This window comes from Pleurodeles waltl, chromosome 7, assembly GCF_031143425.1.
Source record: "Pleurodeles waltl isolate 20211129_DDA chromosome 7, aPleWal1.hap1.20221129, whole genome shotgun sequence".
NCBI classification, from domain to species: domain Eukaryota; kingdom Metazoa; phylum Chordata; class Amphibia; order Caudata; family Salamandridae; genus Pleurodeles; species Pleurodeles waltl.
The window spans coordinates 1,446,891,015-1,446,963,103 of NC_090446.1; the positions used below are offsets into that span (position 1 = coordinate 1,446,891,015).

At 44.0% G+C, this 72,089-nt stretch overlaps 1 long non-coding RNA gene across 1 annotated transcript; it reads left to right on the forward strand.

The window, feature by feature from the left end:
* The first annotated feature begins 15,603 nt into the window (after positions 1 to 15,603).
* LOC138246465 (uncharacterized) lies at positions 15,604 to 50,146 on the forward strand. The gene is made up of 6 exons (XR_011194296.1): positions 15,604 to 15,703; positions 35,931 to 35,962; positions 40,057 to 40,095; positions 43,772 to 43,843; positions 46,710 to 46,744; positions 49,363 to 50,146. It is a non-coding gene; the product is annotated as an uncharacterized lncRNA (long non-coding RNA).
* The last annotated feature ends 21,943 nt before the right edge of the window (positions 50,147 to 72,089 follow it).

A 72,089-nucleotide genomic window follows, 5' to 3' on the forward strand; every position in this document is an offset into this window, starting at 1 on the left:
CAAAACACCATTAAAGAAAACCATATACTTGATATTTGTGTCATTTAACTTTAGCCCACGCTAATCACAGAAGGATTTAGTCATTCAATAACTGTTGGAGCCGTTGGGGAGATTTTGATAGCAGTAGGGTGTTGTCGGCGAAGAGAGTGGCCAGAGCTCTTCTTACCCCGACCTTAGGGGCGTGACACTCATCTCTATTCAGATGTCCCACAACCACAGTGATGAATAACAACACACCCCTGTTTAACTCCACGTTTGATCTTAAAGGGCTCTGTGAGTTGGCCCTCCTCTCCCCACCTGACTTGGGCCATGTTGTCCACATGTATTCCCCTTCGAATATCCAGTAAGTTAGCAGGAATTCCCATCTCAGCCAGCACCTTCCAGAGTTTACCCCTAGGCACCACATTAAAAGCCGTTTGCAAATCCCCGAACGCTACAAACAATTTGACCCTATTTAATGTCACTTCTTTCCAATAGATACAAATAAAACAAAAACCTGGTCCAAATTACTAACGTTGGCATGAAACCCCGCCTGAAAATCAGACAGGATATTTCCTTCTGTAATCCATCCTGGAGTCACGCAAATATTTATTTACAAAACATTTCTTACAAAGAATATATTAGACTAATGGGTCTGTAACTTCCAGGGTGGGTCCTATTCCCCTTCTTAAAGATTGGTATGAGCTCTGCCAGCTTCCAAGAAGTGAGGATCTCTATACCCAAAAGGATAGCATTGGACAAGAGGTTATTATAAGCCCCCACACTTCTGGATCTTCCATATATAGGTTGTTTGGCATCTTATCTGGATCTGGAGCTCTAGCTGGGATACATGTGCTAATTGCTGCATTCATTTCTTTGGGGGAAGATACAAGAGCTTGTGGCTTACTGGGTATGGCCTTTGCCAAAGGCAGCTCTGGCCCGTCCTTTAGGGTGGAGGGACCACACCCCCCCACCTTTTGCCCCTCATGAAGAGTGCCTATCAGGCTGAGCAAAGGTCAGCCTGTCAGACACTCTTCAATTTCAGATCAGGCAGCCAGGAGCGAGACATGCCCGATTTGCGCAGACTCCTGGCTACCTGAGCTGAACTTTGCTGGGGTGAAGAGGTCACAGCTCCTATGGGTATGACCTCCTCTGCTCAGCAAAGGTGCCTCGAGGCCCTTCCCCTCGATGACCAAAGGAAGTGTTGCCCATTGACTCCGCCCTGGGCGCTTCAGGTTTACGCCCTGAAGCATCCATTGCAAGTGTCAATCAGTGACACCTCGTCACAGAGTGGGGTGGGTCAGCAGTCTCACTGACCTCATCCATTATGTGACGAGGCTGGGATGGGTGCCTTCCCTCACTGGCTGACCTAAGGTCAGCCAATGAGGTAAGGCAGCAGTCCCAACCCTCCATGGACCTCCGAGGCAGAGCTGAAGGTAAAAGTGTGTGTTTGTTTGTGTGGGTTTGTGTGTTTTTTTTTTTTATGAATGTTTGATGCGTGCATGTATGTTTGAATATTTGATGAGTGTTGTGAATGGATGTGCGTGTGCGCGCATGTGTGAATAAATGAGTGTGAGTGTGCTTCCCGCCCGCCCTCCTAAAATTACTGCCCGCCACTGCCCAAAGGGTTAGAATCTTAATCTTCCTCACCATTGGCAGTCTTGGGACCATACAAACATATTCCTGCTTTCTTCCAAAAAAACTTGTTATGTTTTCCTACCAGAGTTGTATGGAGAGAGGACCATAACTAGTTCTCCCATTACCTCTTGTATCCAGTGTCCGTTTATATCTGGCCCTACACCTCACCAACTCCTGTTGTGAATTGTATTTTTGCTGCAGCTAGAAGCTCACCCTTCACTTTCCTGAAAACTGCTGCATTGGACAATTTCCTCCCTACCTGATTAACTTGGCCCAAGGTATCCCTGATATGTGAGTATAGTATATTATGCATAGCTTTCCTTCTCTCTATTCTTACTTCTTGAGGAAGGGAAGACAATAAATCCACCTCCTTTATTACTTTGCTCTTAACTATTTCGAGGGCCACAAGGTTGTTTGACACCCAATCCCTTTTTATAGTCCCTAGATTATTAGCTTGGTGCAAAACATCCAAACCCGTGACACCCTGGGGACAATTCCATCCCTGGAGTATCAAGTATAGTTAGACTTAAAGCATTGTGGTAGTTATCTATTCTTTCGACTACCTTTGTGTCATGTACAGCGGGCCATAGCCTACATCCAAACAAACAATAATCAATGCAGCTTGAGCATCCACGTCTATTGTACGTTATTGTACCCTTCCAATCAGAATTAGTCCTTCCATAAGTGGCCCTTCAATCATACTGTAGGTATAAGGCTGGGCTGCTTTTTTGGTACATCTAACAGTGGGGAGCTCAAGCAGAGGTATTTCCCAGTTGCTCTCCCACTATAGAATCAGGTCTAAAGGAGTGCCTGCGAATGGTTCAAAAGTGCAGTTGAAGTCCCCTGCCACCAGTAGCGAATTGCTTCCCACATACTAAGGCCCGTATTTATACTCCGCTTGCGCCGAATTAGCGTCGTTTTTTTCGACGCAAATTCGGCGCAAAACTAACGCCATATTTATACTTTGGCGTTAGACGCGTCTAGCGCCAAAGTATGGGCAAATAGCATCATTTTTTTGCGTGAACGCCTTCCTTGCGTTAATGAGATGCAAGGAAGGCGTTCCCGTCTAAAAAAATGACGGCGACGCAAATGCGTCGTATTTATACTCCCGGGCAAAAATCACGCCCGGGAGGTGGCGGGTCAAAAAAACCCGCATTTGCGCCACTATTTAACGCCTGGGTCAGGGTAGGCGTTAAGGAGCCTGTGGGCTCAAAATGAGCCCACAGGTGCCCTCCCCTGCCCCCAGGGACCCCCCCTGCCACCCCTGCCCACCCCAGGAGGACACCCAAGGATGGAGGGACCCACCCCAGGGACATTCAGGTAAGTTCAGGTAAGTATAATTTTTTATATTTTTTAATTTTTTTTGGGTGGCATAGGGGGGCCTTATTTGTGCCCCCCTACATGCCACTATGCCCAATGACCATGCCCAGGGGACACAAGTCCCCTGGGCATGGCCATTGGGCAAGGGGGCATGACTCCTGTCTTTACTAAGACAGGAGTCATGAAATGGCGTCTGGGCGTCGTAAAAAAATGGCGCAAATCGGGTGGAGGCGATTTTTTTGCCTCAACCTGACTTGCCCCATTTTAAGACGCCCTAACGTCATTTTTTCCCAACGCCGGCGCTGCCTGGTCTACGTGGTTTTTTTCCACGCACACCAGGCAGCGCCGGTCTGCTTGCGCCGGCTAACGCCATTCCATAAATACGGCGCCCGCATGGTGCTTCAGAATGGCGTTAGACGGTGCTAAATTTTTTGACGCTAAACTGCGTTAGCGCAGTTTAGCGTCAAAAAGTATAAATATGGGCCTAAATCATTTGAGATTGGCAAAGAAAGCCTTGTTGGCTTTGATGCAAACAACTGTGGAACTAGAACAGTTTTTATGCAGCATGCAAAGGGTAAGATGGATTGTATCACTGAAGTTTGAGCTAAATGGTAACATTATGTGGTGGAAAGAGAGCTGATTGCATGGTCTGTGCTTCTCATAATTTTCTAATGATTCAATGGGGTACAATTGTTTTTATTGATAATGTGTTGTGAACACCGACACACTCCAGTTTAGTTAAGTTAGCCTGTTTCTCCATTTTCTCATCTGCAGATCTCTACTTGTACTTGTGGAGGTTATGTTCTTGCCTGCTCACTTCTTATCTATTATCTTTGGCGAGCGGCACTACAAATCTAATATGGTCCCTTGATGTGCAGATCTCAAAGTTTTAGTCATGGATGCTTAAAATCAACATGTGGACAGGGTTGATGAATTTTGTGTCCTGATAATTTAGTGTCTGATTTAGATCTTGAAGGTGTTACCGTCAATCCGTCGCAGCGGGTGTCCTCAGTACTCCATGGTGCTCTGACCACCGTATTTATATCTATGGTGGGTCAGCCGCTGTACACTCTGTCAATCCAGCTGCATCCAGCAGCTGACATGAGGGACCCCAATGATGGCGATTAGCACTCCTTTGCCATCATGACAGCGGGATCCCGCTGACCACATTTAGATAACACAGTTGTGCTGGTGGTGTATCAACGGTGGTCTCATGGGGGGGGGAGGGAGTCTGTGGCGGAACCTGCTCAGTTTTGTACTGACAGCGGCTATTGGTTGGATGCTAGAAGCACACACCTGATGTATTTTGGACAATTGTGAACACCTGCAAAACACACTATAAACCACACTACATTTTAGGCCATGATCCTTTGCCATTCCACCGCAGCAGAGCATTTTGATGTAGAAATTGCCACTCAGGAGGCAGTTTTTTTTTGTGTTTATCTCCCTTTGTTCTTTTTGTTACTATCATTTTTTTGATTTTGGATTATGTTTTGGGGCACTAGATTTTTTTTCTCGTATTCACTATGGCAGGGAGGAGGAATCCACATTTCACAGAGGAACAGTTGTCCATGGATGAAATTATTAGGGTAGAACCACAATTGTTTGGACCACAAATACAAAATACAACCATATCTCAGAAAAGGCAAATGTGGCCCAGAATAGTGGACAGAGTGAATGCTGTAGTTAACAATCTGCGCTCAAAAGAGGAAATTGGAAAGAGGTGAAAAGACCTGCAGGAGAGAGTGCTTTCACTGGCCCCCAAGTGTCATCTGGAGACGCAGAGGACCGGTGGTGGTTCTCCCAGACCCCGTCCATTACAACTCTTTCCCTGGGAGGAGAAGGTCTTGCAGATTCTACATCCTGGTGTCTTGACTGGAATCCCTGGTGGAGTGCACTTAGCAATGTCTCAACAATCACAAATGTAGTTCTTGCCCTTAAGTTACCTCTTTAGAATGTTTTAACACCCTTATCCAAACGTATATATCTAAATGTAAGTCCACAGAATATCTTGTCTTATCCCAATTACTAGCATCATGGTTGTATCTCTCTTCTTAACCATGAACAATATGTTTTGTCAGATTGTGTGTTGCTTCCCATAGCTCATTCCTTGCATTTGCCCAACCCCTTGCTTTCTCTTAATATATGTTGTTATTCTCCAAAAAACAGGTTACAAATTCCATCTATTTGCACATGAAGTTATAGTGCTTTTGAGTGGTAATTTCGTCTAGTAACATTATACACATGTGTGCACATATTATAAATGTGTGTTCATCTGCAGTATAGTTATTGAAATAGGTATGTGTAACTCACTGTTTAACAAATATTGTCTATGGTGTAAACAGATGACTACAACTACCATGATGCCCTGTTTTTGTATGTGCAAAACAATAGTGCAATGTAATGTTATTCTACCTCCCTTTACTTCCATATATATACATGTCAAAAAGTTGAGCATTCGTCAGTCACCATGTCATGCTGTGTATGAAAATAGCGTTTTTTGTGTTGCTCAAGCATGCTGACACCTTCATGTAACTACATTGAATTGGTGTAATTGCTTACACAATAAATAGCCTGTTGAATCCAAGATTTGCTATCATGTCATGTGGCATGCTGAATAGAAGTAGTATCAACACACGGTTTACTTTGCTGTGAATATGATGACCAATGCCATTATTTTCAGAACATTGTACTACAGTTTTTCTATTTTATTAGTCTGTTAGGCTTTGGAATGGTTTAGTACTCGTCTCCTCACTATTGTGTTGGGTTGAATGTCTGGTACATGTAATGTATGCTTCATAAATAACATTATTCATTTCAGGATATCTTTTCAACATCATTACTGGAGTTTGCATCTGTGTAAAAAAAATGAAAATCACACAAAAGCCTAATCATTCTATTAGTCCGAGTTTTAATTTTTAGGTGGCCTCATTTGTATCTGAAGACACATTTGAGGTACAATCCAGATTTTTAATTTCATATTGTCTGTAATTTATTTCACATCCAACACCCAGGGCCGGTGGCCCACCGTCTACAACTGAAGACACATCCACTCCAGACCAGGAGCATTCCTTCAGTAAAGACTCTACTCATGCAAGTACGGATAACAGAGAGATGCCTGGTCCATCTGGTCTGTATGGGCAGACAGCTCCAGGGAGTCCCACTCGGCCCACACCTACACCTTACACCCCAGCTGCAACAACACCTCAGACTCAGGATACCTCCACTTACTGTACATATGAACTTCAAATCAATCTTGTGCCCACCAAGTCCTGGCTGCTGTGAGACAACACCAACACCGCCTCCAGTTGTGCCAGGACCCAGTGGGATGGGGCACACTGCCTCAAAGGCACAGGGTAGTGTGGGTAGCGGTTGTGAGAGGGCATCTGTGGCCAGCAAAGTAAGGCCACTTGTATCACTCTCATCCATACTGTTACCAATTGAGTCTTGGGAGCACTACAACAGTCCAAGACATGATTGGCCAAGTCGTAGCAGAGTTCCGGGACATTAAGCAAGTGCAGAGGGAGCTCATATTAGAAATACAGAATCACAATGACAAAATGAGCTCTCTGACTGTGGTGCTTTTTGACATCTATCATCAAATGTTCAGGGCTTTTCTGGCACCATCAACCCCTGTCTATGGTCCTTCTACATTAGATCAAAATACACCAATCTCAGCCACAGCCGGGTAGGCACTGCCACAACAGGACAATGCTCCACCTACCCCAGTCCCTGCACCTGTGCCCCTGCCCCCCCTCCAAAGGGGGCACATTCATGTGGACCACCAGGAGAGGATGGTAACACCTCCACCACCACCTCCAAGAGGTGGTAAACCTAATTTCCTCCAGTGTGTGTCTACCATTCATTCTGTGGACTATTTCAGGGACACATTTACCTTTTTTTGAGGACAGTTGTAATTTGTACCTTGGACTTCAAACAATTTTGCCTCAACTACTATACTTTTATATACTTTGTTTTGCATTGGTTTTATTTTGAAATACTTTTTAGTTAATTTGTGTCATAAAAATAAATATGTAGTCAAAGACGTATTTATTGTAGTATTTCCTTTTTTCATGTCTCCATTCCACCATCATTTTGATAAATATATTGACTAGTAAATTCCAAAGAAAAATTATGTATGAAAAATAGGTCATGTGTTTCCCAATTAATTCGAACATATCAAATCTAAATCACAATATATTGATGTCTGTTAGACTTGGCATTATTGGCTGGTCTCCCCTAACTTTTTTGCCTCTGCTTTCCAGGTTGTTGATGTGTGCTGGATTCTGCTTTTGGTGTTTTTGATACTCTGGGTACTTTACCACTGATAACCAATGCTAAAGTGCAAGTGCTACTATATAAAATGTATGTGTAAATTGGCTTAGCCAGGATTGGCATATTTGATTAAATAGTAAGTCCCTAGTAAAGTGCACTAGAAGTGCCTAGGGCCTGTAAATCAAATGTTACTAGTGGGCCAGCAGCACTGGTTGTACCACCCACATTAGTTGCCCTGTAAACATGGCGCAGACCTGCCCATGCAGTGTCTGTGTGTATAGTTTTAAACTGCCAATTTGACTTGGCAAGTATACCCACTTGCCAGGCCTAAACCTTCCCTTTTTATACATGTAAGGCACTCCTAAGGTAGGCCCTAGGTAGCCCCATGGGAAGGGTGCAGTTTATGTTAAAGGTGGGACATGTACTGATGTGTGTTACGTGTCCTAACAATGAAATACTGCTAAATTCAGTCTTCACTGTTGCAAGGCATATCTCTCTCACAGGTTAACATGGGGGTTATCTTTAAATATTATTAGAGTGCAGATTCCCTTTGAGAGCATATTGAAATATGGAGTTTGGGGTCTCTGAACACACAATTTAAAAATACATATTTTAGTGAAGTTGATTTTAGATTGTTAGTTTGAAAATGCCACTTTTAGAAAGTGGGCATTTTCTTGCTTAAACCATTCTTGGAATCTTTCTGTTTGTGGATTGCCTGTCTGGGCCAGTTTGACAGTTGGGCTGTTTGTGAATCCCCTCTAGACAGTGAAACAAAGGGAGCTAGGATGTAGCCTGCAAATCCTAATGAGCCATCTGTGCTAGAGTGGAGGAAGGAGTGGTCACTTACACCTGAATGGACTGTGCTTGCCCTCTCACAATGCAGTCTCCAACCCCCTAGTGTGTGTCTGGGGCCTGGCCTGTGCAAGGCAGGATCTTTTGAACAACAAAGACTTTCCCTTGAAGTAGGCCTACTTCAAAGGCTGAAAGGGCTATAAGCATTTGACCCAAAACCCCTGAAAATTAGATCACTTCTGGAACCAAAAAGAACTTCTGCCAAGGAGAAGAGCTGAAGAGCTGAGCCCCTGCCTGTGACTGTGCTTTGTTTGGCTATCTTGCAGTTGCTGCTTCTGCCTGTGAAAGGGGACAAAGACTGGACTTTTTTGTGCATTCCTGCTTGTAAGGAATCTCCGAGGGCTTGAACTTAGCTTGCCTCCTGTTTTGAAATCTCAGGGCCATCAAAGACTTCCTCTGCCAGCACCTGGACTCTCTGCTGAGACTCCTGCCCTGACAAGTGGTGCCCTATCCAGTTCCTGGGCCCTTGAAAGGTATAGTTGGCAGACAAGAACTGAAAATCCACGCCCAGAACACCATGCGGGGAAATTTTCGATTCACCATCTGCAACACGGCTGATAAATGACGTGCTGCTGGCTTCACGGCTGAAATCGATGCTCCACCTGCATCGCTGCTGGAGAAACGACACGCAACACCCGCTTGCGCATGCTGATACTGATGCAAATTCCATGCAGCGTGGTTTTCTAACACCATGCAACCGGATTTTCCACACATCATCCCTGGGTGTCAAAGTCAACCCGACTCTACGCGGATCTGAGGTGCCCCATCTGGAAATCGACGCATCGCTCTCTTGCGAGGGAGAAAAACAATACATTGCCAACCCGACAAGAAGCAACGACGGCCGCCCTTGCGAGGAAGGAATCAGCATGTCGCTACCCTTTTCCGATGCACGCTCGCCTGTGTGGCTTTATTTTTTACGCTAACCAGGTACTTTGTGCAAAATCATAATTTCCATTGTTTTATATGGAGTAAGACTCTTATTCTTTTAACAAATTCATATCTTGTCTTGTGTATGTTGGATTTTTGATGTTTTGGCCGTGTTTGATTTAGATAAATATTACCTATTTTTCTAAACTGGTGTGGTGTCCATTTTGTGGTGTTTTCACTGTATTACTGGGTGTGTTGGTACAAATACTTTACACATTGCTTCTGAAGCTAAGCCTGCTTGCTAATGCCAAGCTACCAAGGGGGTGAGCAGGGGTTAACTGAGTGTGATTCTCCTGTACCCAGACTAGAGTGAGGGTCCTTGCCTGGACAGGGAGTAACCTGATTGCCAACCAAAGACCCCATTTCTAAAAGTGTCATACATTTGAAGGTAACATGTCTTTGACAAAATAAGAACTGCTTTTCACAAATTATGCATAAACCAAACAGTCTGTGCCTTTTATAGGTTGACCCTCCACGACCTTGACACTGTGGAATAAATGGAAATATTCCAGAAAACAAATTAAATAATCAAAATATTATTGATTCATGGCATCAGCTAGAGCCAGACATCCTGCCCCCAGAATATGAATCGTATCAATAACACCAATAGTCTACATCATGACAGTTACCGAATTTGAGGCCACAGGACCATTTTAGTACACTTTGGAAGTATCTGGTGGAATGTCACAACCACCTTTAAGTGGTGTGCTACAAAATGTTCTTGCAACTGTCAACAACTTCATAAACTGAACACAAATTGAAGATTTAACCAATGTGAAGGGAGATCATTATGATATGGCTTTATATATACATGCGGTTAAGCAGCACATATTGTCTTGCTGGCAACATTCAACAGAAAACAGGTCAGATAAAACCTCAAGAACGTCCATTCAATCACTGAGCAAGTTGTCTCTGTACAAGATATGTACATGGGTGTTTGGATCAACTCATGTCCCCTTTGTACTTTCCAACAGCAACATATTACAGCAAATGTCACAACTTTGAAATGTAAAAATGAAGATAATATGGTGACGTTTCCTAAAACAGAATAACAAGTAAAAATAATGTTTTTGCAGAAGAGATTTGTCTCAAATGATAAGTTAGGAGGACACATATACTTAGCACAAGCAAAGAAAATCTATCTCAATAAGCACAGTAGTCCATGAATGGAAACTTTGATCAGTGAACATTTTTGCCTTGGACCTTCCTGAACTGAGCATTCATACATAATTTGCATCACAGACTGATATGTTTAGTATGTCACAAGTTGTTCTGACATTGGATGTTACAATATGTAAAGGTACACTTATGCTCAGGTGAGGAAGTGCTCAGTAACATAACATCTTGAGGAAGGTCAATTCCTTCCTCTTCACCACTGTCCTCTTCATTGGGCATTTCAACATCCTCACCTGGTGGCTTTTCATAGTCTCTATCCTCAGCGATGATTGGGATGTTCCATTGCAGGGTGATTTGTGCAACATGCAGTAGGCAACCGTGAATTGGCATGCCTTTTCGGGGTGAGTAGGGGAAGGCCCCACTAGTTTTGTCCAGACAGTGAAATCTGGCCTTCCAGAGCCCAAACGAAAGCCCACTCCACTGGCCTCGGTGTTCTTGCATTAACCTCACTAAAGTGGACTTCCCCTGGTGTTGTTGGATTCATCAATGGTGATAACAACCACAGTCTTTTAAGATAAGCTGAGTATGGAAGCAATATATAAATGGATTAATATCATATCACGCCATTGTGCTTTCCTAAACTAGGATTAAAGCAAATGATCCTCAAGTTATATTGTACTTACCAACAAGCCTGCCCATCACCGGTCCAAGTTGTGAAATTTTCAGGGGTATGGTGCTGTTCCATAGTGCAAAGGAATCATGTGTTGACCCTGGAAAGTGTGCACACACACTTGAGATGTAAAAATCAGCTAAGCAGACAACTTGCACATTGATGGAATGGAAGTTCTTCCTTTTGCAGAAGACCTGTTCCCTGGCATGTGGTGGCACCAAGGCAATATACATGCCATCTATTGCTCCAACCACATGTGGTAGGCCGCCCCAAGCATAAAATGCCCCCTTCACATTAGCAAAATCCTGTTGTTGTGGGAAATTGATGTAGCTGTTGATGTGTCGCAGCATTGAAGAAAGGACTTCTTGTAGCACACCTCTGAAAATTGTTTGGGACATTCCTCCAGATACTGCCACAATGTATTGGAAAGATCCTGTGGCCACAAAATGAAGTGCTGCCATGAGTCTCAGTATTGGTGTTATTGCTGTTGCATTCATATTGTGACGCAGGAGATGAGGCTCCAGATGGAGTTTGTCCATTTAATCTGAATTTCTTTATGATGTCCCTTTCCTCAATGTTGGCAAGGTCTGAAAACAGTTTGCAGATTTGAGGCCATCGTCTTCTATCCATCCCTGGGTTCAAATGTCTGCATGTGCGGAAAACAAACCATCACGTTAAATGGTCACACCATACTTTGATTATCAATACACATCTTATGTCTTGGTAACATTTAGGAATCTCATTATGTCATATGTACACAGAATGTTATCAAATTGTTGCAACTTCAAATATTATTTGCATGTCAGATTTTTTTAATGTGCAATTAGTACATTTGAAATGTGTTATTTGCATATTATTTTCTTTTTCTTTTCACGAAACCATCAAAGGAGGTTTAACATATACCGTAGCACTATCAATGTTAAACACAGTCACTGTTCTCTTTTCAATGTGAGATATTTAGCTAAAAACAGGGTAGTTTGTATCTTACATATGTATGCAAACTAGCCTACATTTTGAGTGCTGGTGGTGCACAAACAATTTAAAAATGCACAGCTTCACATCATATGACGGTGGTCTGACTTTCCAGTCAGGACATTGGTTATCTGACAGCCTTTGGTAGAAGTTGACCACAAAGTAGGTGGAACACTTGATAACAGACACAGCCATAGGCTAACGTGTGTGATGGCTATGCATGAAAGTCAATGGCTGTGTCCGTTTCTGTCACCGATTGCATACGCTGTGTACTTGTACGAGGTGTATCGAAAAAAAAGCTCACTTGCCTCCTAATACTGCAGCCAACAACACCTCTTCAACTTTTGCTGCTGTTACCTACCTATGTGAGCTAGGGTGCGGGGAAAAACAAGTGACAGGGCCCCTGCCTTCACCACAAACGAGTTGGAACTCCTCACCAAGGAGGTTTTGTCCCTGTACAGCCAGCTACATGGGAACCCAGAGCAACAGGTACATGTTTGAATGGGAAATGTTTGACAAGGTAACTTGTTCCTTCTTTGTTCACAGGCTATTTTGTCCCTTTTTATTCATGAGTGAAGGGTTGTGAAATAAATGATTAAGATGGGTACAAAATGTTGTTTGACAATGTTATAAATGTCTGTGCATGGAAATAAAGTCACCTGTAAGAATTAGCATATTTTTCAGTTAATATTGCTAACAATTCCATATTTCAATAGACAAACTGCAGACCCCTTATTTCCAGTGGCCAGTAGGCACTGTACCACTAGTGGAAGTGGAAACATACAGCCCATATCAAAATGGGAGAACTGTAAGTGCAAGAGGAATTTTTAAAGGCATGGAGTTGTCTAATGCCGTTCTGTCAAGTGAATTTACAGCCCAAATTTTGGAATAGGAGTATCTGTATGTTTTAAACATGTCATGGTGCCACATATGGAGAAAAGTACTTCCTGTGCTGCCAACCTAAATGGCACAGGCTCTCAATCAGTCATACAGACATGCCCCATTACTACCACATTTCTTCATACCTCACCCAAAACCACGTTCTCACTAGCACATGTCTACTCTTCCATACTGACCTTAGTCACTGCATGTGGTGCAAACCATAAACATCTGACTCTCTGAAGATTAGACATGAAGACGATGTAGCTGTCCATGGGGTTATGTGCAAATAGTGTACAGGTTGCGTAGCCTTTAGTAGCTCACAATGATCTGGAATAATCAGGAGTGGGTCTCACTATAGGAAAGGTTTCATAGCCCTGGCTTAGATGATGTTTGTGTCTTGGATTGGTAACATGGGGAAAGAGAAAGTGTTGAGGGTATTCCATAGATCACTCCAAATTGGTATTTCCTAGGAACTTTTAAATGTTAGAAAATAATCTGTACTGACTGGTCTTTGGGCAACATTCTGGTTGATGGTATGCTGAAGTCATGCACAGTTTCACATTGATAAAGGACAGGAGTGGAGTAATTTACAGCTAAAACACTGCCTGACCACAGTTAGACCTGTTAACTTGATAGAATACTTTTCAACATCTGGGAATCTCTGCTTCACTTACACCTCAAGTGATGGTGGAGTAATTTCTGGTTGCATCAGCCTACTGATTGAAGATGTTCATTTTAGACAACCGAGACCATATCTTAAAGAACCAATCAGGAATGGCTCTAGAAACTCACAATGAAGATTAGAGGAATTCCTTTTGAGGTTCTGTCTCTTTGTACTGTTATTTGAGTGGCACTGGTCTCCATCCAAACTCCACAGGATCATCTTGAGTCTCAATTTAAACTGCTGGAGATGCATTGGACCACAAGTGGGCAAAGTGCACTTAATCTGGTCCTGTCCTATCCAGATTACACATGTTCCAGAAAGAAATATGCCAGATTCTGTGCAATCTGATATTTCAGCAGTCGAAATCCCAATAAAAAGATTTTAAAAATTGGAATTCCAATGGGCCTTATAACTGTAGTTACTGACAGATTGAAATTTGCAGCACCCTTGTAATGAAGACTCTAGGGGCATATTTAGGAAAAGTAGCGCTGCAACCAGTGAAGCAGCACTTTTCTTGGGCCCCTTAGCGCCTCCCCCTAACACCACCATGTGTACGCCGTATTTAAAATACAGCGCACCATGGCAGTATTTAGGGCAGGTGGTAGAATTTTTGATGTTAGTCCGGCGCTTTTCAGGATTAGCGTCAAACATTTTGACGCTAATCCTGCAAAGCACCCAGAGGCCCATTGTAAACAATGGAAGCTTCCTTTTACCGCCTGCTCTGAGCAGGCATTAAAAGTGCCGAAAAAAATGGCGCAAAGAAATCTTAGATTTCTTTGCACCCTTTTTATGCCCCACCTAATGGGGGAACGCCCCCTCTCCATACATTATGCCTTGGGCAGGCATAATGTAGTGCAAAGGGTTACAAAGTGGCGCAATGCATGCATTACACCATTTTGTAAATAAGATGCAGCATTTTTGGCCTTCTAATGCTACATTAGCGTCAAAGAAATGATGCTAATGTGGCGTTAGAATGGCGCTAGGGGCTCTTACTCTGATGGCTCCTCCCTCTCCCGACATCCTCCCTTTCTCACTCAGGTGGTCATTACGACCCTGGCGGTCAGAGACCGCCAGGGGTAATGTGGCGTCCGTACCACCAACAGGCTCGCGGTACGGAGGCCCCTATTACGACCGCGGTGGTAGCGCCGCGGTCGCACCGCCGGGGCCGGCGGTTTCCCGCCGTTTTAGCCCCGGCAGTGATAATCCGCCAGTGCAGCGCTGCAAGCAGCGCTGCCCTGGGAATTATGACACCCCTACCGCCAGCCTGTGTCTGGCGGTTTGCACCGCCAGGAAGAGGCTGGCGGTAAGGGGTGTCCTGGGGCCCCCTAACAGGGCCCCAGCCAGCTTTTCACTGTCTGCATAGCAGACAGTAAAAAGCGCGACGGGTGCAACTGCACCCGTCGCACGGTCGCAACACCGCCGGCTCCATTAGGAGCCGGCTCCTATGTTGCGGCCTCATCCCCGCTGGGCCGGCGGGCGCAAACTTGGTTTGCGCCCGCCGGCCTAGCGGGAATGTCATAATGGGGGCGCGTGAGTGCAGCCCCCTTCGTCGGCCGCACGCGGTTACCGCCTGGCGGGCGCCAGTACCCGCCCGCCAAGGTCGTAATGACCCCCTCAGTGTTCTTGCCCTTTTCCTGAGTGTCACTTTGACCCCTCCCCCATTACATATACCCTAACTTCATTCCTTACCCCTTTTCATCTGCCAAGCCCTTCTTATCTGCCTCGACCCCTCACTCTCCCTCACCTATACCACGTCCCATGTTCCTCCAATCATCAGACTTCCTTTTCCTCACTCTCTCGGCTGCCTCACCTCTTTCCCTCACCCATTGCACATGCCCTGTACTCCTTTTTCTCTCCCATGCCTCATTTCTCTCATCCCTTCACATTTCCCTCACCCATGCTACATGTCCAGCGTTTCCTGTCTTTTCAATTCTCTGTCAACCTTTAACCCTCACGTTTTCCCTCACCCATGTCACATGCCCTCAATTTCTCCCTTCCTTCTCTCTTTCTCTGCCATCTTTTCTCCCTTAAGGGCCCTCAGAACTTTTCCTCTCTCACACCACCTACCCAATGGGCTTCCCTTTCCTCTCTCCTTCTGCCAAGCCCTTTCTCAGTCGCTGTAACCCCTCATCTCCCTCCCTCGCCCTCAGTCTGCCATCCTCCATCATTCCCTCTGAGTGGGTCCTGCTCTGAGACGCGAGATCCAGACCAGACTGACTCTGGCACGACCCAGGGCTTGTTTACTGTACACTGCCTGGTGCTTACAGGGTATACATGTCTGGGAGGGGCGCGGGCTTTTTGTTGAAACCGTCACTAGAAACACAAGCGATCTCTCTCTGCGGATCTATTACTGCCTTACCTGTCCTTGGAGGGGACTAGAAAGCGCTGACAGCATCTCTGATAAACAAGTAAGTCTGTGCGTTGTGTTTTCCTCTGTACCAGATCACTGAATTCGTGTGTTTTTAACTTAGGTATTCGCAAATTAATTCCTTTTGTGACAAGAACCACAGCCAGTGGGTATTTGGACCTGGCCTGTAGAACGGTTCTTAACTTCACCGCACTCGTCGCGTGCCGCTGAAAGGCAGTACCACTAGCTATTGGCAGTGTTTAATTTGAGGGGGTGGTTTCCGGTGTGGGCTCCGGCACTTATTTTTGTGGGCCTGCACTTATTTTTCTGCCTCAATCATTTACTGCTAGCAAAAGACACATATGGGATAGAGGAAGGAAGAGAAAAACGAAAAAACGCCACAAAGGGAGAAAGCAGAAAACTGAAAGAGTGAGCTGGAGGGGCGGGGAGTGGCTGTAAATGGATTAACGAGGCCCGAGATGGCTTCAGGATTACGCTGCCTCAGTATACCTTGTTTACACATTTAATTGCAGCATCTGCGTGTTTCAAAGGAGAGTCTGGGGCACCAGAACGTTGTTATTTTCAAATTAAGCACTGGCTATAAACTGCGGGCTGGCGCCGTCTCTGGCCTCCTCGGCGTTTGAAAAGGCAGGAGAACGGTACCCCAGTCTGTAGCTGTGGGACTGTGTAGGCCTTGAGGCATCACCTCTGGGCTGGACCCGCTAGATATGTATGAAGAGTGGGGGTGGGGAGGCCTGCCCTGCACCCCGAGAGAGGGCAGCGATAAGACAGGTTGTCCTTGGTCAAGTTCGTTGGCTGCGTAAGCATGGCAGTGAGTTTTAATCTCGACTACTCCACATTGTGTGATTCTGGCAAATTTGGTTATCTCCCGGTGCCTGGGGGCCCTGAAGTGTAAAAGTGGATAGGAGGCAGCACCAGGTACACGTTCAGTTTTGCACTCGTAAAACCTGATAATGCGCAATCTCTCTTAAATCAGGGATGGCTCACAGTGAGCAATCCACGAGCCTATCCAAGTAGGGCACACTAATGTTTTTTTTTTTTTTTAATGAAAGATTACTTTTGCAGTTATAGGTGCCTGCCTGGCATTGCCAATGCCGGAGGTTCGCTGCGTTCGCTGCACACACCGGCCTGTGCCAAGGATTTCTGTTTAATTCTCTGTATCAGAACTTTCCAGAAGAGCCACTGTTCAGGAATCAGGAATGTCCCTTTTGTGGCTTTGTGGCCATGCCCCGTGGCCTGAGTTACCCAACTGCGGGAGAGATTTACAAACATTTTGAGCTGAGTTATTATCACAAAGCTGACGCCAATCAGCAGAAAATGTTTTTACCCCAGTTTAGGGCACATTTACAAGCCCCGTACACTCCAGAACATCACTTTTTTAGACGTTCCAGTGGCGCAGACTGCGGCACCATTCTGTTAGGAGACACAAAGCCACTTTGCGCGGTTTTTCATGGACTCGTAGATATGGAGTAAGGCAAGGCAGTGCATCAGGGGGGTGTTCCATGGGCATTGTGGTGGGTTTTCCCACGCAACACCCATGGGTTTTGATCCATTCCCAAATTTACAAGGCTGAGTAAACCTGGGAATGCATCAAATCCATGTGCCTCCCCAGGGAAAGTGTAACCAGGATATATATTTTTTATTTCTGCTAATTTTTCCCTCTTTCCATGTGTGCTGCGATTGCCAAAGTTATGTTGCAAGACCTTCTTGCTACATTCTGTGTACATGACCAGTACATATGTATGATGATAGGTAGATGATAGCGTGAACACGTGGAGCATGTGGGTGAATGGGAATCTCTCAGTGGCATCCATGTTGGATTGTCACTGACTGAATGTTGCACAAACATTCAGGAGAGAGGTAGCCTGCCAGACTGACATTGTGTATCCTTTGTGTCCCGGAGGCTTTTGTGGAGCAACAGACTCTGACACATATGAGGATGGAGACAGCGGTCTCTAATGAAGTGCACAAGTGACCATGTGCTGGGGTTCTGCCTATTGTCTCTTCCTACAGTACAACCATTACTCTCAGTGGAGGTGGAGACAGCAGTATCTTCTGTAGGTCTCTCCTTTCGTTTCCCAGAGTGCTGACCCAAAAGGCCGATAGTTGTCAAGAGTGTGGGCTTCACTCCTCTTTGCATTCACCTTCCTTGTAGGGTCCCCTCATCAGCCCTCTGCTGCTAAACCATCATCTGAAGACAAACGCTGTCTGCTCCAAAGAGGAAGGATACACAGAGTAAGGCAACTTCATCAAACCAGCCACAGAACAGGGCATGAGGAATCAGCAGCCCGTGTCTGGAGAACTAGCGGAAGAGGAGGACCGACCAGACACAAATGGTTCTAGGATTCCTCATTGACCAGGATAGATGACCTCCGCAGAATGTTGGGGAAACATCTGACATCCCCAGCTGGGGTCACCGAAAGCCAATGTTCCTGAGGTGAGGAAACGTCATCTGAAGAGATCTGCAACTATTTGCTTGTGGAGAGCTGTGGGTCTTCCCTGGAGAGGAGTCTGCCTGGCCTGCTGAGAGAGAGAGGAGAGACTACCCATGCAGGAGGGATCTCCACACAGAGGAGGTGTCCAGCTGCAGCAGCCTCACAGACCTACGGCCCAGAAGAAGTGAACTGAACTTTACACAAGCCAGCTTAACACGCACCTACATCACTGGTGTTGCCCACAGCTGAGGAAGTGCCCCAGTTATCCTCATAGGCCTTGCGTGTTCTTGGTGCCCTCCCTGGCAGTGAATGCAGTGGTGCCTGGCACGAGTAAAGCTGGGGATGTGTCAAACCCCAAGAGCTGAATCTGAAGTGGGTCAGCCTGCACACCAGAAGCTCACTGGTGAGAAGAACTTGTGACTTCATCCCTGCAGTCAACCCACGACCTATTGTTCACCAGAGGCATGCTGCAAAGAGAAGATTCCTCGTCTGCAGTGCACTCTGCAACCAGTCCTGGAAGTACCTGCCCTACATCACTGGGCTCCCAGTATCATGTTATGGAAACCATGGGGGCGGGGCTTATCAGACCACCTCTAGGCCCCCTATGTTCTATAGTAACTTTGCCAACAGACCTATAGGGGGCTTTTAATCTTCGACTGAGTGCTGTTTTTTTTGTTTGGGTCTGAATCACACTGGAGACTGAGCTACTCCTCCCTGGCACCTGCAGGATCTGCATGTTTGCTGCTGACGCTTAGGAAGATGCTGGGATGGGCGCCTTGATCAGCAGCAGGACCCCTGCAGGCACTGAGAGTGCTTACTGGGCTATTGGTACTCCTGAGACCTTCTTCTGATTCTAATACAATTACCTAGTGGGGCGAACCTGGGGGTCATAGTGATCTGCTTGCAGTCTCTACTGTGCGCCTGGGACTATCGCTTGACATATACTTTTAAATGCTTTGCTGCAGTTATACCCCGAGTTCCTTATCTTTTATTATATAACTGGTTTATTTAATTACTTTGCCTTTTTATAAGAAACATCGCTTGGTAAAAGCGATTGTGCTGAATGTTGAGTTCTAAGCAATGCTTAATTTGTAAAACACATAAGTGCCAGGACCCTCATCAGGAGGCAGCTTGCACCATTTGTTGCCTCCGCCAGGGCTGCAATGACAGTATCAACCCAACTAATAACAATCCCACTCCTTCAAGTGTGACAACTCATACTAGTCCGGGACCCCAAAGCTATAAGAATGGCCTGGGTGGCAGGTGTTAGTCATTGTTAATGTATATTCAGTTAATAAACAGCTGTTGTTGTCCTCATCCCTTACTAAGGCAGAGAGCGCCTCCATGTGTCAGACTGTCATAAATGCCAGTGCTGACAATTAATTGCTGGGGCCGAGCACCGGAAACACCTGGCTCAAATTAAGCACTGGTTCTAAGTCTCTAGACAGACACCTCCTCCCTGAATACACCTTGGACTGCGTGTGTCTTTACCTTGAGGGTCAAGTGCTAAGGAGTATACTCAGTGCTTGGCTTTCAGTAGCCATAGCAAGCCAGGTCCTGGGACATCAGTTGTAAAAGGACTCAGTCCCAGCTGTTGGGGTCAAGCACTACTGGACTGGCCTATCAGACAGTGTGTTGTCTAGTTTTTGGGCTACAACATGGCACACAGGACCAAACAAAAAAAACAGATTGCACGCTGGCTCTTTGAAGCTGGGCCTTCTGGCAGTGCCAGACCACCCGAAAGGCGAGTTCAACATTGGGGCCCAATAACCCCGGTATGCCCAGGGCCCCTTGGTGGATCTTCCCTCCTTATTTCCAACATTTGAGAGGAGCAACGGTGGGCATATGGTGATCTCCAGCGGTGCCCAGCTGATGAATGGAAGGTTTAATCGTAATGCCACAGATACAGAAGGAACTATAGGGGCGCTGTGGCGTGAGTCTGGGAACACAAAGGATTTCAGAAAGGATCAGTAATATTCGTAGCCTCTAAGCGATGTCAGGAAGAGACAAATTCTGAAACCTAACCTGACACATTCTGTGAAAGTATTATTTGGCTGTTTTATCATGTAAACAGATAATAACACTATCTGGGCAAAGCCTTCGCCTCATTAGCTATCCAGTTAACCTTCAAGGCGCTGTCATTTGATGCGGCCGTATAGCTGTTTTTATTGCTATCTTTTCATCCATTTCACCTAGAAATAAACTATTTATGTTGAAATCTGCAAACTAGGCAGCAATTGGTAAATTCTGTGGCAAGTGCGGCAGGAAACGCCGCTGCCACAGATTCTCATAATCCAATTGGCCTTGAATTTATTTCACACTCCCATGACACCCTTTAACAGGCATTCACAAAAAAATTAAAAAAACACACACAACAAAAAACATTTTGTGACACCTCCTATGTATTGTGTTATGGTTTTTTCTCTAATTCCTCAGAGAGATAGTTTTTATTTCATTGAACATTTGACAATTTTTCATCTTTGGGCGCAGTGGAAGCTAGATACCTGTTGGAGAATGAAATGTGAACAGAGTGCTGAGTTTGGGGTGAGAAAGGTTTGAAAAGTAGGCTTTTGCGTGCCAACAGCTTTAACTGAAGCTCTCTCTTTAATGCACAAATTATTACTTGACTTTGAAAAACCTGTGTGGGGCAAGTACTGATTTGACCTCGAATTCAAGTGAAGCAAGACTTCAACTCCCACAATGCATTTGTTTGTAAATGCAAACCGGGTTCCACGCTAATCTGGATTGAAAAGTGGCACTCAGGGCACTACAGCTGATTCTTAGGATCACTCCGTGGCTCATTGTCACCAAAGATACAAATCTCCACTTCAGGATTTTCGCCAAGTGTTTACTGGGAATTGTAGTCTCGGTACACATCATTTGACTCTGTTAACGAACTAACCCGAAAAGAAAGATTTGTTAAGAAAGCACGGGGCTAGATCACTGCATCCCTGTCGAGTCACCTAGGCACCTTCACCTACTATGGCAATTGACGTCTGGACATTTTCATACCTGGGGCTTTTAAGGCATGGGACAATGAGGACATACATTTGTGGGTGATGGTGAATCCCCGGAATGCTTCTGCCTCACCGTGGGACGGCCGAGTGAGTTGAACACTAGGCGCTAGCGGCTAGATCGTGCGGTCGTCGTCTGCAGGTTTTGAGCCTCAATCCTGGCGAGGTGATCCAGCCGTTCATCTCTCCTTGGTCGATAAATTCAGAAACACTACAACGAGAATAGCAAATGTTATGTACAGCGTTCAGAAATAGCATGACTGCAGTACGAAGCACTACATAAAAAGCCAGGATTGCCCCAGAGACTGTTGTAACTCCCACGTGGAAGGCCCCCCTCCTCTCAGTCCTCATCCATAAAACTTACATTGTGTCGGGCAGTGGCGTAAAGAACTTGATGACTGAACGCCCCCCCCCCCCCAGGCCCATGGACGTCAATTCACCAAAATGCGTTAGTGACATCACATGCCCTATGAAGTTTACTTTCAGTCACACATACATTATTACAAATACACATTCACACAGTCTGTCACATAAACACACAGACATCCGCAGCACGCATGCAACATGCATGAAAACATATTGTACTTTTCAGATATGGACATTTTCCAGCTTATTGTGCTCCATTTTTGTTACACAAATAGTGAATAATATTGTTCACTATTTATGTAGTAAAATAATTCATATAAAACCAGGAAAGTGGAACTCCGTCCGACGACCATTCGGACGAACAGACCCTGTGTTCCAGGCACTGATTTTGCCTCCTAGGAGGCCAGAGACAGTGCCAGGGGTTGCAGCTGCGACCCCTAAATGACGTCCATGAGGGGCCACTTTCCGGCCTAACTCTGGGGCTCCCAGGCCAGGGCACTGTGCCCCCCCCCCCCCACCACCCCCTTCGGGGTGGCCCTTGTTACGCCACTGGTCTTCGGAACAGGCTTCTTCTCCTGGTCTCACTCATTGTGCCATCTATGCCCAATAGTTACTCAGAGTGGCGACCAGGCTCTAATCAGACCTCAGTCCAAGGTTACAAGTAGTCCGGGGCCCAGTGGGGCTAGGATTTTTAACAGTGCTTAATTTGTAAATAAAAAGGTGCCAGTGTCCAAAGCTCTCCGCTTAAACGCGCGGCTGCTGCAATTAAACGTGCAAGCAGGGAACACTGAGGCAGCGTAATCCTGAAGCCATCTCGGGCCTCTTCAATCCACATGAAGCCACTCCCTGCCCCTTCAGCTCACTCTTGCAGCTTTCTACTTTCTACCTTTGTGACGCTTTTTCGTTTTTCCCTTCCTCCGTGTGTCCCATATTTGTCTTTTGCTCGCATCAAATGTTGAGGCAGAAGAATAAGTGCCGGTGCTCAGCACCGGAAACAACAAGCACAAATTAAGCACTGGATTTTACTAACTAGAAAATGCTGTCTAGAGGTGAGACCCTGCAGGGGCATTCAAACAGGCCACTGCTCCCCCCCCGGCTCTATCAAGTGTAAAGAGCGGCGGTCCCCAGCCTTATATGTACTCACTGCAGTGGCTGGCAATCATTTAACGCCATTTGTCAGGTGCATTTTGGGTAATGTAGTGTAGTGGATGGGAGTGGAGCGGGAGCAGTGCAGCTGGTTGCTGCCCCTCCCCTACCAGGACACGCTCTGTCTCAGCTGATACCTCACCGGAAACAGGAGCTGAATTATGAAAGAGACTTACTTTCTCACAGCCTCTGAAAAGGCGCGCGGTCTTCCACACCGAGCTGGACAAAACGTGTCGGGAGCAACAAGTGAGAGAAGAAAATTCGGAGTAGCGTGTTGTGTTCGCAAGGGAACAGTTCGCATGAATGCTCATTATGGGGCGTGTTTATATTTGGTTTGCGCCGAATTAGTGTCATTTTTTTTAAGCCAATTCAGCGCAAACCTAACTCCATATTTTTACTTTGGCGCTAAACACTTCTCAAAGTTATGGAGTTAACGACATTTTCTGGATGTGGAAACCTACCTTGCGTAAATGAGATCTCATTGACGCAAGGTAGGTTTCCACGTCCAGAAAATGCGTTAGCGCAGTTTAGCATCAAAAAGTATAAATCAGGGCCTATATGTCATACGTTCTATGTCACGTGACGTGATGGCTCTAATATTTGCTCTGCTTACAGCACGCAACACAATTTGGTTTCTTGGACCGTCATCGCCTCTATCTATTACAACCCAAATGAAAGTTGCTCAATTTATTGCCCCGGGAGAATGAATATTTCAACTAGCCCTGCAGAAATTCAAATGTACACCCTGAGATGTTTCGGCAGGTCTTTGCAGCTGTGGGTGTGTAACCCCGAGTAGTACTGTGCAGAGATTGGAGCTTGTGATCTGGAGGTGATACAGCATCTCTGCAGCATATGCGTGAACCCACTTAGCTCTCTTCCTAGGATGTGACCTGCTAACTGCACACATCTCACTACAGCAGATACAGTAACCCCCAGGACTACTTTACCGGCACTGAAGGTTAAGGCCAGCAGGTTACAGATAGATCTCTGCAGAGGGCAGCTTAACCCACTGAGTTAGCTTACCACCTAGTACAAATGACCAATACCTGTAACAGTTAAGAGATAGTATAGAGTGTTAATATTCCTGCTCACTTCTATACTCCTGGGGAGCTATTCACAAACTGCATTGTTTAGTAGTGTGGCCACCGGGCATGGAGGTAAATTCTTGGCAGTGTCTGTTAAAATCCAGGACAAAAATTCAGGACAAATATTCAGTTCTAGGAATGCATTTGAGTAGGTCAGGCAACAATGTTAAACGTAAGTGAATAGACAACTGACTCAAGTAGCAGAGAAAGTTTGTTTATGATCTTTTGTATGTGATATATAAACTGTGTGTAATTTGAGCCGGTGGTTTCTGGTGCTCGGCACCAGCCCTTATGGCAACTCCCACACGGTGGTGCTGTCTGTGTAATTAACGGGATATGTAGAACAACAGTCCTTTAATAATTCAATATACATAAAAAATAACGAATACCAGCCGCCAAAGCCATTCTTGTACCTTTGGGGGCCTCGAACAGTCTGAATTGTCACACTTGTGGGAGTGTGATGGTTAGTAGTTGTGTTGGTGCTGTCATTGGCAGCGCTGCCAGTGGCGATGGGCGGAGCAAGCTGCGGAGGCCTCCCGGCCAGGGCCCGGACACTTATTTTTTCACAAATTAAGCACTGCATACAAAGCACTATGGAGCCAAAAATGGTATGTAACTAGAGTTATTTAAAGATTTAAAAACTAGCAAACGTATGCACAGTAAGAAAAATGTGACTGCCGACATAAAGGACAGGTGTCACTCGAATCTGCCCCCTTATCACGAATGATTGCACTGGAATCAGTGCTCCGTAAATGAGCATTGGCTTCTAGCTTATAGGCAGTACTACCATTACTATAATGTACAGAAAAAAGGAAAGAAATGAAGAGTAAGTCGTGAGAGTATTTCTGTGATTGTTCTTAATACAAAATAGTGGGTGCTTCAGGCAGGCTCTTCTCAGTGCGATTTGTTCTACCACTGCCCCCGCCAGCCAAAAAAGAACTCAGTCTGTGGGAGTCACTTAACAGTTGTGTACTAGAGCAGTGATTCCCAACCTTTTGACTTCTGTGGACCCCCACTTTATCATTACAGGAATCCGAGGACCCCCATTGAGTCATTACTGAAAGATGGGGACCCCGGCCTAAACATTGTTGATGATTTGAAAAGCAAAACAGTACATAAAAAATACAGAAACAAGCATTCATAAAACACATGCACAAAAGATAACACATTTTATTTAACTCACAAACAAATATAAATAAAAAAGTAAAATTATACTTTTAATAGGAAGGTTGAAGCCTTTCTAAATTTAATTGAAGTCACGCGTTGTTCATACTATATTCTGTTTGATCCACCTGCACTGCTCCCACAAATCAATCTGAGGATACTACTTACATTTTTAGCCTCCAATTTTAAATTCCTTGACATTTACAGCGTTTAAACTTTTCACTTGTACGTTTAGCCACTTTATTTATATGCACTTTATTCATCTGTTAAAGTTATTTAATTTTCTAAGCAGTTGCAGACCCCCTGAGGAGGCTTTGCGGACCCCCATGGGTCCCCGGACCACAGGTTGTGAACCATTGTACTAGAGGAAATGTCGGATTGCAGCAGGATGAAACATAAACAAGAACTAAATAAATGTCTGCTGCAGTGCAGAACAATTATAATAGGATTGGTTTATGTAGAAAAATCATGTAAGAGATAAAAAAATTAACATGTAAGGACAGTATGTACTTTTCAGTTGCAAAATAGTCCCTTGTGCATTTAACTGGATTTGGCAGCATACACCGAAACAGCCAATAAAAAGAAGATGATACTATAATACTCCTGTGGGCAGAGCTAAGATGTAATTGGCACCGTGTCAGGCCAATGGCTGAAGATTCCAGAGACTTAAAAACTAATGGCGGAAGGAGGCTGAACCGAAGGCCCCTAAAGTAAGTGTAGAATACAATGTGCTTATCATGAATGGTACTGTAACTATGACAGGTCAAACCTAAAAACACGAACGAGAGATTGAAAAAGAACGCATATAACATTTATGGAAAATATAATTAAAAGAAACACAAGTTACTTTCAAAACACCCTGCCCAGGAACTGACCTTCACTCACCTATAACCAAAAGTCAAAATTGTGTCTGCAGAGACACACACCTGCCGGGTACTGCCCCATCTCTGGCCGGCAGTCTCCTCTTGGTCCCTGTCACGCACAGACGGACACGGGCTGCCTCGCCACCCGGACAGCCCACGGGGCAGATGCCAGCACAGCTGGGGGACAGTCTTTGGAATACAAGTTCAAGGTCAGGCCAGAAGATTGCTGCACAAGGCATCCTGTGCAACCTCACGTGACTCAGAGTGGCAGGCTGTAGAAAGCGGACACTGCTGAGATTACGCACAGATGCTGCCTGTTGTCAGATCAGTAAGGGACATTCTGCTCGGTTCACCAGCAGCCTGTGCCTTTAGGAGACAGGTGTCCGCCCACCAGGAAGACATTCACGAGAGATGCGCCCATTGCAGGATTGTAATTCTACGGCAGGGTGTGATATTTGTTGCACATGGAATATAGATGGAGGTCCTTTCTCTTTGCTAATTTGGGATTTAATTTTTTTTTTGTGGCAACACAGCCTTAAATGAATCCTACCTTATTAGCTGATACAGATGAGGAGATTGCTGAGGCAGGTATAGGCGCACTTGGCAAGGAAGAGAAGTGGGCTATGAGGCTTGGGTGGCACTAGGCAAGCACCACCTGTGCTAGCAGGATCTGGGGCTTGTCAGATGCTCCCTCGGGCTGCATCACAAAAAGCCCAGAACACAGTGTGTGTCCAAAGGCCACCAATGCTCCGAAACCACCTCTGGTGTTTCTCACAGACCTTCCTCATATCTATGTTGGTATCAGCAGCTTCTTACATCAAGGTGCAAACAAGGACCCCTTCACTCTGGCTAATACTGCAGCCTACTGCTCAGGTGATACAGAGGCTGAGCAGAAAGATTAATAATATGTTGGTTTTTTTTAAAGTGTCCACTGAGCATTAAAGGTTTGTTTAAATTGAGGTTCTGGGGGCAGCCACACTACTCAAATGCCACCGCCCTCACCATTGACCTCCAAGAAAATGTGGGCGTGAAATGATAAATTAAGTGGGATGGATGCCTCACAGGCGACTCTTCGATGTGACTGGACACAGCTTTAAAAGAAGTTCAGCTCCTATAGAGTTGAGGAGCTGTGACGTCAAGGGGAGTCTGTGGTGCAGAAAACTGCCAGCTCATTTTCCAACTACAGTCAGAATTCTGGCCCCATAAAAATCAATTCCTTAAGTACTTACATCTTTGCCACATATCTGAAATCAATCAATTCCCTCCAAAGGTTTATGTCACCAGAAGCAAAACTGTAGATGGGTGGAATGGAGAAGCATAACATATATCTGTTATGCCAATCACTTCTTATTCCTTTTTGATACTTCGCAAAGCTTCAGAGGCGGACCTTGAACCACTTGATGAATAGGGTGGTGAGATGCCAAAGGGGCTCCAAGGGAGGTGACAATCTTGGCCCAATTCAGATAGATCTAATTGAAGTGCATCCTCTGTGTTTACTTGACATAGAAGAAGCTCTGGAGCTTCTGACATGGCTTCTCCCTTCTGTGTCTAAGATGCAATGACGTGGAAGGGAATTTCCTTCACACAACATGGCTATGATCAATGATTTTCACCTTTTGGCTTAACGCGGTCCACACTCTGCTGCAAGAGTTAGGGAGATTTCTTGAGCTCACACCCAAATCGGCCCTGCTCAATAGCCCTCTAGACACTGAAGCACATATGTATACCACAGTATTATTACACATCTGTATCATATTGGCTAAGAGAGATATTGCATACAAATGGCACAATGTGACTCCCCCAGGCCTTGAAACGTGAGTAGGGGGCCTAGACCACTGTAAGACACTTGAGATACATACCCTGGGTTGCCCTCACAAACACCAGCAAATATGGGATTCCTAAAGGTCCTACAAAGGAATTATACATTGACTGGTGTAGAGGGCATGGATTAGATGTAAGGGCTTTCTGGAAGAATGGCCATCTGAATAGTATGTGTGGCCCACCTATTCTTAAATTGGCACTGTCAGCACTGATTTGTTAACATGAATACTCAGGTTTAGATGAAAAGCTGCATGACCATACAAGGATGAGGAGTGTGCCATATTCGGGAAAAACTAAGGGGGTCATTTTGACCCTGGCGGTACGAGACCGCCAGGGCTAAAATGATAGAAGCACCGCCAACAGGCTGGCGGTGCTTCTTGGGGTATAACGCCGCGGTCGCACCGCCGGGGCCGGCGGTATTCCGCCACATTTGCCCCGGCGGTGATAATCCACCTGGGCAGCGCTGCTAGCAGCGCTGCCCAGGGGATTACGAGTCCCCGACCGCCAGCCTTTTTCTGGCGGTTTGAACCGCCAGGAAAAGGCTGGCGGTACGGGGAGTCGTGGGGCCCCTGGGGGCCCCTGCACTGCTCATGCCACTGGCATGGGCAGTGCAGGGCCCCCCTGACAGGACCCCATGCAGCTTTTCACTGTCTGCCATGCAGACAGTGAAAAGCGCGACGAGTGCAACTGCACCCGTCGCAAGGCCGCAACACCGCCGGCTCCATTTGGAGCCGGCTCTCATGTTGCGGCCCAGCGGGAATGTCAAAATGGGCACCGCGGGAGTGTGGCTGCATTGGCGGCCGCCCGGCGGTTACAACTTGGCGGGCGGCACTTGCTGCCCGCCAATGTTGTAATGAGGCCCTAAGTGAAATACAAATTTAGCATTTGGTGCTATATTTTAGGGCAAAATAAACCCTAGTGCCAATTTTGTGCATGAGAATACATTTTACGCTAACAAAAAGCACCAAAACACAAGTTTTGTAAACAACAAGTCCTGTTCTGGTTATTTGTAGTGCTCCTGCACTCCTGTACTAAAATTTATCTTGAACACAACTTAGTTACGTGTCATGGCATAATGGTGCCATTTCAAGAATTTCATGTGGTTTGATATTGATTTTTAAATTTGTAAAGCGTTCGATTCTCCAGATGAATCTTGGCACTGCTACTGTTTGAAGGTAAAACTGAGAGGTTACTGAGTAAAGAGTCAGGTTTTTAGGGATCTCCTGAAGGAGAGGAGATTAGGGCTTTCCCTCAGTTCTCGAGGAAGAGAGTTCCACAGTTTAGCAGTACCCGTTATGAAACTTCTCCCTACCCAAGAAGCTCGTTTCAACTTGCCAACAACCGTCAGTTTGGCTGTGGAAGAGCGAGCATTCTGGAAGAAGTATACCAGACAATCTCGTGTCTGAAATATTCAGGGCCAAAGTTGTGTAGCGCCTTAAAGGCCATGCAAAGTGCTTTACATTCTATTGAGTTCTTCATAGGCAACCAGTAAAGCATTACTAATGCATGAGATGGATATTGCTACTTAGGAATCCCCAGTAAAAGACGAGCTGATGCATTTTGCAGTATCTGTAGTTTGCAGACAAATATATGCTGTACATTAAAAAAGAGGATTGCAATAATCCAAAGTGGATAGGGCAAGTGCAGTCACTACAGCTTTCTGAGGACCCCTGGGGATAAAAGGGCACATTTTCCTGATCATCTTGAGGGTGATAAAAACTGAGGAAGTTAGGGCATTAACCCAAGCTCTAAAAGTCAACTTATTGTCAAATATTATTCAGAGGTTTCTGACTTTGTGTAATGTGAACTTCCCCTAAACTCTGGTTCACTAATTAAAATTTTGTAAGGCTTAAAAATGATGTGACTTATCCTATGTTCTATGGGCAAATGCTTTTATTTAAAGTTTATTGTAAAAAAAGAGTTTGGTCCTATCTATCCACTCATCCACCCATGTATCTATTTGTGTATCCATCCAGATCATACATTCACCCACTCAAATCCATCCATCCAAGCATCCATCTGCCCAACCACCCAACCAATCATCAATTCATCCATGAGTCATCCATCCATGCACCCACCCACCCACACAATGCATCCATCCAGATCCATCCACCCATCATCCGGGCAAATGCACCCAATAATTAATCCGTTTACCCATCTGCACCTACACTTTCTGTCAGTCCATCCATCCATAGGCCCATCACCACATCCCAAGCAATAATATCAAAAGACCAAAATTAGCTCACAACATACCATGCTCAAGCTCAATGGAAACTTGTTATGAGCTAAAACATCTTGGTGAAAATTATGTGAGGGAAAAGAAAAGCAATACATTTGAAAACCATAAGAATAAGAGCAGGTTCCATGATGTTATCTATTTTGTTGATAAAGTCGCTCTGTTCCAGTCAGTGCTCAGGGTGCACTGGAAGCCATTTATAATGTCTGTTCTGGCAAATGAGCAGCAGGGTAAAAAGGCAGCATATAAGCTGTTAGCTGCAAAGCACGAATGAAAACTGCAAAACTGAACCTGCAAAAATTACCGACAAAGAAGGTCCTAAGGGCTTAATAACAGACAACGGACATTAGGCTAAATTTACACACTCCATGTAATTAATGGATAGGTGGTCACCCTCTTTTGTAGTATGTTTCGTTTTACCCTAATAGTACTATAAATGTACTACAAAAATGTTACTGACAATTTGACATATGTATGTTCTGAGGTCTCAGCCTCTTCCTCTCTTGTCTTTTATGTGCAGAGATCTCCACCAGGCTGTAGAGATTTCCACAACCGTATGCCAAGGTTTTAGCAGTAAATATGGGAGAGGGAGATGGGAGTAGTGAAAAGTGGGGAATATTTATGACTAAAGGGGAGGAGTTAAAGTTGCAGTAAGGAGGGATTTAGGGGCAGGTAGGAAGGGACTTAGGGAAGGGCACACACCCACTCACAAAATAGTAAGCCCATTGTTGTTCACAAGCTGCACTTCTATAGTTACTACAGACAAAAAAAGACCCAAAACAGTAGTAAATGTACTCTAGCTCGGAGCTGGAGTGAGTCCAGTGCCACACATGGCCAGCCATTAATACTGCAACACCTTCCCATAGAAAATAATGGGGATGTGCAGTTAAAATAATATCCCATGGGAACTAATGTTACATTAAATTGAATTATTTAACCTATTAAAAAATCTAAATTTAATAAAAAAAATCTATAAGTAGTTTATATTTACTATTTTATTTTTTAAATATTCTAATTACCATTTTAATTCGAAAAATTAAGGTGACATTAATGTTTCTTAAAAATAATTGAATTACGTTTAACTAATTCTATACATCACAGTTCATATTTTTTAATACGAAATAAAGTTTTGTTTTTACTTTGTGTCAGTTTTATTTACTTAATTTAGATTGTACAGCTCACATCCTGAAATAAATCAGCAAATGGCAGTGGTACCTCACAGCAAACAAGTTGATGAGATCCAGAGTCCTGAGATCTGATTGTGGAGAGTCAGAGGGTCACCAGAACCAGCCATGACTAGCAGAAGTATGGGTGATTCTTGCTGTATGTGTGTTGTTCTTTGTTGTATCCAGGAAACTCTGATGGCCATGACCTTTGCCCTGATATAATTACATGTATCCAATGAGACATACTATCCTGGAGCCCATTTGTTCTGAGATTTCTTCTATGATACAGACCTGAGAGGTGAATATTGTACAATCTGACTGTCTGCTCAGAAGAGTATGCGAGGTGAATGGATACAAGGAACCATCCTAGGCATACATGTAGATTGTTAAAATAGTCGCAGGATGATCTATTACTTAATTCATATACATTTCAAATGAAAATGTTTATGGAGAATATTTATGTGAAGGAAGGTAATACTTCCTGCACAAAAACAATCCTGGCTGTAACTCAAGCATCCTTCCACCATGGCGCAATGGTGCCTGCATTGTCGCTAGAAAGCAGTCAGTGTGCCAGTGCAGGTAGAGAGTGGGAATGCGTGTTCCTGCTCTCTCCATCTGCCGCAGTGCAGCAAGATGTCTGCTGCTTTGCGTCAAATGTTAGTAAATCTGGGCCCTAAGGTTTAAAAACAAAATTGCAATTGTTCTGCATCGCTGTGGCTCTTACAGAGTGGCACTTCTGATTCAGCTCTATGGAGGAGCAGCTCTATGCAGGAGTTCATAGACATCTTGCCTCTCCGATAAGGCCCAAATTAAGATATCCTTTCCATATGTTAGTCAATGTGGCAATTTCCTAGTTGCCATGCAGTACCATCAGGAAGAGGACCCAAAGCGCAAGACACCTCCTGACAGAAGAGCTCTTCCTAGTGCGAGGGTACAACATGTCTACCTGTCCGGCTGTAGGCTTGTATCATGGCAGGCAGACCTTGTGGACTACCTACACCATGGCCACCATTTCATATGGCTAGAAATAGCAGTGAGATAATTGTGTCTTCCCAGGCATCTCCTCTGCTCTACTTGGAGCAGCCACCATCCCACATTGCGCCAAGAAGAGGATTGAGATACGTCATGTCTGCAGGGGTCACTCGACAGAGGAAGATCAGAGGGCTCTAATGTCGAAGTCATCAACCTGGTTGTTTGTTGCAAAGCCAGTCCACAAGTGCAGTTATATTTTCCAGAAAGCTGGTGGCCAACAGCAGACCTATTGACTTTGCCAATGCTTGTTTTCCTTGTATTCACTGTGAGGCAAGGATAGTCTGGTACATCAGCCTTTAAAATCTTCTGCCAAAGTGAGTCAAAAGTATTTATAACTAAAAAAAAAAGTTTGACCTTCTGCTCTGCACCATTTACAGCCACATAAAATGTATCAGTACCCATGAAATAAACGAATAGCACAGAAAATCCGGCTGACATAATGGATGCCCTTTGTTGGGAAGATGTCTGTACTTCTGTGATGCCCCTCTATGGACAGCAGTTCGTGCCTCGCCCTGTACTTGTTCTTGTTCCAAATCCTTTTATCAAGTGGTCAAACAGAGCGGGATGGGACCTCACTTTTATTATTTATGAAACACAGTTCCCCTATTTTCTGTAAAAAGATAACCATCCCGAGCAGTGGCATAGCGTGGGGGGTGCAGGGGGGGGCGGCCGCACCGGGCGCAACATCTTGGAAGAGACTCGAGTGCTAAAATCCATGGGTTAGGGGGCGCAAATTACTTGCCTTGCCCCGGGTTAGGGGGCGCAAATTACTTGCCTTGCCCCGGGTGCTGACAACCCACGCTATGCCACTGATCCCGAGACAGTTAATTCTGACAGTTTAAAAGCCTCAGTTGAAGTGTCATTCAGTGAGTATCCTATGCCGTGAAACTGAAACTGGGCAGAGCTAAACAAGCCTTCCTGCCAGGGTACCTGCTGCCTGAAAGAAATGCAAATGTGCGCTATGAGTTAATATGCTATTGTAAAGGATGCTTTTGACCTAAACACTCGAAATTGTGTGATAACAAATATTTATTCGTTTTGAATGGTAGTGCAAAGAGTTAACTGGGCTGTGAAGCGCATGCTTGTAATTGTATTGTTGAAGGGACAGTAATGTAAAAAAAATTGCATTACGTACACTCTGAGTATTACTAAAATGTACATTTTGGAAGCACCATTTTATCTTAAACATTTTGCGCATTTGTAGCAATCTATCCCATGCTGTGTGAAATGCAAGTTTAAAATAATTAATTATGTATTCACAGTGCTTTCTGTCACAGGCTGTGACCTCATAGCACTAAAAATACACACTTTTCTCCACTGCTCCAACCAAGACTTATTCTGTGGCTCTCTGGTTACACTCAGACCTCTGCACTGCATTAACTAAAAGAGGTTTACTAATGTACTGTAGTGTATTTCCCAATAAGTAACAACGTTTTTATTTTTTATTTTCATTTAAGCTGCATGTTATTTTATATGTAGCCACTTGATGGTGAAAGACCAAAAAAGTACAGAATATTTTATTTTTAAGCCACGCCTTTGACCCCACCCCCACTGACCCCACCCCCACTGCATGCAGCATCACAGTTCCCATACTTTTTTTAGTGCACTTCGACCACTGCTTTTATCTCAGAAATAATGAGTAACTCGGGTGCCTGCCAAGTCTTCAAGCGGTAAATAAGAGACGGAAGTCAGCCAAGGTCTCAACCTTTCCCATAATTCCATGTATGTCAAGGAGGGGCAGCAGGGTGGCGCTCTGCCATCAATTACAGGTGACCAACACAGGGAGAGCCATGTTTCCTAGAAAGAAGGCAAGGATTGTCAGATATGCCGTTTTTATTACATGTACGATGGTTTTCGCAGTGTGTCTGCTCTTTCCTTCGGAATTTGCGCAGATTCCTCACAGATTCGGAATGCCTATGCTCAGCGAAGTTTATGTATGTTTTACAAGATTTCATATTTCGCTGTTAGAGCCTGAAAACTTGTATCTCGGCTGCCACCACGTGGAAATTATACGTACTGCATCATACACTAATGTCCTGAGATTCAATTGTAAGCGTGAAAGGTTGACTATGCCTCGTAGGACTTGAATACCGCCCATGGACAGTAGAAAATAGTTTCTTCTGATTAATGTGATGAAAAACAGGGTACCTCAAAGTAGATGTCGTCACTCATATAGTAAAGAATTGAAAGGTTTCAGAGACATAAGAGCAACTGTGAGTTCATGTGATACTTTGTTTTTGACAGTTTTATGGTTCAATAGAAGAGATATTAATCTGCTCATATAAGTCAAAGGGCATGAACATGCTTAACACAGCCATGCTTATAAGCAAAGTTAATATGTTTCGAACAACTGGAGGAACAGCTTAGAAAATAGTGGTATGTCAATTAGGCCTGGGGGGTGACCAAAAAAACTCCTCTGCGCTACGTGGAGTTTCGCAAGTAGCAGACTGCATAAGGTCACGCCGTTCGCGCAGATTGTTAGAGCCGGATGTTTGTCCCTTGCTGCAAAATCAGTGCGAATGGCACCACGCGCAGTGCAAGAGGGCGCTGCTTCTTTTCTGCTGCTCGAGTAGATTTCCTACTCGAGCAGCAACTTCCTCGACGAGAACGGAAGATTTCTCAACGCGAGCGGTAGCGACCATGCACAACTGCCCGTGTTGAGAAATCTCACTAGGAGGTCGTGATTTTCCTCGCTCACCAACATTAAGTTGGCAAGCATGAACGAGGAAAAAACTCCGCTCTGCTACACGGAGATTTTCAGAACTCTGCGTTCTACGTGAAGTGCAGAGTGGGAAAACTCTGCAAACTCCACGACCCAAGCAGAGTTCACCACCCACTCCTCATGGCAATGTGTGTCAAGAGATAGAATGCTCTGTTGCCATGCTAAAGAAAATGTGCATCAAATTTGCTTCAAGGAAGATTGTGTGCCAGTAGATAACGAGCTGCCCTGTCAGGATATGAATGAATAGAGCCCCCTCCAGTGAGCAATTTACATTGTCTTACTCTTAGCCGTAGTGCTACCACTCACTATAACCTCAGCCTAACCCTCACACTAAAGTTAAGCAAGCACCCAACGCTATGATTTCTAGTGTGTAGTGCTGAGGTTTCTATTTTTTATTACATTATTTTCTTTTAACAAAGGCTGATATCCGGTCATGAAGGGTTGTGTTGGCCAAAACAGGCCAAGAAAAGAAGAGACTGATATTTGTACCAAATGTACCCACAGGTGTCTATAACTAGGCTAGGCCATGGGTCACTTCCTTTATGAAGTTATAAAGTAAGACTGGAGTGTAGTCATAATTGCGGCAGATAGAACATTTCCAAGGCTTTAACATCCCGCTCCCTCCCTGGTGGTAAGTGCTTGTCCGGGACTAATACTTGTAGCTGGAGTTTTAGGGCTAGAGTTGTTGTACTGGAAGCAAACTATTAAGGGTTACAGTGCCATAGCTTGTAGGCCTGGTGCATGTCTGATTGAGCATGCAAGCCTTTTACACTCAGGCTTTGCGCTTGCAGGCCGCGTGCACTCAGGCTTTGCGCTTGCAGGCCTCGTGCACTCAGGCTTTGCGCTTGCAGACCTTGTCCACTCAGGCTTTGTGCTCGCAGGTCTTGTGATTGCAGACATTGTGCATGCAAGTCTTGTGCAGTCAGGCTTGGCACTTGCAGGCCTTGTGCACTCAGGCTTTGCACTCGCAGTCGTTGTGCATGCAGACTCTGAGCATGCATGCCCAGTACTTGTGCACGCAGGCTTTAAGCATGCAGGTGTCTTTTGCACTAAGGCTATGGGAATGCAGGGAATGTGCACGCAGGCTCTGAGCATGCAAGTGTTGTGCACAGGCTTTGAGCATGCAGGCCTTGTGCATTCAGGCTTTGCGCATGGAAACTGACTTTGATGGCTGACAGTTCAAGGTTTTTTCCTAATAAACACACTTTTCTCTCCAGATCACAAGCCTCGTCTGCAGAGTTGAGCATGGGTGAGTACAAACCAATTTCCTACATTAATCTAATATTACTTCACTTGTAATTCTCAAATTCACAATATTCTGTATAGAGTTCATAGTCAAAGGTTAATGTTTGCATGCGCAGTGGATCAGAAAGAGTGATAAGCACAGTGCCCATCATATGTCTTTAGTAGTGGCAGCCATTTCAGAAAAAAATCCCTTTCTAAGATTTACAGGTAGAAGACCACCTTCCTGCAAAAACATTTGTGGTTCCGCATTGGCCCTTCGATGTTCATAACAAAAGTGCCCACTGTTGCTGGTATAAAACCATGTAGAGGTTTGCATCAGCATTAAGCAGTGTTGTTGACATGGACTTAGTTCACTGAAAAAAATACATTCCCAGTCGATTCAACAATTGATCTGCCCTGCCCGTGCCCTTCCTCATCATCACCCAACACAATTGTCCCTATTCCTAGAATCTAGGAGGAAACACCCTACAAACACTACAACCTTACACATATGGCAGAGTGTATTTAGGACATATGGATTTTGCATAGGCTAGTGTTTTAAATACATTTTATACAGGTTCTAGAAGGAGACATTTTAATCATTTGATGAACATTTATAAAGTAAAAATCCCCCAGATGCTTACAAGTACCCTTGAGTACACTCCAACAGGCCAATGGGCACCTTTACGTGAATGAGAAGGGAAGGTCCTGCGTATATTAACAAAAGTTGTCCAAACAACTCCATCCCAGGCATTGCGCTTGGAACGTGCACTAGTTAGTTCTTTTGCTATTGCAATGGGAAATCTAGTACATAGGGTTTACAGACTATTGCATGCATGGAAAATCGCTCTTAGAGATCTTTTATAGCATGAAACAGTTACAATACCCAAGGAATACTCTGCTTTTACCAGAAAACGTAAGTTTGTTTTAGAAAACCTGGATTGCATGATATAATATTTGCAATCATGGACCTTGGACAAATTAGGCATTTTTAAAAAAACGTAATCCCAAGATTCAATTATACTGATGACAGTTATTATTGCAAGAAACTGAAGCTGTATACACCTTTTTTTTTAGATAAAAGAGTCCATGCGACCTCAAGAGTATCTCCTCATTTACACTAGACCACAGAGTTAGACATGTTTTACTTGCATTCAGGTTAGGCACTCTCCCACTGAATGCATACAAAAGCCATTGGTTTACTTTGAAAAATTAGACTGGTCTTTGTGATCTGTGCCATGGTGGGGTTCAAGGCTGAAAACATGCACTATTTGTATGTCCGGCGGTTACAATACCTTATAGCTGTTATTTACTTCCCTTTTTTAATCTTATATAACTAGAGTTGATGGATTGATTGCTCCAATATTGGCTCAGTCGAATGAGCATGTATGCCATAATATTTTAAATTTGTTTAGTACATTTTTGAATCTTTTTATATTATCAATGGTGATGATGCACGGAAATGAATTCATGTGTTTCAGTCTTTTACATTTTTATAATTGTCGATCTCAGTTGAGTCTAAATCAATAAACTTGATTGATTGACACCTATCACCTTTTCACCCACCATTACTCCTGAGTATGCCCTCTACTGTATCTGGGGGAGAGTTTACAAGAGTGTGATGTGATAACCCTGGTACTCTTGCTGCACTCAGTCGTAGAGTGAGGTTTCCTCCTTTTACCGGCCTCTTCTGCAACCTCTTTGGTCTGCCGCACTGAACTCTAGTAGCATGAGTTACCAACTTGAGTGGTCGGCCAGTTGTACTCAATAGAGTGAACATCATGTGGACTTCTTTTGGATCATGGACCTACCAAGCCTCTGTGGATTGCTGTATCTGTTTTTGTGTTTGCATTGCCCCCTATGCTTCTTCAATGCATTTGTACAGCGCTCTGATACCCAGATGGGTCGTGTTCGCGCTTTATAAAACTCTGCAAATAAATACATAGATAATGTACTGGAGCCCTTCAGCATGAGCTTCCTCAAAGAAATGTCACCTGGTTGTACTGTACAGAAATTTGATAGAGGGAGCGGCTTCCTACAGTGTTCGGTCAGTGATAACGCACAGATGTCCGGTAGGATGAGTTCCCACCTACAGTACTCAGTCAATAGTACAGTGCTCTTGCATGCAGGTATGTATGTATTGGGATTTCATACAGCACAAGCCTAGCCAAAAGCAGGGGAACTCTATAGAGTCAAAATGAAAGATAGTCAATCAGCGACAGAGGCGGGAGCCGGGTTCTTCATTGTGATATAGTTTCTCGAAAAGGTGGGTCTACAGCTCCTCTTTGCTAAATTGGAGCAGGAATGGGGTGTGCATGGTGGATATGGCAATGTTGTCCAGATTCTGGGTGCCTGGGTAGAGATGTCCCACTGCCTTGCCCTTTTCTTTTTTCAACACCTTCATCTCCAGTCTGATGGTGTCCTGACTGCAAGTGAGAGGCGCAGGTGGTGGGGAGCATGTCAGCCAGATGGGCAAAGCTGCCAGTGGGCATGACTTGGTAGATTATTACAGCTGCTTTTAAAGATGGTGCAGCTGGACAATGGGAGCCAGAGGAATTCCATGAGGAGGTCCGTGATGTGGTCCTGTTTCGTCAGACCTTTGCCGTCATAGGATGACATCACGGATGTCGAGTCTGAGAGGCCGTGGAGCAGGGTGTTGTTAAAATCAAGATGTGGGGGTTCTGAGGCCACTTTCTGGGAGGAATGGTTTTACCTTCTTGAGTATGGATAGCTGGTAACAGGCCATCTTGGCTTTCTTTGCAATGTTTTCCTTGAAGGTGACCAGTGTTCAGGATGCATCAGAGAAATTTGGCATTAGATGAATGTTGGGGTTCAAATCTGTCCATGCTCATGTTGTTGAGTCAGATTTAGACTACTTGTTGCTTCTTGCTATTGGTGATCAATGGGATTTCCTTCTTGTTCAATGCTACATCTCTACATCTGGATGAGGGCAGGCAGTGTTTGAGGCGTAGAATGACTGTAGCAGAGGAAACTTTCAAGTAGAGTGTGTGATTGTATTGGTCAATTTTGATGCTGTTATTGGTACGTAGTGTTCCATATGGAGGTTGAAGACGGCAGGGGATCAGGTGTAATCCTGGATGTGTTACATTTTCTGGGAGCTGGAGGTTAATTGTACTATCCAGGGCTCCAATAAAATGAGCTGCATCCTAAAGTACTTAGCCATTAGTTCCGTCCCGGTCCCCAGTCGAGTGAGCTACATCCTGCAGCAGTCAGTCAGTAGTTCTATTCAGGACCGTGGTGGGGTTAGCTGCCTACTGCAGTGCTCAGTCACTATTTATGTTCAGGGCCTCTGTAGAGTAAGCTGCCTCCTACAGTGCTCAGTCAGAAGTTGTGTTCAAGGCATCTGTAGAGTGAACTGCCACCTGCAGCGCTCAGTCAGTAGTTGTGTTCAGGGCCTCTGTAGAGTGAGCTGCCTCCTACGGTGCTCAGTTAGTAGATGTGTTGAGGGCCTCTGTAGAGTGAGCTGCCTCCTGCAGTGCTCAGTCAGTAGTTGTGATCAGGACCCCTGTAGAGTGAGCTGCCTCCTGTGGTACTGAGTCAGTAGTTGTTTTCAAGGGCCTCGGCAGTGTGAGCTTCCTCCTACAGTGCTCAGTCAGCAGTTGTGTTGAGGGTCTCTGCAGACTGAGTTGCTTCTTGCAATGCTCAGTCACAAATTGTGTTCAGGGCGTCGTTGGAGTGAGCTGCCTTATGCAGTGTTCAGTCTGGAAGAGTGAACTGCCCCTTAAAATGCTCAGTCAGTGGGGCTGCACTGGACTCCAGCAAAGTGTGCTGCTTCATACAGAGCTCAGTCGGTGTTACTAGAACGGACTTCAGTACAGATAGTTGACGCAAAGTTGGTATTGAAACGCTCTCACGTTTGAGAATCAATTTAGGTGCTGATCACGTGTTTTTAGACCAACAGCCGCCTTGATCCTTTGCATATAAAAATGTCAACGTGTGAAACAGCAGTCAGATTCAGCCGGTGATGATATGTGGAGCTGTGGGTGAAGGATTTTGGTGCATAAGCAATAAAAAGCAGATGGATTGTGGTTCCTTCTAGGTCATGTCATCTCTGCTGTTTTTGAGTAATAAGTTTCTTGTTCTCTCCTTCCCTTCCAGAATCTTCTACTTCCAAGGTTGTGGATCAATTTTATTATGGTGAGTCCCCCAAGCATGCCTCACCCCACCCCCACAATAGCTTTCAGATACTGAATACACTCACTCCTGGAGGCACAGACAGCTCAAGCATGAGTAGTTTTCCTATGTCCAAGAGCGGAATGTCATCTTTTTTGCAGTCCATTCATGTAACCAATTTTGTCAGCTTTTCTTTCAACAGAACTTCACATCGCTGGTGAATTTAAAAGAAACAAGCATTTGCAATGCAATGGGTCTCGTGTTTGCTCCAGTTAGAGCTATTAGCGTTCTAAATTCCTAAATGGACTTTTCTTGATACGTGAATTGAAAATGAAGAGTGAAACAGTTGACATAAGTGAGCCAATTCACAGCGCCACGGCCACCATGAGCCTGAGCGGGAAGGAGAGACACAAAAGGAACAAGAATTTGCTGTCAGTGAAACATATTGGCAAATGTGCAATTATCCATGTAACAGGGTTTGTCCTCAAGGTGGTAACAAATCCGCCCCAAGGCTGGACAAATGTAAAGCATTTACCAATGTCATCAAAGGATATTTGAAAGGCAACCCCACGGACATGTGAAAGTGATGAGCGTGAGGTGGGTGTGGTTAAAAGCCAACATAGATACCAACACATCGAAAAAGCAGCGTTTGCGCGCTGCTATGCTCAACCTAGAAAGGATTAGTGGTAATGGTTTGCACACTACAGCTATCCTGACCTTCTCAGGCCTGTGTGACACCTTCCACCACTCATCTGGATGAGAAAAAAAATTACTGTATGGTAACAACGTATCACAGCAGTTTTCGACTCATACAGGACTCTCAGACACCCTCTCAATTGGCGCTGTTTGCAAGCACTCACACACAGCACTCCAACAAGTGCGCTTCATTTGCACCTTTACAAGATAGAGAATTCGGTTCTCAGTGTACTTTCCATGTAGTATATGCTTCCACCTGTGTCCTGGACATCTGCAGTTCTTTTCGTGATGGGGTGCTGTAGGCATGAAGGTGCCCTGGGATACAATCTTCCTCCTGAAGGAGAGTTGCTTTGCATGCAGGAGTTTCTGTGGTATGTGCTGTCTCTCTACAGTCATGCACGCCTTGAATGCATCTCTGCAACCCTATCCTGACGTGGCCTCGCTCATTCTTGTTGTGACACGTACAGAGAAACCTGACCCTTGTCAGGAGACACCAGGCCGCTGCCAAGCTTTTAATAAAGATTTGTTGTACTTGGAAACTAAACCCAGGTGGCGGGTGTCCTGTTGCACGCTCTCACTGCCCGTGTAGTTTACTGCTTGATAAGCGCATGCTCCACACTGTTGATAGTTACATACCTGCATCAAGACAAACTGCAGTTTTAAAGTCGTCCCAATAAAATCAAAAAATAAAATAAAATCAGGTCAACCTTGAAGGCAAACAGCCACTACCTTGCTTCACAATTCCATTCCCATCTGTGTCTTCAGTTGTGTGGGGACACAGCACTGAGCACTTTCTACATTGGATCAAACCGGTCTGGGGGGGGGGCAGTGGAGGTTCCTGGGTAACAGGCAGGGTTTCTCCAGTCAGGAGGTATGGACAGTGCCTCTACTTTACGAAGGTGCTCAACTTGGTTACTATTTTGCAACATCGGATCGTCTGGCGGGGCTGGGCACCTCCGAGGTTGTTGGTTGGACCTTTGTGTGAACCTCCTATTTGGAGCCTGAACATCTCTACCTTGTTTGTCTGCTGGCCTTTTGTTTTTCCTGTCTCCCACCTTAACCCTGGCACCTGGGGAGTGTGACCTGGCTAGGGTTTTCAGGGGAAAGTACAATACTTTGGGGGTTGCAGTGGGTTGAGGGCAACTGGAGTGCCCAGTGGCAGGTGGAGGGCCGACTGGCACACCAGCAGTTTGAAAACCGAAGGGCATCTACTTGCTAGTTATCAGGGCACCACATTAGGGTGCCAGAAGCAAGTGTGTACAAGAGTGTGTGAGTGTACAGCTGTGCAAACCCGGGTGTAATGCCTAGGCATTAGATTTATGTGAGGAAGTGAGTCCGAGTGAAAATGAGTGAGTGCTGGGACAGCATCCTGGTGCTTCGGGGTACTCTGGTTCTGCCAGGGATGTCCTCAGATTCCCGTAGCACTTTACTAGCGCGGCTGAGGCTCTGGGTCTGAGAGTGTGAGTATTGTGATATACATTTTCTGCTTCTATGGCCAGCCCGAGGTACATCCTGAATTACACGGGCTACGCTGAGTGTAAGGGACGTGAGGGTGGGCCTAGAGCTGGCAGCAGGTGGGTACCTTATGGGGGTGTGGGGAGGAAATGTGCTTTCTCCATATGTATATTCAGTTATTGATGTTTAACGTTATTATCATTGACCTATAGATGGAGATCACATTGTAATCGAACTGCGTTGATCATGTGTGTGTGTGTGTGTTGAATACACATTTTCTATACATACAACCTGTGTGAAGTCTCTTTTTGGGATTGTTCAACTGGGAGTTGTGGAAATGTGCTCTTGCTTTACATATAGCCTCTGAGATAAGCCTGACTGCTCGGTGCCAAGCTATCTAAGGATGAGCACAGGTTAGCTAGCGGGTGTACCTGACCATCCCGTACAGGAGCAGAACACTCTGCCTGGCTGGGCCTAGGCCTTAGCCAACCAGACCGAACTGCCTCCAACAGTTGTTTTCTGGTGTTGCTCATGGACCACCTTTACATGGTACAATCGGCCAATAAGATAGCAAAGGGAGTATCTTATACTTCTGTATTATCTGTGTATGCATGAGTTTCCCAGACACCTTTTCATCTATCTTTTTGATTCAGTGATCTATTAGTGGTGCAGCAGCACATAAACATACTGACAATACAACATAGATAAACAATGCGATATATTCTAAGTAATCTATCCATGTGAAATAATTTGCATTTAGAAATCTAGTGACTCCTGTCCAATAAGAACCACTTATTTTATATAAAGAGTTTCATTTCCCAAAACAGAGCAAATTTCGACAGACAAGATAGAAAAGCAATTGGGCATCATCAGCTCATCATTCATTTCATACATTGTTTCATAGCTGCACAAATATCACCAACAGCAGCTGACATAGTGGGAATATGCTTATGGCATTGTTTATCAAGCCCCTCAAACAAGGCATCTGTAGTGCATTGTATTCATGAGCTAAAATGGCTAAATATTAATTATTTTGTAAATGGAAAGCGCAAATATGCCTATTGACGTACTGCAGGTTTAGCAATTCTGAGATATTCTTTTCATATTACAAACGTGCCAAATGGTCAAGTCCTGCATCCTCTGCTGGTTACAGGGGAAGCACTTCTTCCTGGAAGCACTGGAATCCTGTGCTTCTGTAAAGATCCATTTTGGCACTTTCTCAACTGATACATCTATGCAGTATTGTACGTCCTGATTATGACCCTTTGCATCTCTATATCGTGGATCGAAACATTGACTCTGTTTGGGAAATGGCAATTCTTTACATTCTTCATCAGCTGTTCACAACTGGGCATATAACCCTTCCTCTTTTTACTTTGTTTCTGTCTCTCTATCTTTGTCTCTTTGTCTATCTATCTCATTGCTGAGGCATCTTACCTTTCCTAATGGAACCTAGAGAAGACAGTTGTTTTTGACAGCAATTGTGTGATGGTGAACGTGTGCCCCCTATTGCAACATGTAACATTGTCTATCTTCATGACATTTCCAGACTATGACACTCTGCGAAGAAATGGGTTGCTCTTTGCTGCAGTCATGATTATTATTGGCATGTTTGTACTTGGTAAGGACGTGGTAAATTCCTATTCCATACTCATCAATGTTCAGTTATTTGATGTATGACCTTCCCTTCTCTGTCACGTGCCTCTTTTGCATTTACTGCTCTTCTTCACACCCCAAGGGTTTTTTTCAATTACCACTCCCCTCCTCTGCACTGCCTTCTTCTTCTTCTGCCATGTTTTACCATTTTTTCCTCTTCTCTTTCCCTCTCCATCACACTGCTCTTTCTCTCCCCACAGCTGCTGATTCCCATTCCCCCCTCCCACCTACTAAAACATCTCTCCTTCCTCTTTCCCTGTTCTTTTCTTTCTTCCATTATCTTATTACCTTGCACTGCACTTCTTTCCTAAGCTCAATTTCCATCCCCACACCATTCTCCGCCCATTATCCACTCTCGGCCAAGCATGAACATTCAGGACCACAGGGGCCATGCTTTTCTATCCATTTCAGTGCGTTTAGGGGAAGAGTATTGGCCTTTAGTCTATTAAACGCTGCCTAATGAGTGGAGATTGGCCGCACTCTTTTCAAACACATCTCCTAGAAGCTGATGGACCACAGACATTCTTTTCTCTGTATTTTATCATTAAATATTCAAGGCCCCAGCACCCCCTGCTCATGAATGGGTCCCACATCAGCATATTAGGAGATCAATGGCTTTAGCACTTCTGTCAGTTGGCGCTAGGCAGTCAAAACAGTGCCAGCGCATCGGAAGAGGACAAGAATGTGCTGTATTTCATAAATATGGTGCATTCCTGCCCTTTCACATTGGCATAGGGCAGTACAGAAAGAAGACTTGTGGCTCTGTCCTGTACCAATTCCCCATAAATATGCACCTCAGTTACATCAGAGGCCGCATTACAAATAGGGTGCACTGTCTAGCTATGCACTGCAGCACATCCTCAAATGCTTGCACGGGGTGCAGAGCGGGACAGTGCACCCTATCATAGCAACTGTGTAGTGTGCACAGAGCAAGTGCAAACTCATTCATAAACTGCAAACAACAATTAGTGAAAGGCAGACTGACTGCTTGAAGATGCAAGTCTGTCTTTTAACTGCAGGCGGTGACCAGGCCTCAGCTTTTAAGGAAGGCAGGGATACCCCTGCTAGTGTGTGCTGTGTGCGACTTCACCTGCTTGCAGTGGGATAGTAAAGGGGAACCTTGGGACTCCCGTACGCTCCACCCTTGTGGAGCACACTGACTGTGAGCCACCACCTTGAAGCGTACAGGCAGTGCGCCTGCTGATGGCCTCTTTGCCTCTGTGCTCACATCTCAAATATGGCACGGGTGCAAGATTCTCTCATTTGCATGTTGTAACGCCCCATACAGATGAGGGGACATCCCCTTGAGATTGTAGCAGCCCACATTGAGCACTGGCATAATCCATATTGAAGAAGGCGCTACGTCCATGTTAGCATATGTGGCCCCTTCTGCAATAATAAAGTGCCTCCGGGGAGAAAAAGTGGGTGTGCATGCTGGCTGAACCCAGGGCCACTTCATATAAAAATACTAAGGGTGTTACTTTGCAAACATTCTTTGCACTCACCCTATTCCTGCTTGTCTTTCCCTCTTTCCTTTCTCGCTTTCCTATGGCACTTGCTCACTATTCTTTCATTCCTCTTTTTTATGATTTATTTACATACTTTTTGCCAAATTAAGCTCTTGCATTAGACATATCGAAGTTGAAAGGCCATTTTACAAAAGAATACATAGAAATTAAAACAAAGCATTGGCAAAGCCAATAGGTTTTGCCGTTGTGAGATCCATTGACATTGTCAGTGTTTTTTAGACATGTTGCACAGCAATGCGAGCTGCAGTGCAACATTGCTTACAGCAAAGAAAAAAGCGATATGACGAAGCCAGCACTGACCATGTCATAGCGCTTTTCTTTCTTTAAGCAATGTTGCACAGCAGCCGGGCTGCTATGCAATTGTTTAAAAAAGCACAGGGACAATGCTTTTCCCTTGTTTTTACTGCTTTTTCCTTGTTTTTTTCCTCTTTGTCACTCCTGCAAGCCACCCGTTATGTTCCACCTAGCCCTGCCCACTGCCTCTCAGCGCCCCTCCCTCCTCATAGGACCTACTTAATGGAGGCCGCAGCATGACCCTATTGAGCAAGTCCCAGGCCCAGCTCTTCCCATGCTGCTGCATCGCTCTTGCTCCTGTCTTCTGCTTTTCTCATGTTTTTAAGTCCCTTCTCCTTGATTTTCCCTCATTCTCTGACTGACATGCCAGAAATCCTGCATGCTCTGAATGCACCTATTGTGAGAAACCCTTTTAAGCAATGCACTCATTTCATCTTGATATGGTGTACATATTTTCTGGGTCCCACATGGTCTGGCATGCATTTTATTTACCTTTGAATACTAGTCTTATACATATTCCACCTGAATTCTGTGCTGAATTGATGTTAAATTGCATTAGTTCCTGCCCACCCGACTGTCCCCTTCCACCCAAGGTCTATCACTGCCCCTCTTTTCCACCTGTCCTGGTACTTTCCCTTGTGGACCCGCTTGGCCCATTTCTACCAGTTTTTTTCTCCATCTCTCTTCCCAGCCCACTTCTGTACTTTTTCCTATTAACTTAACACACACTTCCACCTCTCATTATTTTCCCTGTTTGCACCCATTCCACGATTACACCTCAGCACTTTCACACTGTTCACCCATCGACCTCTCCCAACATGTACTATGCAATGTTTTAGTATGGTTTCCATTTATATTGCTTTTTTCCTAAAGCTTTTTAATGCTTCAGAATTTTTTTAGGTTTCTTTACCCTGTTTGCATCTATAACCTTTCACATATCAAAGTACATCACTGGTGACTCTAGGAACGTGACTTCATTTGATAATTATTTGTTTCATTCTGTTGCAGTGGATTACAGTTTCCTAAAACGGATAACCAGACAGGTAAGGGTGACGCCCTAAGTTTTTTCATCCATCCATAAAAATATCTAAGGCCCATATTTATACTTTTTTTAGCGCCGTATTTTTGTGGCACTTTTTGACGCAAAAGCGGCGCAAACTTACAAAATACAATTGTATTTTGTAAGTTTGCGCCACTTTTGCATCAAAAAGTGGCGCAAATGCGGCGCTGAAAAAGTATAAATATGGGCCTAAGTCTCCTGGACCCATCTTGCAGGACCCTTTACAAACATCCTTTTCTGAGGGCTCCTCCCACCTGTATGCCTACATGAACATTGAGCAGCCTTCCAATCCTCAATCTGTCCTATGCCAGGCTTTACTCATTCTCTCCTGTCCCATCTCCCCTGCAAACACCTTGGGTATCTGTCTCAGGCTGTGCACCCCAGCCTCATATACCCAGACATCTCCCACTACTGAACCTGCATTACTGCCTAAACCTGCACCTTCCTCACTTTTTCCTACCTTGTACCTGGAGGGTCCTCCGCGTCCTCACCTATTGCAGCCCCAAGTACATAACCTGGAGGACATTTCTTTATGTATGAAGAGGGTCCTGGCCATGATCACCTGCCCCAACCCCCTGTACACCGCATGAAGAACACCTCTGATTGTACTTGCAGGAACCTCCCCATCCTCACCAGTCTCAGCCCCACGTACACAACCTGGAGCACATGGTAGTGTGAAGCTGTAGGGTCCACCCCATCCTCACCTCTCCTATCCCCCTGTACACAACATAGAGTACATTTCTGCTTGTACTTGCTGGAACCTCCTCATCCTCACCAGTATCAGCCCCACGTACACAACCTGGAGCACATGACAGTGTGCATCTATAGGGCCCACCGCATCCTCACCTCTCCCAACCCCCTGTACACAACATAGAGTACATTTCTGCTTGTACTTGAAAGGTCCTTTCAATCCTCACCTGTCCCAGCCCCATGTACGTAACGTGGAGGACATTAGTGTGTGTACCTGGAAGGCCCTCCGCATTCTCACCTGCCTTAGTCCCATGTACACATCATGGAGAACATTACTGTGAGCACAAGGATGGCATTGCATGTCCTCATGGTGTACATTTGTTGCATATAGATGGAGTGGCCTCCCTGCTCTGCTGAGCAAGTCCCCTGTCATTCAACCATCTCCAGTCCGAATTACATGATTGTTGGAGCTGAGAAGACTGCAGTCCTTGCACATTAGTGCAGGGTAAAAGGCAAAGTGCAAATCAGAAACAGTGGGTGGGAGAGAGGTTAACCAAAGGATGAATTGGGAGGCAACTTGTTTAAGCCATAAACCAAACTGTGGTTCAATGTGCCGAATAGGTAGAGACATGGCTGTGAGGTGCATTTTCCTGATGGAACAAATGTCTGCTGGATAGCAACACCCCTTGAGGAGTGCCATTTGCAGACTTAGAGGGTTTGGTGGAGCAGGAGCACAACCATGATTGGGTGGTGCCCCCACCCCTGCAAACACATGTATACCTTGCTTTGAAGGAGGAGCTGAAATGTGTCCTTTTCTGGCTCCTCCAGTGTAAACCTTTGACCTGGTGGCCCCAGCTCACAGTCAGATCACACAGACCGAGTGACATAAGTGGTTTTCCCTGCGCAGTACATGCCATTCCAGGACAGGTACATTTCTCAATAATCTCCCCAGTCAGAGAGAAAACTCCATGCACACCCGGGACCTTGATTTTTTTGCATTTCCCTTTCTGGGGATTTCTTGAAAAACTTTGTGGAGGGGGCACAACAAATATGGTACCTGCTCATCAAAGGTTCACTGCCTCAAGTGGAGCCACTGCAGCAGTGGGTCAGCTGCAGTCAGTGAGATCACCGTCTCCCTTGCAGGGATCCTAACATAAGACGGGCAGTCCTCTGTCGTGGAAGTGGAGGTCATGGCTTCCTCTGAACTGGCAGACCACGTGTTATGCTCTAAATAAGGCCCTTTTCTCCTGACAGCATGTATGCTTTAAATGTTGCAATGCCAAATCCACTGACAGACCCAAATACTCACTGACCTGGACCCCCTGTTCAGCCATGTACTGGGTCCAGGGGAGCCTTGCCCCACCCAACTGAGAGGGTTCGATTACCATAGGGTAGACCCGCGATCGAGACTGGCCGCTGGGCGCCAAAAATGACCCAAAAATTTGCCACCCACATCACGAAGCACCCGTGGACAGGAGACACTCTTTTCCCTTTATTTAACTCTCACACCTTTTCTCTTTGGTTTGTTCCTTTTGCATTGTTTTAACCCAACTCAAGTGATCCTATTAAATCCGAAGTAAGTTTAATGCACATAGTGGGATGCTATGCAATAATGTGTATCACTTGGCTTGGAAATGTTCATGTAAATCTTTTTGGAAAACAATAAAGCTTCTTTATTAAAAAAAAATGTTGCAATAATTTGTATGTAAAGAACATTGTAGAGTCTCTCACTGCTCTGAAGTGGCAAAAAGATGGCATATTAGTTTTAACTGAAAACCAATGCTTAAATAAATCCATATTTTCTTCCATTCCTTTCTCGTGCCTCTCACTTTGTTAGTGGATGGAACAGAATATGTGGGTGTTCCAAACACCAAAAGTAAAATAATTAAGCATCATGTACTCTTGTTTCAGGGCAAAGCCAGGAAACTGGCTGCATCCCGGGATCAGAAAGGCCGAACCTCAGTATGATTACAAGTTGCGTCACAGCTGGACACCATGTCTTTAAGAGGCCACAGACTTTCAATCTTGTTAGTAATCAGGAAAGAACTGTTTATAGAATGTGTCAAGCAACCTTCTTTTTTTCTCAGAGAAAATGCTTAATAATATCTTTAGATAACCCTCCATCAGTGCTTTGAGGTGGACCCATAGCAGCACATGGTACGTGGAGCTCCATGACACTCTCTACTGGAAATCAACCGTGATGTCCTTGGATTAACCCTCATCGATGTCAAGACGAAGTTCATTGAAAGCACTTGGTTTGAACCTTTGTGACACTTTAAAGGGGTCGTCCTTTGTGATGATCTTGGATTAAGCTTCATCAATGCTCTGAAGCAATTTCTTAACAGTGCCTGGTATGTGAACTCAGAGACACTCTCCAAGAGTAATTCATGGTAATGTTCTTGGATTAATCTTCAATTCCACCAATCAGTTCATTGACATATGACCCTCTGTGACCATCTAAAGCAATTATCCTTGGTGATATTCTTGGATAAATCTTCATCAATGCTGTGAAGCACCTTCTCGGCTATACCTGATATATGAACCCTGTGACACTCTCTAAGGGATATTCTTGGTAATGTTCTTGGGTCAACCATTGTCAATATTCTGAAACAGTCCTTTGGTATATGAACTTTGTGTCCCTCTCCGAGATTATTCACGATGATGTACTTGGATAAAGATGCATGTAAACTGTGAAGTCGTTTCTTGTCTGTACATGGTAAATGAATCCAATGACACTCTAAAAAGGGTATTTTTGTTGGTGGCTCTTGGTGATGTTCTTCGGTAAACCTTTCTCAATGCTCTGAAGCACATCATTGGCAGTACCTGATATATGAATCTTGTGACAATCTGTAAGGGTAATTTGGGGTATGTTCTGGGATATATTATTATTGATGCCCGGAAGCACTTCAATGGCAGCATTTGGGCTATTAATCTCTTTATTGCTACCCTTCCCTGGGTGATATTCTAGAATGAACTGGCATTGCTACTCTGGTATTACCCAGTATATAATCCTCTGTGATGCTCTTTAGTAGTTACCCTTGGTGATATTCTTGAACCATCATCATTATTTAAAGCAGCTATTTGTTTTTTTTGTATATTGACCTCTCTGGCATTCTGTATTAGTTGTCCTTCGTGATATTCTTGTTTGAGGCCTGTTCAATGTTTGGAAGTGGGTCTTTTGCAGTACTTGGTATGGAATCTGTGTGACTGCCTTTGCGTTATACTCCATGATGTTCTTAGATGAAAGCCCTTCAATGCTGTGCTTTTTACATGAACTTATGTTATACAGTAGGTTTACTATTTGAGATTTTATGTCACGAAAGGAGGCTAGCATTATGCATTACTTTTTTTTTTCACTCCTTCTGAGTAGCACACATTAAAAGTTCCATAACAGAACACAACTGCATCATAATAACAAGAACTTTCTAGTCCATATAACTCGCCTTGTTCTCCATATTCTTCCACTTTTGTTTGCTGCTTCTGAGCAGATAAGTATACTTTGTTCCATGAATATTATGGATTTTAAGAATCAAATGTCTTTATGTGGGCTATAATGTATTTCTAGTGTTAAGTTTGTTGTATAAGCCCAATTTATGGGTTTAGGGAGTGTAGGTTGTGAGCGTTACCACTCTTGTTTTCGTTTAATATAGAGAAAATATAGGTTCAGAAATACTGGTTTAGTTTTAATGTTATTCTAAACTCTTTTTTGATAATATATGTTTGCAAGCAAAAGGTAAGGAGTTTACAGCCTTTATTTTAGGTTTTGACTCGCCATTTTTTTGTTGTTGCAGCGTATTCGGCTCACGCTCCGTATCTAAAAAGAAACAGCTCACGTGCACTTGAATATGCAGAGAGTGACATGCAATGCATCACCAATTTGGATGTGGGTGATGCATCGGTTGAACCAATGGCAGAGTGTTTGGCCCTTTGGCATGCTGCATTTGGCTACAAGGCGACTGGCCTTGTTTTGGGCACGAGCTAGTTATACTGGTCTCGGAACGCCTAGCACATTCAGTCAGCTGATGATGCGCAGCTTGTTCAGGGATGGTGTGTTTTCCTTCTATAAAAAAAAATATTTATTCTGTCAATCTAGCATTCACTTTCAGCAACGAGCAATCAGATATTTATACATTTTGAAACATTCTATAATGTATTGGCAATAGTATTCTATGATATATTTTATAATATATTGACAATAGTACATGCCTTAATATTATATACGTTTATTTATTTTGTGAATAGGTCGTCCACAAACTCTAACTATATAAACGTATGTAGATTAAAGACAGATTTAATAGTTTGTCACATTTTAAGATAATGACAGATCAACCACTGCAAATGCCTCAAAAGGACATCATTAGAAAAATAATCTCAGAAGAATTGAAACTTGCAGTTAAGGAGATGGTGAAGGAGGTTTTGATGGCAAAAAGGCCAGCAAAGACCCAAAAGGATGAGGATTATTTTTCAATTTCGGACGAGGAAGGTGACACCCTTAAAGGACCGGGAGGAAAGTGTATTAAGAAAAGAAAACATATGGATGGGTCTGGGAAAGGAGTTCTAGGCAACTCAAAAATATTTAATGTCCTATGTGACACACAGGATGGGCAGTCTAGCACTGCTTTGGGAACAAACAAACAATACTGGTTTGGGAGGTCAGGTGATAGACACAATGAGGATGAATACATTTTGGACTTAAATTATATGGATGGTTTGGATGATGATATATCCAATTCTTTAAGACAAAAAGATAAAAGGATGTGGTTCTAGATCCAATTGCTCAGAAATTATTTGAGCCCAAGGAATTGAAGCATTCTAGAAGTAAGAAGTGGTGGCCACTTGATCATGTGGCGGATTATATGAAATTGTGGTTGAGAAGGGCATTAGAGAAAGAAGAATGAAACATAATGAGGGCAGAATGTTCTCGCCCCATCATAGATAATAAAGTCACCTTAACTCCTAATTTGGATCCAGAGATTATAACTTATTTGTTTAAGTTAGGTAAAGATCTAAGAAAAGGTTTAGAGAAATCCCTAAAGTCTTGCCAGGACAAAGTTCTGGACATTCTGGGTCCCATGGCAAGAATCTTTAATTTAATTGAGAAAGCTTATGTAAAGGGAACAGATGTCAATTTAGAATTAGTACAAAGCTGGCCCTAAAGGGCCATTTGTTTCATAGGGAATGCCAATGCTAGTTTATTAGCGGAAAGAAGAAAGATGATCTTAATGCGAATAAACCCTAATTTAGGGGATTTAGCAGTCAAAGAGACTGAAAGTTCTTTTATTTGGGGAAGAAATGGTTAAGAGTATTGGCAGGTATGTCCAAACTTTCACAAGGCTGGATAAGGCAAACATTTCCATGATGAAAAAGGTATTTCCCGGAAATAATTTTTCTGGAAAGGCTGGGAGGAGAGGGCAACCTCTCGCCGAGGGTTTTATACATCCCATTGTTCAGGATACCAAGGAGACTTCAAGGGTGGATTTTATAGACCAACCTCAGAATTCTATCCCAGGAAAGGACGAAGCGGTACCAGGGCAAGAGGTCAAAGCCTCAATTCTTCTGCAAACCAAGGTGAGTATGAGGATAAATGTTGGTATTCTCCAAAAAGGATTTGGAGGAAGGCTGAGATGGTTTGTAGATCAGTGGAAAGAAATTTCAGGTGATCCATGGGTCATATCAACAGTGGAAGGTTATCAGATAGAATTAGATCTGGAGCCTTTTCAGAGCAAAGAGCTGAGGGAGTTTAATTTTCAAAAGAATTTAAAGGAGATTGTAGCAGAAGAGGTGAAACAGACGCTAGAGAAAATACCATTGTGCAGATTTTGGACAATGAGGCAGGTTTTGTCAGTACCCCTTTTTTGTGGAGAAAAAAGACAAAGGGTGGAGACCAGTAATAAATGTGAGGGAATTGAATTGTTTTGTAACTTACAGACATTTCAAGACTGAGGAGATTCATCTTCTTCGGGACATGTTATTAGAAGGAGATTGGTCGGTGAAATTGGATCTCAAGGATGCATATTTCACTATTCCAATTCATCCGGAAAGTCAAAGATTATTACAATTCAGATGGAAAAGCCACCTGTTCCAATTTCAATGTCATACATTTGGTTTGTCCTCAGCCCCATGGTGTTTTACAAAGGTGATAAAACCAGTAGTGGGTTATTTAAGACAGAGAGGTATTTGTCTAGATGATATACTGTTATTGAATCAGTGTGTGGAAGATTTAAAGAAAGATTTGATTGCAGTGAGGAGTCTATTGGAATTACTGGGTTTCATAGTGAATATGGAGAAGTCAGTGTATAGCCCACATCAGATGTTGCAGTTTTTAGGAATTGTCGTGGATATGCTGAAATGCCAGGTAAGTCTTTCAGGAAGGAAAAAAAAAGAAGATAAAAGAGGAGCTAAAGAAAGTGTTGGAATAAGAGTTTATAATTTTGAGGAACTTAGCATGTGTAGTTGGTCTACTTTCGTCATCAATTCAGGCGTTTTGTCCAAGGACCATTACATTACAGACCATCACAGAGATTAAAGAGGGCTGCTCTGACAAAAGGATTATGGTATGGAGACAAAATGCAATTAAATGAGGAAGCAAGATGAGAGTTGCTTTGGTGGATGGAGAACTTGGAAGCATGGAATGGCAGTGCGATTTTTGGTTCAAGTCCATATTTTATCTTAGAGACAGATGCCAGTTTGTCAGGATGGGGAGCAGTTTGTTCAAATCAGGAAACAGGTGGGGTATGGAATCTGTTAGCGAAGAAAGATCACATCAATTGCTTAGAGAAGAAGGCAGGATTATTTGCTCTTCGCAGTTTCAAACAGTTACAGGGAATGTCAGTTCTGTTGAGGATGGAAAAATATATTAGCAGTGACTTACACAAACAAATTAGGTGGAAGCAGATCAACGAGAGTGACAGAGCTAGAAACAGAAATGTGGAATTTTTGTCTGGAGCACAAGATTGCCTAGATAGTGGAATATCTTCCAGGGCAATGGAATCGTATGGCAGACTGGAATTCCAGGATTTAGATAGATGTCAGCAATTGGAAGCTACAGAATAATTATTTTAGAAAAATAATGGTTCTGTTAGGCCCTTTGGAGGTAGATCTCTTTGCGTTCAGACTGACTTTCCAATTGACAGAGTACTACAATTATAGACTGGATTCAGGTACAGTAGCTGTAGATGTGTTTTTACAGGATTGGACAAGGAAAAATTGATATGCCTTTCCTCCTTTTTCTATGATTCAGAGGGTTTTACTGCATTTCAGGAATGTGGAATTTTTGTCTGGAGCACAAGACTTCCTAGAAAGTGGAATATCTTCCAGGGCAATGCAATCTTATGGCAGACTGGAATTCCAGGATTCAGGTAGATGTCAGCGATTGGAAGCTACAGAATAATTATTTTTGGAAAATAATGGTTCTGTTAGGCCCTTTGGAGGTAGATCTCTTTGCGTCCAGACTAACTTTCCTATTGACAGAGTAATACAGTTGAAGACCGGATCGAGGTACAGTAGCAATAGATGCGTTTCCTTGTCCTGGATTGGACAAGGAAAAAAGGATATGCTTTCCCTCCTTTTTCTATGATTCAGAGGGTTTTACTGCATTGCAGGAAACGGAAATGTCAGATAGTGCTAGTGACACCGTTTGGAAAAGCACAGGCTTGGTTTCCGACAGCTTTGGAAATAGTGATAGAATCACCTGATTTGATCAAATCAAACAGAGGTTTATTGGAAGGGGCGGATAGAACACCAGTTAGTTCTATCAAGTTCGCTCAACCTTCTAGTTTGGAAAGTATCAGGGAATCTGGAAGATTCACTACACTTTCGGACCCAGCTTCAGGATTACTCAATGAGTCATGGGCCCCAGAAACTAAAAGGAGGTACAGGAATGCATGGAGATTGTTTCCTTGGTGCATGGAAAGGGATTTGGATCCCATGGAGACTGATGAGATAGAGGTGGCTAATTTTTTGGCAGAACACTTTGATAAATGTCTTTCATACAGAACAGTGAATTGTTATCTCTCAGCCACAGCAGCAGATCATTCATTGATTCAAGGCATCCCTATAGGAAGGAGTCCTCTCATTTGTAGAGTAATGAAAGGGATAAAACTAAAGAGAGATCCAAACTCTAGATACTAAACTTTTGGGATGTTGATGTTATTTTGAGGATGTTTCAGGGATGGCTGACTAATAAATACTTGGGACTGAGGGAACTATCTTGGAAGTTGGCCACTCTGTTATGTTTAGTATCTTTTCGAAGAGTATCAAATGTTGGGGATTTGGAGATATCAAGCAGGGTTTAGCAACCTAATGGAATTTTGTTAAGATACAGGAAAGAACAAAGACTATGGGGGTCCTTCTGACCCCGACGGGCGGCGGTTGCCGCCCGCCTGGCGGGAACCGCCATTTGGCCGCACCGCGGTCAAAAGACCGCTGGTGCCATTTCAACCTTCCCGCTGGGCCGGCGGGCGCTAACATTGTTAGCGCCCGCCGGCCCAGCGGGAAGGGGGCCTGCAACACTGAAGCCGGCTCCGAATGGAACCGGCGGTGTTGCAGGTGTGCGACGGGTGCAGTTGCACCCGTCGGGCTTTTCACTGTCTGCTATGCAGACAGTGAAAAGCAGGCTGGGGCCCTGTTAGGGGGCCTCTAGACACCCGTTACCACCAGCCTCTTCCTGGCGGTGTAAACCGCCAGAAACAGGCTGGCGGTAAGGGGGTCAGAATCCCCATGGCAGCGCCGCCATGGCGGATTCGCCCAGCCGGGGGAAATCCGGCGGGAAACCGCCGGACCCGGTTTTCTGACCGCGGCTTTACCGCCGCGGTCAGAATGGGCAGGGAAGCACCGCCAGCCTGTTGGCGGTGCTTCCGTCATTTTAGCCCTGGCGGTCTCGGACCGCCAGGGTTAGAATGACCCCCTATGTCTAGTTACATTTTTTATCCAAGTATTGGATAATTCTCCAAATTTGTGTGTAGTAAGATATATGAAAGAGTATGAATGCAAAATAATGGAAAAGAGAAGTGCAGGTATGGATCAGTTATTAACTTCATTTCTGAAACCATTTAAAGAAGTCACAAATTTTACTACTGCAAAGTGGGTTAAGTGTGCAATGAGAGAAGCAGGAATTGATTTGACAAAGTTTACGGCACATCTGTAAGAGGTGCCATGGTTAGTAAGACTTTTATGTCTGGGGGAAGTTTGAATGAGATCATAAAGGCAGCAGGCTTGTCTAATGCTGATACGTTTAGGAAATTCTGTTTCAAACCTAAAGAGCATGTTTCACTCTGTGCTTTGAGAAACTTTGAACATGTATAATGCTAGCTTCCTGTCTTGACATAAAAGGACAATTCTTATAGGTTTACTGCATAAAGAATTGCGATTTTATTAAAGACAAGGAGGCTGGCATTATCCCTCCACACCCTCCCTGATTTTCTTGGGGGGAAGTGATATTGTTTGTATATTTGTACATATATTTATATATTCTGAGTAATGTTAAAAAAGAAAGAGTGAAAGAGATGGGAAGCATGTAATTGTTTATCTTTTGCAGATCAATAGAATGTTGGTGATACATATGTTTCAAGGAGGATGAAATTGACGAAAACAACAGAGGAAGAATATGGAGGACAAGGAGAGTTATATGGACTAGAAAGTTTTTGTTATTATGATGCAGTTGTGCTCTGTTCTGGAGCTTTTAATGTGTGCTGCTCAGAAGGAGTGAATACAAGAAGTAATGCATAATGCTAGTCTCCTTGTCTTTAATACAATTGTGATCCAATTGTGATCCTTTATGCAGTAAACCTATCACCATTTTCCTCAAGTGAATCCTTACCTAAGGTCGAAGGACTTCTTATTAGTGCTCAAGTGAGCATCCCCTAATGATACTGTGGGTGTTATTCTCAACAGTGTTCTCTTGTGACTATTCTATGTTTGCTGGTAATACTGTAAATGGATTCTTTGGTAGTACTTAAAGTTCACAAATTAGCTTTTAGAAGCCATTTAAATGACCATGGGCTATAATTGATATTTATGGTTGAGGCCTTTACTGCTACAGCCTAAGGTGGTCGGTTGGGATGGACAAGAGCAGTGTATGTGCTGGGAGTCAAGAACAAAATTGTTGATTTGTTGAGTAGAAAGCCTTAAGAAGAATCAGAAGATAAAATGAATGAACTTGAGGATTATTGTGTAGCAGATTTAGTGGATGACGTTCAGGGAATTACTGAAGAAGAGTGGAACAGGGCATAAGAAGAAGATGCAACATTACTTATGTGAACTTTGTTATGTGAAGGGTGGTCACCAAAAAATGATCTAGATGGAAATTTACGAGTGTTTTGGGAAGTGAAAGAAGAATTGTCCATGGAAAGTAATAGATTAATGCGTAATGGTAAAATCATTCCTCCAGAGGCACTTAGGAACAAAATACTGGATATTTGCCATGATGGTCATTTAGGTATATCAAAGACAAAGAGTAAAATTAAAGAGTTGTATTAGTGGCTAGGAATAGATGTGGCTATCGAAAGAAAAGTGAGGGAATGTATTCTATGTAATGAATCTGAGAAAATCTTATCTACAATTAAACCACTGGTGTGTCCGATTTGGTGTCCGGACATGCCTTGGGAAAAAATAGGCCTAGACATAACGGGACCTATACATGCAGAGGATGGATCCAAATACATACTGGTGATGATTGATCATTTCTCTAAATGGACAGAAATAGAGATTATGAGTAAGGCTGACTCTCAGGCCATTGCTGAATATTTGGATAAGGTTTTTTTGAGAGAGGGGTTGCCTAAGGTCATTGTAATGGATAATGGGCCGTAATTCCTTTCTGACAAATTGAAAGCATTTTTGTTAAGGTGTGGTATTAAACATGTTACTACTTCTAACTATCATCCAGCGGGCAATGGTGCTGTGGAGCGTTTTAACAAGGTACTGAAGAACAGCATACATTTAGCAGATAGTACAAAATTGTTTTAGGAAAGAGAAGTGTGGAGAACAGTTTGGTCGTATAGGACTACACCCTGTAGTTCCACGGGTTACAGCCCTTTTTGAAATTATGAGGGGAAAAAATGATAATATAGGCTGGATATTTAGTGGTAGGAGGAGTGAGTGGACAGCTGAGGCTGTCAAAAAGAATATTATGGTCACACAAACACGGTCAAAAAAATATTATGATACAATTCACAAATGTAAGGTAGTAAATGTGCAGGCAGGTGATTGGTTAAAGGTGAAAGGACCTGGATTTAAGAAATATGGAAAGGAAAATTCTATCCGCCCTTAAAGGTTGTGAAAGTGCTATGTAATGCCGAGTTGCTTGAGGCCGAAAAAGTATGGCTTTGGAGCCGTGTCTCGCCACACAAAGGGAGGAATAATATTAACGTGAATAAGGCTACTTGGTTGATGGAGGAGGCAAATAGAATAGATAAGAATATGCAGTGTGAGAATAACATCCCAAGTCAAGATGTTGAGGATAACTCCCCAAGTCAAGATGTTGATGTTACACAAGCACTTATCCATAACACAGATTCTGTGCGAGACAGATGTATAGCTCATAGAGTGGGTACATTTAGTAGGTGTGGAAGGAGAATCACTAGACCTTGAAAGTTTAGTGACTATGTGTGTAACTGTGAAAAATATGTTTAGGTCAAAATGTTGCATAGAGGAATTTAACTTATAAAGGTTTGTAGTAATAGTTGCATATGATTACTAAAACAACAACAAAGTTCTTTTAGAATGAACCTTTAATCATAACTTGTATTTATGTAAAAATAATAATATTAATACATTTATAAATGTAAGGGGGGACATGTGTTGTGATGGTAAGATGTACTTGGCCTACGTAGTGGCCTACGTCATGTAATTGGAATGTGGGATTTGTGGAATGTGGAGAGAGAGATTCGAGGTGGGCGGTTGGGACGGACAAGAGCAGCGCGTACTGTTCGTTATGTGCTGGCGCTGTTTCTACTGGAAATAAACTTATAAAACTGCAGCAGATTCGTGGATTTCTTCATAACAGAGCTTAACAATGTATTAACAAGAAACAAGTGGCTAAGTCACAACGGTGCTGGGGGATATAACTAGACTTCAACCCTTTCAAACTTTTGTTTGATAATACAAAATGTGTGGAAAATTGTAATTTCCCTAGTATGATTGACTTAAAGTCATCCTTTTCAGGGAAAAAATCTTTGGCAGCATGCCAGTTTGTGGACGGCACCCACAGCAAAAAGGTGATAAAGTGCCTGAAATACAAAGCCATATTTAGTGTAAGTTTGACACGGGCTGGTTTCCGACCTTTGCTCTGTTTTGTGACGTAACTGATGTAACCATCACAAATGCTCATTCATAAGTGGTCAGAAAAAACCCTACCTCATTAATATGTATAAAGCAGGAGGGATGGGTTGCATATATGCACAGCGGAAGTTCAACTTTGTGTTCACTTTTCCTGCATGCTGACAATATTTTCTTTAATGCAGCTCCTGTCCCCTGTAGGTTACCATATGCATGCAGGGACGGGCATTGGGAGGGGGCATTTGTGCTTCTCTGGATCACCATCTGTCCTCCTGAGTCCAGCAGCTACCACTCATGGAAATGAGTGTGTAAATTGAATGTTGTAGATTACACTTCTTGATAGCCATCAGGCCACATTCCTCCCATGTGTAGAAGAAAAACAGTTCTTGGTCAAGATTGGCTGAAGAATGATCACAGGTGACATCAGGGCCAGGTGGGCTGGAGGAAGAGGCTCCATGGTGTTTTGCAACCCCTTCTGGCATTGATGCTATTGGGGTAGGTTTTACAGCTCGTGCAAAGTCACCAAGGCCTTAAGAAGTTCTCACACCAGCTAGACATGGTTTTCCCCTCCTTCAGACCTCCTACAATGGTTTCACTGGTCTTTGAGACGATCACTTGAGTATATGCAGACATATTGTCTTGTTCATAGGGGTTTCCGTCACATATTTTCAATTTTAGTAGTAGATGTCCATGGAATTCTAGATTTAAACGTAAGAAACAATTATGAGCCTGATTTAGAAAGATATTTTGCGGTTGGAAATTCTGTGATTAATGAAATCACAGAGCTTGAATCAGCAAAACTCCTTTCTGTAATGTACAAAAGCCATTTTGAGAGTTGGAAAAGACTTTCTGACTCACAAAATAGATTTTTCCACGCATTGTAAATAACAAATAGAAGTCGGCATGAGAGGGTCCACCACCCTCCTGTTTGATTAATGAAGCAGTAGTTTATGACCACAGTTGTAATCATAAACCATTGATAGTCACCAACTTGGGGGTAGTAACTGATTTGTGAATGGGAAGCTGTCCCCAGGGAAGAGCTCCCCATCTGGGAATCATGCAGACAGCTTCTGCAGCAGCAGACAGTGGTCTTGGGGATGACTTTATACTCCCACCAACGTCTTTGATTTAATGATAACAATTTGTTTTTAAAAGTATCTTGTGATCCCTTAAGGGGCATGCGCTTCTTGAAAAATGTTCACATTGAAGGAATGCAAATATGGAGGTCTGCTGTCACTTGCAGGCCTCCATCCCTGTGTACGCAGGTATTCTTAGGTGGTCTCGAAATGCCTGCTGCTGTATTAATGTTCTTGAAGTGACCCTTTGTGAATATCTATTTTGCAATTCAACTGATAGTGCGTTTGTCACACCACAAAATGCTGCAATGAATGATCACAACGAGTTGGTGTGTAGTTCGCACATACTGGTTTGCGACATGTCCAATGATAAATCAGGCCATATGATTTATGCTGCTTTTGAAGCAATACATTTAAGATATGCATGTATGACCAAGGCACATTACTAATTATGGTTTTCCTCATGATGCCAAGATTTCCATTTCAGAAAGTGCAAGAATCCGCTGAGTGAAGATATTTTAGACATTTGACTCTGGGATTTAAGTTAAGAAAACTGGCATAAGCACACCCAATCATGCTTTAGTCCCTTCCTTATCTCATTACTTACTAGAAAACTAACAGGAGCAAAATTGACAAAGGTTTTGCCTGGACACTTGCACGATGAAGCACAATTTTAAGCTGTACCAGAGAGCCTTTATAATGCATCAAAGATCACCGCACCTATGTTTTCTTGCTTTGCATCATGTGAGCGCCTCAGCAAAACCTTTGTAAATTTGGACCCATGCTTCTTTCCATAAGAATTGTGTCATGTTCACTTTAAAAAGCAATAGATGTATGTATGCTACAGATATAAATATGTGGAGCTAATTTTCATGTGAAAGCCCCTATGGCGTTATATCACTGAACCAAATAGGATTTATAGAGTGCAGCTAATCACCTGCGAAGGTATCCAGGTGCTGAGAACATCGCTGCTAAGGGGTTCAGTTGTACAGCCAGGTCTTGAGTCCTTTCCTGAATTCCAGAAGAGAGGATGAGGTCTGTAGGTGAAGGGGGAAGTTGTTCCAGGATTTTGCTGGGAGGTAGGAGAAAGAGCATCCTCCACTGTTGCTTGGGTGGAAGCGAGGGAGAGGGAAGCAGAGCGCAGGTATCTGGAGGCTTGGTGGAAGCTCAGGCTGTGGTTGATGTATGCTGTTCCTTGATTGTGAATGGCCTTGTAGGTGTGGATCAGCATTATAGGTAGGAAAAGATGCGTAAGAGATGTTTCATAAATTATAATGATCATTTTCTAGGTTCCTCAGGCCATCTCAGTTTTCACTTGTCCTACTACCACCATGGAGAGTAATCAAAGATCGGTCACTAGGAAATCTGACTAAAGAACAGCTGTACTGTATAGCATATTTCATCAAACTTAATTGCTTGTAGGTAAGTATATACTATAGCCTTAGAACCCGCCGTAGCGGGCTCTACCGGCCATTAAAGGCCCGCTCCCGTGTTAAAGGCCCTAGCCGAAGGCGAGGGCCCTTAACAAGGGAAAGGGCCGTTATTGGCCGGTAGAGCCCGCTACGGCGGGTTCTAAGGCTATTAGAACATTCTGCCACTCGGGGGCACAATGTTCTATTAAATAAAACAAATTCCTCACAAAGCCCAAGGGGATTAAAATCCCCTCGGTCTCCCTGAGGCTTTGTTCACAGCTGCTGCTGTGCACAAAGAGAACATTGGAATGTTGGCTCCGGGCTGTTACCAGCCAGTAAAAGCCCAGAGCACTCCATTGTCTGCAATGGAGATCCGAACATTCCAATGTTCTAATTACAATTATAAAACACAAGGCCATATGCAAAGTCGCCTTGAAGGTGTTGCATCCTAACATGAATTTGATGAGGGTGGACATGGGTAGCCAATGGAGTTCCTGAAAAGTAGACATGATCAGTTCCAATCCCTTGGTGAGTCATGATGTCACATGAATGACGTTCTTCAAATGTGGGTGTTTGACACGTCAGCAAATATGGCTGCAAATCGCAGCTTCTCCTGAACTATATCTCATTGAAATGTATGAATGTTTGGTAAGGGTTTCTTTTGCGACTGAAACAGCTTGTAAACACAGAATGACTTTGGTGTAACACGTACTTTTCATAGGTTTTCAAATACTAAACACAAGTCTCTAGAATGCACATGTATTCGGTATGCGCGCAGCTTTGGCTGGGGAGGGAAACTGGAAATGTGTCATTTGTTTAAAGATCCCACCGGGCAGAGAGGCGGTTCTAAGTTTTATTATTCTTTGACCTACAAACCCTAGTGTTTAGTATCGTCTTATGTATTGGGAAGAGCATTTGAAAATAAAATTGCAAGATATTCCTTGTTGACACTGGTTTCCATTGATTTTAGAGTTATTTATAAATGTAAATGTGGGGAAAAAAGAATTTTGCTAAAATGGACCAACAATTTATGGAGTTATGCATTTTCTTAGTTTGGGAGGGGAGCAAATAAATTATTCTGCAGCTCACAGGATTATCTACTGTTTTTTTATTAAGGCACTGCTTTATTCATTGACAAAAATATTTTTTAGAAGTACCTAAATATTATCAATGAATTTTATTATTTTTGAAAGGCCGTGTAATGTCAGTCATTAAGCAATGAATAATAAGTATGATCTATCTCAGACAAGCTATCAAAAGAGGTAAGGGAAGTCCAGGTATGTTACTTCAGTACCAAGATATTGACGGGCTAACCTTACAGCTTTTATGTTTTTTTAAATTTTTTGTACATGTTTTTAATTTCTTTTGAATGAAGTGAATGGTCATTTATATGGCCCGGTTTGACAGCGCAGCTGTTGCCAGACAATTATGTGAACATCACTGTAGAGGGGCTTTGGCTCTGCCCACATGCTGGAAGCCAGGAGTACACGCTTTGATTGGGGATGAGATCTGTGCTTCCAGAAAAAAGGTAATGTCCTCCAGGTCCAGGCAGCTGTGATTGTTCTGTTTATTTATCCAACTGCCTACGCTTGAACTTTCAGGGATACACACGACAATGGAGTGCAATTAAAGAGTCTTAGATAAGTGATAATTTTTGTTGTTTTCCTCTGTCAGCAGCACAGATGGGAGGAGGGTAGTCATTAACATACATGGATTTGTAGGTCTAGCTTGACGGTGTAACTGTCACCTGACCTTTCAACCTACACCAATATTATTCAGCATTTCTTTGCTACCACACAAATACATATCCATTCCCATGCTATTTACTTGTAATGCTTCACATTACTATACAACATTCATGTAAAACCAGACCTATTGGCATTGCCGATACTTGTTGTAGACGTTGTCATTTGACACTTGGGTGAATATTTGAGGCTATTTGTCCATTATCTAGAAACATGTAACTCTGGAAGGTTTACCTAATTCTTGCCCTGTCTTTTAAAAATATTACAGTCGTGTGTGAGACATCACCAATGAGAAATTCACAACTCTATCACAAACCCAATACAGATATTAAAGTAGATTGAAGGAGCAAATAGGGATCATCCGGGTTAATAAGCATTGGATGCCAGTGACTAGAAGAGATAAGTTTAGATCACTGGCTGATTCACCAAGCTGACCATCGAATATGTTCGCTATTGAAATCCAGTATTATCTGAAGATCAATGCTTTATGCCCAACACAGACTGCAGCAAGATGGTTCAACTGGCAAGAAAAGCTCTGATACCTGGGCACTCGCTGTTGTCACTTGGTGGGTACTGCAGGTCACAAGTTCAAATGCTGGCAGGGCTGACTCAGCCATTTCTCCTTCCGAGACTGATTAACTGATTGCCAATAAATTTGTAACAGCAATAAATGTTGTTTATGTGTCGTACACGTGGTAAACTGTTGAAATAAGCACTGTAGAAGTCCCAAAGCCTCATTATCCACAAGGCGACGGTAGAGATTTTTGAGTGCAAGCTGCACAGCGATGGAAGGCTCTGCTGGGCAACACAGGCCAAGCGGATGAAGTTAGCAAAAGCCACCTACGGTTAAGATAATGGACTGCCTGGGAAGTCGAGCATGTGAAAGTAAAGGAATGTATGAGCCGGAGCCAGAACAATGTGATCAGTGCTTAATTTGTGCTCGTTGTTTCCGGTGCTGAGCACCGGCACTTATTTTTGAGGGCCGGCGCTTATTCTTCTGTCTCAAGCATTTGCTGCGAGCAAAAGACACATATGGGAAAGAGGGAAGAATTGAAAAACGAAAAAGCGTCACAAAGGGAGAAAGTAGAAAGCTGCAAGAGTGAGCTGAAGGGGCAGGGTGGCTGTAAATGGATTGAAGAGGCCAGAGATGGTTTCAGGATTACGCCGCTCAGTATTCCGTGCTCGCACATTTATCTGCAGCAGCCGCGTGTTTAAGAGTGGGGCTTTGGGCACCGGCACCTTTTTATTTACAAATTAAGCACTGAATGTGATACACAAGGAAAGGTCCTGGTTGAGTTACCTCTAGAAATGAGGCCAAGGACCAGAAGGGCAGGTGGGTCTCCTATACTCAAAAAGATGAAGCACGTGGCCCTGCAGCAACGAACCCCAATAACGAGCAAAACATCTGAACTTACAAGAAGGAACGGAAGCAAAAAGGCAACGTATAAACTGCAGACAGCATCGGTTTATGGGAGAACAGACTGCACCAGGCCACTGAGATTCCCCTCGTACTAATTAATAGATGGAGCTGCATCATCCCCTGATGACTACTGGACCCTAAGTACTCCCCGAGGAGGGTACCCGCGGGTTTATGTTAATATGTGGCACAAAAGTGAGGGGGGTCAAAATACGAAAAAACAGAAAAAAGCTCAAAAGATGTTTGAAGCACTTGAAAGCTGAGCTGGTCTAACTAATATTAGATGTCGACACCCCAATACTGGATAACCCCAAGACTGTCAATGTCGAAGGAGAACAGGCTCCTCATGGGTACGGTCGCCATGCTATAGAAGCGCTCTCCTCTGTGAGAACACTATCAGACTTTCATCTTCTGACCATGATTGCAAGATGCTCCAACAACTAACACCGTTTTCAAATAATGCAGCACTCGGGCAGCCAATGGGACCCTGAACTCCCTGAGTGGCAGATAATCAAAGCTCCAGTGCCCTCATAATACATATTATATCACAAAAACACTAGGAAACCTACAGTTATATAGGGACCAGTGGGATATGCATACTTCTAGGAACAGGGGTTCCTGGCTTCCTACACAAAAATAAATTACCTCTATAACAGAAAACATTCTGACCAAATATTTTAATATAAGTTCAAATTAAAAATGTTCTTTTTTCACAGTCATAGGAGTGGGTAAAATCAGAAAGAACAACATAGTAATGTGCTCAGAATATTAAAAGGGACAAAAACAATCTATCCATGTCACAATACAAATGAACACAAAGCATCTCCGTCAATTCAATACACAGAAAAGGAGGGTCTGTGTGTGCAGTTGACAACGTTTTGATCCTTCCCACATATAAGGATCATCATTAGGACAATTATGAATAAACGCCTAAGCTGCACCTCAATAGCCATGAATCTGAATAGCGATCAACAAAGGGGGCCAGGAGTGAGGAGTTGTCAATCTAAGGTGCAGCCTTGAATATACTGATCACTGTTGGGGAGCCAGGGATCAGAAAAACCAGGTGGCAGAACAAAAATCCTGGATGCTGTGAGGTGCATCTATCAGAGATGCCGACATCTGTAGAAAGCCCCTCAATGGGCAGAATTCAATTGTAGGCCCGCCAGTAAAGAAAATCAATGACCGTTGCATGGTGGCGCATGCTAGCGGACAGTCCCTTGGGATGGGTCTGTGATGGATGCCAAAGCCGGTAGGTCTCAGAGGACTGTCTGCTATGAACTTCAGAAGGACTGTTCTGTTGCACCAAAGAGGCCTGCTCTGCTGCTTGAAGGCTGCTGTGAGCCCCAGAGTTCTGCCCTGCTGCTTGAGCCCTGCTCTTCTCCTTGAACTCAGGACTTCCAGAAGTGACTTCAAGGGCTAGTAAACTGGTCTCTTGATCAGAGACAGAAAAGGCTCGAACAATCTTGAACCCGCACCTGGATCCTGCCTGAGTGAGTCATGATCCTCCATATGGTGCCTCTCCAGTCCTTGGCCCTTGGTAGTGGTGCTAAATGTGCCCAGATAGCCCAAATCGAAAACTTGGGACAAAACAATTTTGGCTAAAAAGTACTCTGAGAACCAAGAGAGGACCGGGGACCTACCAGCTCATCAAGCCGCCGAAGGTACATCACTAGTCAGTCTGACTTTGCAGCAGCTGAACTACATTTTTCTCGGCAGATGCAAATCCTGTCCAGTGGCTTTTTGAAGAGGGGGTATCAGACCTCCTGGAGCCCTTGTCGGCTACAACCTACAACTTTGTCTCTCTGGAGATTTTTGACTTCCAAAAAAAGGGACTACTTTCACACAAAGGACTCTTCACTGCAACTTCATCCGCCGGCTCCCGACAATGACGCTTCCTCCTCCTTGAACACCACCAGCTTCCTTGCCCCACTGAACTTTACCTTCTCAGACATTTTTCCTTGAAATTTCTTCTGAGATTGAAGATAAGCGGAGAACAAGCCCAATCCACTTAGTCTACCTTTATAAATATGGTGCAGATCAGCTCTCTCCTCTTCACGCAACAGGGTGCAGAAACGTGGCTTGCTGCCCTGCGTGAATTTTAATAAATATGAACCAAAACAACTAACTGTGAGAGAGATCTGTCTTCTGTGGAGATGGGAGACTGCAGCCACTCAGTCCTATACCCAGCCTTTAAGTACCTGCCTTCCTTCTGACACTCATAGGCCCAGATTTATAAAAGTATCATACAAAGTAGGACAGCAGCTGATGTTGTGCTGAATTATGTGAGAGGAAAACAGCAGGAAAGCACATATCTACTAAGATACGGCACTACCCTCCTCTCTCCTTAGCAATAGCATACAATCAGCCTGCATACACACACATTTGCACTGTAGTGCCTCATGGGCAGCATAGGTTTTGTACTGGAAGGGTACCCTTCCAATACAAAATACTCTGCTTAGACTAGCTTTAAAACTTTTTTCCACTTCAGAAGTGTGCAGCACACATGCAAAGTGGGACGCCTTAAGAGAAATTAAAACATTTCTTTTTTTTGCAACTGCTTCAATGTGGTGTTATTTTTGGCGCAAAACCATGTCCACTATTATTATTCAATAGGGGTTTGTGTAAAAAAACATGGGTGGTTGCAGGGGAACCCCCATGTACCACCCATGGAACGTTCCCTTGATGCAGAATAATGCAAAACAAGTTTTGTGCTGGAAAGTACATCCATAAAAAACACATGCTGCACAGGTTTGCATCACGTTTGTTATTCAAACCCAGCACAAAATGTTTGTAAATCTAGACTGTAATGTTTTTGTCCAAGTCAACATGGCAAATCTTTTTTGAGAGGCACCAAATAATTGGAAACTATAGCAACCCACTCTATCTGTTGATCAGCAGCCTATAACACAAAATGCAATTATGAAGGAGATTAATTTGACTGGGTCAAAACTAGGAAACATAGACACAAGGGCCCGAATTTAAAACGCGCTGCAAGGGAAGTTACTGTGCTGCGTTGCATGAATGGGAGAAAGTAGAAATGAGCTAATCTTACAAAATTATGACACAGTTCAGCTCTATGCTTGTGCTTTCACGCCTTTGGATTCCTAGGGCAAATGCAAGCACCAGTGCACCATGACACAAGAGTACCTGTGTTAAAGTCCAGATTCCTGCACAAAAACTATCCTTTGAGGCTTATTCCCCTTTTTATATACACATGCAAAGAGTATGCAACAAGATGAAATAAAGCTATGTCTCTTTGTTACTCAGCCTTGGGTCGTTTACAAGTCTTGGTATACTTGGTACACCCACATGAGGCCTACCAGATGCAGTTTAATGCAAGGCAGCGTTCTGCGTGGCCTTAACTTTTTTTACGAAGCCACACAAATTGGGCTTTGCATGGCTTTGTAAATCCCAAAATAGATTTTGCATTGGTGCTGCATCAAAAAAACTGATGTAATTATGGCACAATATCTTAGTAAATCTGGGCCTGAATTGACTTCTCAGATCAAAACCATGCATACTAGCATGATATCCTTCCATGTCAGGCTAACCATGGAGAAAAGAGGCTCAGTACTGAGGGATGTCTGAACAAAATTCCGGACTGTGGAGAGGAAATATGTCACCCATCCCAGAAGCTGGTGTACATAGGAGGACTGGTCGAAGTGAGAGAATGTTTGCTTCTAACAGGTCCCAGTAGAAGCAAAAATCGAAGAGGGAAGACATGAGGGCCGGTATTTATACTCCGTTTGCGCCGAATTAGCGTAGTTTTTTTCGACGCAAATTCGGCGCAAAACGAACGCCATATTTATACTTTGGCGTTAGACGCGTCTAGCGCCAAAGTATGGGCAAATAGCGTCATTTTTTTGCGTGAACGCCTTCCTTGCGTTAATGAGATGCAAGGAAGGCGTTCCCGTCTAAAAAAATGACGGCGACGCAAATGCGTCGTATTTATACTCCCGGGCAAAAATCACGCCCGGGAGGTGGCGGGTCAAAAAACCCCGCATTTGCGCCACTATTTAACGCCTGGGTCAGGGTAGGCGTTAAGGGGCCTGTGGGCTCAAAATGAGCCCACAGGTGCCCTCCCCTGCCCCCAGGGACCCCCCCTGCCACCCCTGCCCACCCCAGGAGGACACCCAAGGATGGAGGGACCCACCCCAGGGACATTCAGGTAAGTTCAGGTAAGTATAATTTTTTATTTAAAAAAAAAAAAAATTGGATGGCATAGGGGGGCTTATTTGTGCCCCCCTACATGCCACTATGCCCAATGACCATGCCCAGGGGACAGAAGTCCCCTGGGCATGGCCATTGGGCAAGGGGGCATGACTCCTGTCTTTACTAAGACAGGAGTCATTTAAATGGCGTCTGGGCGTCGAAAAAAATGGCGCAAATCGGGTTGAGGCGATCTTTTTGCCTCAACCTGACTTGCCCCATTTTAAGACGCCCTAACGCCATTTTCCCCCTATGCCGGCGCTGCCTGGTCTACGTGGTTTTTTTCCACGCACACCAGGCAGCGCCGGTCTGCTAGCGCCGGCTAACGCCATTCCATAAATACGGCGCCCGCATGGCGCTTCAGAATGGCGTTAGACGGCGCTAAATTTTTTGACGCTAAACTGCGTTAGCGCAGTTTAGCGTCAAAAAGTATAAATATGGGCCGAAGACTCTTCTGATGAAGCTTCACCACGCTTGCTCACTAAAATAGTGCTTGCCCCATTTCTAGAATTTCAGAGTACACATAAGTCGACCAAGATCCTTATGTGAAACCTAACATCTTAGAGCAATAACAGCTGCTTCATGAGAAATGAACAAGCCTGAGAAGTATTTCAAGTGGCACATAAACAAGGTCCCCATACCTTGGAGGGCCATGCCATCCAATATGACAGCACATTTTTCGATTGAGACTACTACTACAAAAAAGGAATACATTCTTCGTCCTATAACAAAGGCATGAAACGTCACATTAGGCCTCCCAGAACCAGTGACTATTTGGATCACTATTGATGGAGATTCCTCAGACTGCACTGACCAGTAACACCTCGAAAGACTCCTTGATGCACATGGAAACCACAATATCACCCCATCACCAGGCACCTCTATCATCCAACCACACTGTACAAGAGGACATCAGAGCCATTAGGAACAATGCTGGCACCGAAAACTGTTGATAGAGAAAGTTACTGTGTCTACTTTGGTGAAAGACTGAGAATGGGAAAAATCCATATCACTATTGATACACCGAGACACTGGCACTCCGGCGGGATATGGGAGGTACAGCTATATGGCACTATCCAGACTTCCATGTTTCATACCCTTCCTGACCACACAACTTAAAGGATATCTTCCAAGAGGTTTTATATGTAAATAGGCACTGTAGGCTTGCCACATGGCCATACCCCTGCATCTAGACTTATATCACCCCCCTTCCTTTTTTAGTGGCAAACTATTCATTCTCCTCCTCCTTATTGACCTCTGACACTTTCCCTTCATCTTCAGTTCCCTCTTCCCTTCTCCTTCTTCCACATGAAGCCTAATGCCCCCCCCACACGTAGATAAGGTCAGGACAAAGTCTCACCAGTTCTCATTTCCTTCCTTCCTTTCTTTTTATTCCCACCCCCTGGTCCTTTCACCACAATGGAATTGCTTCAAAAGACCACACTTCTTCTTTGGCCCCTCACTTGTTATCACCTTTTTTTTTGTTGTGGATCACTGTTGTGCTAGCATGCCCTATGACTCCTGTCCGAAGCCAAGCACCGGGCCCGTGGGCATTATATGGCCTTTCCTCTACTTGAAGATTAATGTTCACATTACTTTAGGTGCCTCCCCTCTGTTATGTACAGATTTATATTAAGCCGGAGCCTCCCAGTGTTGCCTGGTGTGCTGGGGATGACTAGAAAATTTACCACAGAGACCTAACCTTAATGTCTACACCGGGCCCAAACACAATATCATGCTATGCCCTTCGTGACAATTTCTCACATCATTCTTAATACATGACCCCTAATTCTTCCCCTATCCACACAGGCACTAGTGCATCAGTACGTGATCACTGACCCTTTGTTGCCTCTGAGTCCTACACCAAGATGCACAAGCGTAAGCCCACAACCTTCAGTTACTTTGATTATCCTATCTCTGAACATGAATGGCATAAGTAACTATACCCTCTGAAGGTTCTGCATCACCATAGACACTTTTGACTAATTCCTAGGAGTCAAAGTGGAACTCTTGAATATGGCCTAGTAGTGAGCCTTCCTGGATGCAGCAGCCAGTGAATGGGAAAACCCCACAGCCACATTACATGGCAGAGGTTGGGATAGGGATTTGCCTGACTAACACTAGAGCCACAACCTCAAGGGGATTGTGTTATTGCTTACTAATGTTTTTATACCTTTGCATGCGTAGAGTTGGAAATATAATACTTATTTTTCTTTAAAAAGAGTGTATTTGACTGGACATTGATTTATTGACAGTACTGTGTGCACTTTGAGTTATGAGTTGTGTTCACTTACCTGCGACTACACAACCTCCACACAGAGGGATCCTTTGACTGCACATCCACAGCTACCATTGAGAGTCAACTGCAGAAAGGTACTTGGACCAGTTGCTCAGGATCCATAGTAGGTCAGGTCCCTGGACATCTGGAGTAAAAGGCCTCAACAACTGCGGTTGCGCCCAGTAGCTCTTGCATGCCCTGTGGCCCTCTCAGAGGGGTCTGACACCC